Below are 72089 nucleotides of genomic sequence, written 5' to 3'. Positions count from 1 at the left end.
TCATCTTCAGTTAAGGGCCTAACACCTAGGAACAGTACCATGAACTTAGAATAGTAAAGACATACTTAAAATAACAGTTAAAGCTTCATATGCAACAAGTAGCAACTTAATTCTATCATAACCAGAGTTCTATAACTCCAATTGACGTGCAAGAGGACATTCTAGAAAGCTTATGGAATTCTCTACAATTTATTTGTAAACATCAAAGCATGATTCTGAAGTTGACCAAATCCAATTCCAGTAGACCTAGAATCTGTCCCGCAATGACAGGGTTGCTAACTTAATTATTTAATGATGGTGCAAAAGCCTAATTTGACCAAACCAAGTTTACCAACTTGTTTTTCATACCTAAGAAACATCAGAAAGTATAGTGCTAACTTCTAAATAAATTATTTAATATCCTTTTCCAATTTATTTAGTTAATTAGGTGATTTAAGCAATATATAGTACAACTATTCAGAAAAATCTACAAAAATTACAGTAGCTATCTCATGCTTCACATAGACTACCATAAAAATTTCAAAGCCATTGAGTAAGTATAACAGTCTACATAAAAATGATAAGGCATACTAGCTTAAAATGGCATAATTAAGAAATCCTAATGAAAAGTGTCAAGCAACAGATTTCCCATTTTTCCTAGCATCCTTCTAGCATAAGAATAGCACCCATAAAATTTCACCTTCACTGGATCTATAGAAAAATTATGAAAATTCACACAAGATCCACCTATTAATAAAAGGAAATTCTATAACTTAAAAACTACACATGCACTAGCTCTAAAATTTTTACCAGAGCTTCTAATAAACCAAAATAGAGGACCCACAAAATTTCATAATTTTTGGACCATAGAAACTCAACATAAAATTCAAATAAGTTTGCATGCTTCTAAAAACACATTTCAAACTCCTATTTAATTCATCCATGTTTTCTAAAACATGTGCTCATATTATATTTTTATTAAATACTAGACATGACCAGGAACTTAACAAAATTAGAACCATAGCATTTGGATCTATATACTAGGAGCTACATATTTTTCAAGATGTACATAAATCTGTGAAATAAATAAACGAAATAAAATAGGAAAACAACACTCAGCCCTACACGGGCCAGCCCAAGAACCGGCGGCCCACGACTCACGCGCTGGCGCGGCCCAACGCGACGCGACCCACGCTGGGCTCCCGCCTCAGCCGCGATGGCTGACAAGAAGGGCCCGCGCGTCAGCGAGGGAAACAGGGGAGGCGGCCTCGGCGACGGTGGAACTCAACGCCGGTGGCTTCTCCGGCGACACCATCTACTCTACGACATTTGCCATGACCATGCGCATCTATTGGTGACCTCAATCAGTGCTATGGTGGTGGCTAGAGGGGTTGGCGACTGACACGGCGGCGCACGGCCACGGCACGGCCGGCTCCGGTGAACTGACGACGACACAGCCCCTATCGATGACCCTACGAGCTTCGGTGGTGTTCCTATGGCCTAGCGCATGGCAGAGGAAGGAATGGGAGCAGCGCGAGGGCAGCTGGCCGCGTGGAGCGCCAACTCCGGCGAGCTCCCGCCATGGCTGCGGTGGGGGAAAATGGCAATGCGCCCTTACCGAGGCTCAAACGACTCGATTGAACGGTGGAGGTGATGGAGGGGAACACGGCGAGGCTACAGGCGGACGGGGCAACGCGCTTTCGCGGTGGTTTGCTCGTACGGCAGCGGCGATGCTTGGTCAGCAATGGCGGACGGCAGAGCTCGCGTTGCTGCGTGCTGTGGGAGGAGAGGAAAAGCGAAATGGGGAGGCGAGTGCGTTCGGGCAGGCGCGAGTGGCTTCAAGGCGCGGCTGCGATGCCAGGAGGCGCACGGCGCATGGCCAGCGTGACAGCATGCCGGCGACGAGTGTCCCCCATGCGTCAGCTGAAATCTGAAATTTGATCACTGTAGCTCCGATTCAGCGTTCCCTTCTAAGCCTGACAGCGATACTTTGACAAAGATTATTTCCTAATCTGTAGTGATCTAGGCTATTCCGTAGTTAACAAAGTTGTTCATCTATCCTTGAACTACAACTCTTTCCACTGAAGCTCAAGCTGGTGTGGCTCGGTTAGGGAGATACACGGCTCAAAACATGGGTACACGAAACTGTACTGCACGTTAGGACTTAGAAAAATTTGCTGAGTATGAATCAGCATGTACTTCTGACTTGTGGGCCATGTTTGACCATGTTCTAGACATTTTCATGAGTTGACCATAAAACAACTTTTGTTCCTTACTAAATTAGCTATAACTTTGCTTTAGGTTGCTCAAGCATGCATAGACTCTAAGTTACACTTTTTAAACAGTCAAACAGTGAGACTCCAAGGGTCAATTCAAGTCAAACTTGCACTTGAGGGCATTTTGGTCATTTTGATCTACATGAACAATGTTCCAACAAGTAACCTAAGTGTAGTTAAGGTGTATTAGACCATAATCAACCACTTTACAAAGTTGTTATACCACTTCTACTGATCACATGTGATAAAGAAAGTAAAACAAGCAATTCATACATATGTTTCAATACAATGTTTCACATGTTGCATGACCTTGTTGTTATCCTATACTTGCCACATTACTACCATATTGCCAAGTTTCCAAGTATGAGAGTTTCATGTAACAATGACATGATGACATAGATAATGCACATGTTTATGAAATGACATGCAATTTAGTGGAAGCCAAACACCTAGGGTGTTACACCACCAACACGGACGGTAGCTCCGTTCGCTCCAACGCAGTTGGTGGAGTCACCTCCGCCACCGCTTGCTCGGCAACCACCGAGGGCGTGGGCGCTACCACAAGCGGCGCCAGACCTACCAACGAGGCCGCAGCATTAGCGTCGCTCCTGCCCAAAACAGGAGCGACATCAGGCAACGATGTTCGTCCCGCCTGAAGGGCAAGGCTCTTCTTAGGTGCCAGCCCTAGAGAGTGGCCTTGTCATAAGAACCTGCAAGAGGTAAAAGGCATAGGGTCAAAACAGAAGAATAAAAGGGAGGGGGGAAATAGGGGATCAGTGACCTACTCTAACGCCTTTGAGCGGCAGGAACATTTTGGGGATGAACCTCCAGACCCCTACCCCAACTCATCTGGGCGGGACCGTTTTGAGCCTGCTCCCTGCTTTCAGGCAGGGGGGCTCCTCTCCCTTGTCTCTGAGGGCGCGGCGACGGAGCCACCCCACTCCATCAGCACCTCAGGGATGGTGGCAGATCCACCCCCTCCCATCCACCGATCCTTCGCCGGCACCCTAGGTGTGGCGACGGATCCACCGGCTCCCACCAGACCCAAGGACGGGCTCGGCTCTGCCAACCTCACGGACTCGCTTCCCTCTGCATGGAACAGGAAGGGTCCCTACATGGACCGATGGGCGTCTGTCAGTGTATCCTCGTCCTCTAGGACATCCCAATCCATGTCGGTAGCTACCTCATCATCATCATCACTATCTGTCTCCTCTCCTCGATCACACGCTTGCTGCTTCCGTAGCAGCTCCTTCCTGAGCTCCCTCATCCTTTTGTCCCACTCGACCGCATTACGGCTCGCTTTCGCTAGGGTCCGATCCTTCGGCAACGGAGCTAGGCTTTCCTTGAAGAACAGTACCCTCGGCTGGTCCCGCCATCCCAAGGTCAGCTTCAAGGGGTCAGAAATTCAAGTAAAAAAGGGGTATGGAGAAAGAATACTTACAAAGTCAATAAACCTTGGTTCCAGCCACATTGGGGGATGCCCCGGCACCGAAAACACAAAATCAAGGACAATGCCAGTGGTGTCCTTCGAAGGCTCCATCGCCTCCATGATGCGCTGCGCTACTTCGAAGGGAGGGAGTGCTTTGCCAATAAGCGCCATCCCTTCAAACGATGCCCCAGGCACCATCTGGTGCAGGGGAAGCACGCGCGCCATCAGCGGTGCCACCCTCCTCGCTGGTAAGCGCCAATGATCCCCAATCCCTTCATGCCCCTGTCCTTCAAAGTTTGGAGGGTAGCGAGAAGGTCGTTGAGGTTCTTTTTTTCCTTGACCGGGACGCCCCACTTCCACGACCCTGGGGTCTCCTCGATGACGCGCTTAGAGAAAACTGGCAGGGGGGCGATGGCATCATCCTTGACATAGAACCATTGCGAATGCCACCCCTTATTGGAGGTCGACAAATGCATTGATGGGTACGCTTCTTCTCGGTTATTGTGGAGGTGAATGCCAGCGCATCACACCGACGCGTGTAGCTCATGCTTGCCGACCCCCTTCTTCAGAAGATTGACGGTAAAGAGATGCCACCACAGGTCGAAGTGAGGATCAATCCCCAAGAACCCCTCGCACAGGGCAATGAATGCCGCCATATGCTAGATCCTGTTGGGGGTAAGGTGTTGTAGCTCCACTTGGTAGTAATCCAATAGCCCTCGAAGGAACTTGTGAGCGGGTATGGCGAATCCTCGCTCATGGAAGTGAGCGAAGGACATGACATACCCTTTGGGCGGCGATGGCACATCCTCATTACCGGGCAGCCGCCACTCCTCGATGGTGGTTAGCGGGCGGAGGAGGCCATGGTGAACGAGGCCCTCCAGGCGATGAGGGGTGATGCTAGATCTGCTCCATGGCTCCATTGAAACGACTAGGAGCAGGGTGGATGCGAGTTCGATGGCGGTTGCAATGTGGATGTGAGCTTAACGGTGGCCGCAATGCGAGTGTGGGAGGCCCTGGCGATTGGCGGTGGAGGTTGACAATGTGCAGGTGAAAAGGTGAAGTACGGAACCCTAGGGGTGAACCCTGTGGTTTTATAGGGGCGATGGGTGCAAGAAGGGCAACCATCCACCTCAATCTCCGAGCCTGCCATGACACACTGCCGCATCACGTCGTGGGATATGCGCCCACGATCCCTATCCTTTCCCACTAAAATCGCGCTGAACGGTTCGCCTTCCCTAGGCAGACTGGAACTCTTTTTCCCACCGAGGGAATATGGGTCCAAGGGCCGGCCCAATAGTCTCGATGGCCGTCCCAACGAGGGATGGGCCCACAAGCGACCAGGACTTAGGTACACCAGCAGTAGGGGGGTCTCGATCCACAATCGAGTCCTAGCCAGGCTAACCCTAGACAAAATCCCCACGAATAGGATACCAGGGTTCCCTTAAAACTATCTAGCTGACAAAAACCGAATCCCACAGCCTTACCCACGAAGGATCCAAAATTACCCCCCGGGTGGTTCTATCCGAATCACCCGGGGGCTCGGGGGCTACAACCGTCGGGTGCGCTCGCGCGCAGCCTCTGGCGAATCAAAATACCCCCTGGGCGATTCTATCCGAATCACCTAGGGGCTCGGGGGCTACTGTCGGGGACCTAATACCGGGGTACCCAATGAGGTGGGACTAATAACCATCGAACGTTGACGCTTCCAGCTAGACAAGAACACTACTACGCTTCTTGCCTGAACGACGGAAGATTGGTCTCGCCTCACCCGACGGCTAAGGGCTGGCTCCGCCTCGCCCGACGTTCGAGGGTGGGCTCTGCCTCGCTCGACCCCTGAGGGCTGGCCTCCGCCTCGCCCGATGGCTAAGGGCCGGTTCTGCCTCAATCGATGTCCGAGGGCGGGCTCCGCCTTGCCCGACCCCCGAGGTCTGGCCTCCGCCTTGCCCGACCCTCGAGGGCTGGCCTTCGCCTCACCCGATGGCTCATGACTGGCTCCGCCTCGCCCGACGTCTGAGGGTGGGCTCCGCCTCACTCGATGATCGCACCCCGCTCCTTCATGATGACAAGCACAAGGTATGATAGGACATTCAAGTCAAACGTAGTACCAAGGACCATGCCTTGCATGCCTGTAGGAAGGTACCATCAGGATACGATGGGACAAACGCTTTAAGCCCTTTCCGACGTAACAGTGCCCGAATAGTGTTGTAGGCGCCGACTTTTGTCTCACAGTGTAGTAGGCGCCGCCTTCAGTCCTCGGGCGTGGATACTAACACAGGCATACGATAGCCACTATGGTCCAAAATAGAAATCACATCATCTACAGTGATGGACGTATGGTCACTTCGCCTATTACCCCCCGAGGGGTCATAGCTTGGCTCTTCGGCACGCCGCACCATCCGTCGGCATAGGATGGGACGCACCCACTTGCTAAATGAGGCTAGGGCATGGCCTACGAAGATCAGTAAACACGCCACCTCTGACACGGCCTGTCGTGTTAAGCAGGGTAGGCACAGGGAAAAGGAGGACCCGACTCCCTCAAAGGACCTTCGATACCTTTAGCATTTTTCTCTTTCTCCCATCTATAACCCCTGCTCCCCCCTTGGTCTATAAAAGGGAGGGTAGCCCCCCCCCACTAAAGGGACCAACTCTTGACGGACCAGTTCAACACACACAATGAATCACGCATACAGCCATGCAGCGACCGAGTTCTTGATGCCCTTTCGACCATTCCATCAGAGACCTAGGACCTCTCCCTCTCTTGACCGTTTGTACCCCCTACTAAGAACCTTTTTTGGTACTAATAACATGAGCAATAGCAGATGGACGTAGGGATATTCAGCCCGAACCAGTATAAACCTTGTGTCCTTTAGTGCACCATCTAAGCCTAATATGCAACAATTACAAATTTACTAGCCGGTGTTTGTTCGAAACACCGACAAGTATAATCTTCCTAGTTTCTAAATTTGTTACTGATTAGTTGAGATTGAAACCATCTTGTGATATGGTCATAGACTCACAGCTCAAGCACATCTAAGATTAAAACGCTGCATCGTCTGACACACATTTTAGAAAAAAAGGTTAGGACATGATACTATCAGTCTGTGTTGACATCACAGAAACATGAAACAATATAGTGTTCTTGTTCTTTTATGACTTTGAAGCTAGAGCTTACAGCTCTTATGGTGTATGTAGGTTCCACATCTCATGGCTGAGGCTGCTAATTTAGCCACTCTAAATTGTGATGTGAATTTTAAATGTGATGCATGTTAGCCTTTGATAAAAGGAAAAGAGGCAGACCTGCATATATAGATTGCGGATTCTGTTGTGCAATGTAACCTCTAGGTACACATCGTATTCAATAAGTAATGCATATCTGGAACGCAGAACATATAATTTAGCTATAGTTAGTTTCATCAGACAGAGCGGGAGCTCTCTGCACTGGGTACGCCTCTTTGTTTAGTTTCATCGGAGGTGGCTCCGGATTATACTTTGTACTTTGTGAAGCTTTCTTTGTGGAATGCCGGTTATGGAGCCAGTAAACGTAGACCAGTTGAGTGCTCTTATGTTGTATTTTGTTTGTTTATTTGCTTATGTGTTTGTTTGTATGTGTGTGGAGGAGGCACAGGTGTGTCAGTGTTACCACAGTTTGCTTGCCTCTAAATCCCAATTGATGCACATTCTTTGCTTAAGCTACAGTAGCCATCATGCCTAATTGAGCTTGGTCCCTCCACTAACAATGACATTGATGAAGCATTTTTGTTTTACCCTGTACTGCTTGTGTATAGCCTCATCCTCCTGTAGTTTTGGATAGCTGGGCTGTCTTGTGGCTGTTGTAGTGGAATAGTAGAAGCTCACGTCTTTTAATTATGTGTTGCATATACGCATACACTATACAAGAAAGCTGTGTTTAGTATCCATTTCTTGATTCCACATTTATACGTAATAAATTGCACACTTAAAATACTGTAATTATGGTGTTTAATATGTGCAATATCCAGTCTTTATATATAACTTTGGCACTATTTTGTTTTCCTTTTTATATTTGATTAAGCAGGAAAAACATATGTTCAGGAGGCTTGCCTCTGTGGTTGAATCAGTTATTTGCCCCCATATTTTGGGTTCTCTGATCTGTTTTTGTTTGCCATCTATAGATATTTGTTGACCTGTTGAATGAATATGTGAAGGATGACAAAAAATATTTATCTGGAAGAAAAACTTGTCATGTGCCAAGAGGATCTACTATCCAAAGAGCGCTAGATTGCTCACCTAGAATCAGAATTGAGGTATTGAATTACGGAGGCTGTTTGTTTTGTCTGATCAAGTTTATGGGAAATTACGCTCTTCTAGCTTTCTGAAGTCTTAGATCCCCAACTTTTTTGTATCATTTGCATTATGTTTGTGAGCCTTTGTTTAGTGAATGATGATATGCATCTTGTAGTTTGCATAGATTTTCGATTTGTTCCTTGTTTTTTTGGTTGTGGTCAATTATGTTAGCAATATTGAGCTATGTTAATGCACCTGATTTGCCGTGTACATGGAGATCCACTCAGCTTTGATCTATATATGTTTTATGAAGCATCATGGCGAGTTTGATATATAGAGGAGATTGCTTGGTGTGCTTCACTGTATTTGCATAAATGCTGCTATGAGATGTCAATATTTTTTCCTTTTAGTATTGTCAATTTTTCTAATTTTAAGTGAATCATCATACTACTATTTTAGCACTGTGATTAATCTAAAAGTGAATCATACTACTATTCTAGTTTATGTAGTTTATGTAGTTTTTCTACAACTGGGAACTCTATGAATCTAAATTATGGTACTTGCAGCCTGAAAATTTACTTCTTGGTTAATATGGAAACCTGAAGGTACCAGACTCTGGGCTCAACACGTTATCTCTATAAATCAAGGTAATGACTTCTTGTTTGTGCTCCTCCAAGTTACCAATGAGTACTTAGTAAAAAAATTCACACATTTTTTGTCAACAAATAATCATATATCAAAATGAAAGTAAGTATAGGAAATTTGGCAATGCACAGATCTCAAAATGAAACCCTTATGTGTCAGTAAAGAATTGCAACTTCTAGTCGAGGAAGGTTTGATAATGGATTGTGGTTTCTCAATGACATTAGAAAATGATGATTGGTTAGGACGATGCGCATGTGAGCTGCACAATTTTTTTTGATTTTTTTCCTGCAGAAACTAAGTATTTTCCAATCTTTTTGTCTTGTGCTAGGAATATTTTCTCTAACCGCATAGAACAAATCAATGACATGGGTTAGTTGTTTACAAAACACCTATAGTCCTGTATTTTTTATCTTATGATCTGTCTATCTCCTCACCTTTGTTATCAGTTATCACTTCACAAAATCACACCTGCTGTAGATGTAGGGGCTTAACAATTTTGGTTTGCTATACTTATACTCTCTGTCTCCTACTTGATTAGTTGCTTGCTTTTGTTTTTACTCTATATAATTCTACCTGCTTTGATGTTTGCAGGACGTTGCTTTGATGTTACTGAATCTTTGTGCGCGCAGGACGTTGCTGCCAAAATAATGGACTTCTCACAACAAGGCCCAAGGGCAGTGTGCATCATTTCAGCAATTGGAGTCGTTTCTATAGCAACCCTTCTCTAGATTCAGTCTAGTGGTGTGGTTACATATGAGGTATGTTACTGCTGGTTATCATTTGCCTAAAAACTACTGCATGTTTGTGTACTGTTCTTCTCTTGTTGCATATTTGAATATAAATGTTTGCCCACTATCCAAATTAAACAAAAGGTTTGCTAGTAGCATTTGCGTGGAAAGTTGAATTGCTTGCATGTTACAACTGAAGTATTGCTATCAAAGGCGAGAAAAATAAATCATAAAAGGAGGGCATTTGTTTCCACACTTTCTCTTAGTTAGTTAAATATGATGAGAACATCTAGTTTCAGTCCAAGGTTGGGGTTATATCCTTGTTTGAGGCTGTAGTGTAGGCTATACTATACAAGATACTTTCTTTCTTTTTTTCATGGAATCGTTCATGTATACTTTGATTATTTTGCTCTCATTTAGTTTTGTACCCTTACGCTTTATTGTTGAGTTGGCAGGGTCGATTTGAGATCTTGTGCCTTCCTAGATCGTACTTGGTGCTAGATGATGGTGGCACATGGACCCGAAGCGGAGGGTTTTGCATCGCTTTCTGTGGTCCTGACCATAGGGTTATTGGTGGGAGTGTAGGTGGAGTCCTGACAATAGCTGGAACAGTTCAGGTGATGGCTAGTTTCTGTGTGATAGAGAATTTTCTCACAGACATAATACTCAATTTTGAGTTCACAAAACCTCACAGCTTGGAAAATATGCTCAGCTACTTTCAGGTTGTGTTGGTGCAATACTATAAAAATAAGATGCATCCATAGTATACTAATGAATTTTGAAGTGCTCTATTCCTATTAATATCTGTTATTGAGGAAAACCAAACAAATTAAAAAGTTTAGTTACATAATTGCAATTAGCAATAATGAAATTTGCAAGTATCGAGCACTGCAATTGTAGTTCTGAGCACATGCAATATATTGGTGTTGAACCATTTGCCTCCTATTTTCTCGTTTTTATACTAGTTGAGCTATATATTATGCAAGTATACACTATTTGTGTATTTAACTTTAAATTTGTATTCTTTTCATGTATAAATGTTTGAACCTGTGTATTCTTAATCCTTGTAGCTAATGAAACACTACAATGGTCGTGTAATGTCAACTGGCACAGTGGTTCTGCAAGGTACCATGCTCACAACTGCTTTGTTGTGGGGTTCACCTTCTGGGGTGTCAAAAGAGGCTATGACTTAACCTTCACATTCTCCTTCCTGTTCACCTAATCACCGGCCTCATCATGCTGCTGGTGTACATCATCATCCAGGTTCTCCTGCCTGATAACAACACTGCCTTCCAAGTTCTGAATAGTTCTGTGTTGGAACCGCTGTTGTGGTGTAGGTAGTATGAGTGGGATGTGGGAGGGCGTGGCTGAGGCGCCTGGTGGCGAGGACATGATGTCGTGCTCGGTGTCAAGAGGTTACCATGAGAGTGAGAACTAGGGAGCGGGAGAGATTGTTCTCAATCTCTAGTTGACTTGTTATTATCCCAATTGTTCAATACATATAGCAAATCTTATTCGTTTGTCTACATAATATTTGCCATATCACAAACTCGGATGCAAACTAGTTTATGATTGCACATCAAACGAATGCAAGACCAGCAGACCTGGTACTTGTAGAGGGTGTGTTTTTTTGCATCTCAAGATGTTTGCGATGTGGGATATGTATACGCAGTGAGTTGCGAGAGACATTTGTTGTGAACAAATTTTGCCATGAATGTTTCAAGTATGAAGATTCATCCACCATAGAAAAATAGATGTTTGACTCTGTTATATCCATTGGTTGAATGTAGTTTGAACATAGCATTTCTCCGGTTGATTGATGCTTCCATCTATCAAACAATAATTTTGTCCTTGTCCTTCTATAGAAAAAAATGTTATTTATGATTTGTGGTGACACAGATAAAATAGATTTGTTCTTGTCTTGCTATAGAAAAAAATTGATATTTGTGATTTGTTTTTGTTGCAACACAGCTCAGAGTTTTATTAATTATTGATTGTCATTTGTGCCAGCACAGAGAACACTTTTGTCCTTGTCCTTTCATAGAAAAGAATTGTTTTTTATGATCTGTGCCAACACATTTCAGTTATTTGTCTTTGTCCTTCTATAGATAAAAAATGTAATATGTTTATTGTGGTTTGTGCCAACACAAAAAATATTTTTGTTCTTATTTTCTATAGAAAAAAATTATTATTTATGATTTGTGTCAACATATTTTAGTTTTTTTCTTTGTCATACTATAGTTAAATTGTAATCTATTTATTGTTTTTTTGTGTCAGCACAGACAACAAAGACACCAGGCCGATTTTCATGCAGACTGTTGGAGCTCTCGCAGAGTAGCTTTGAGGACGTCGTTTGGTGTGTGGTTGCTCTCTCTTTGAACATGTCTTCTTCATCTGTATCAGATCTTCTTTTCTAATGTGGGTTCGATTTGCTCTTGTGATATGTGCTAACACATATTAAAGTTTGTTTTTTGTGATTTGTGTTAGCACACATCAATTTTTTGTCCTCTGAGACAAATAAAATATTCAGTTACACAATTGCAATCACCAACAATGTAATTTGCAGCTACTGGGCACTATAATTTTAGTTCTCAGCATATATAATTGTAGTTCTGGGCATAATTTAATTTAAGAATGTAACATCCTGTTCATTAAACAAATTACATAAATTAATTGGCCATTGAATTTGACTGCATCCCTCTTTCTGATTGATAAATTTCGCTTTTCTTCTATTGATCATCTTTGATTACCATGTCCTTAGTGTTCTGTTGCTTGGTGATCAATGCTATCATTTGATGTTTCCTTCCTCTTCTTTCTTTTTGGCTTCATCGGAGAGTCTACAAAACATTATTAGTTCACATAAATAAGAATTTTTACATTTGGATTCAAATTCTATTTGTATGTACTAAAATTTTATTTGTATGTCCTGAAATTTTTTACCTGCATGGTCTGTGTCATTTGTTTTCTTCTTTTTCTTCTTTTCTGCCGCAACCAGTTTCTTCTTTATTTCTTCTATATATGTCTTCATTCTGGTAGATTTAGGTGGCCTTCCCTTTCTTTGAATTTTTTCTGGATCATCTATTTCAGTCTGTGTATCTCCAGCTTGTGCTGCTATAGTTTCTCCTTACTGGTCATTTTGTGCTTTACCTGTTTACAAGTTGCATGAGCTGGATCTTTAAATTGTATACATGTACAGTATAATTGCATTAGCAGCAAGTATAAGTTGCACTATATCAAATATGCAATTTTCTTATTTTTGTTCTGTAATTTATTTACAATAGGAATATAGCAAATACATAACAGATATATTTGTAATTTTAGTTGAGGATTAGTTGAAGATTGCTGAGCAGTGTGGCTGCAGAATTACTTTTAGAAAATTGGCCTAGAAAATTCGATTTGTGTGTGTATGTGTGATTTCTGCTAGCTACATGTGTGTGTGATCTTATGCTCTCTATTTTTTGCACTATGCTCTCTGTGTTTCTAGCCTTTTAGACCATCATAACCTCAAGTGCTGGATCTGCTCTTTGTGCACAGTGAGCAACCAGGGTCACACCTTGCTGTTGTAGCAAATGCAAGTAGGAGGCCATCTTTGTCATCTTGAATATCTTTTCCATGATCTACATTCTTCTAGTCTTTGATCTAAGTTGCTATTATTTTTTGTTGCTTTTTTAGAAAGTAGATTCAAAAAATTAGGATACTAACCTTTGCTGATGAGGTATGGATTAGTCTTGTAGTGCTTCTTCTTGAAATTTTCTGATCTTCTTTGCAATCTGTTGTCCGCCCCTTTCCCATGCTCTGCGTGAGCAGAGCATAGGCTTTCCCCACGCAGCATATCTGTTTTTGCTTTGTTTCTCTCCAAAGTCTATCTGCTATATTCCTATGTATTTATGGTTTTGGGCTTCTTTTATGGGCTGTTGCTGTTTAATGGACTATTTTGTCATTTTAGTTAATGGGCTCTTTAGTTGCGCAGAAATTATAACAGATTTTCCTCTATGTGGGCCTTCTTTAAAAATCTATTGTTTTAGAGGCAGCCAACAAACGTGTGTTAGCTTGTTTTAAAACACACAGTTTCTTCTCTGTTGAAAATCATGTGTTATGCAGGCAACCAACAACCATGTGCTAGTTTATGTTAAAACATATGATTTTTTCTCTGTTATAAATCATGTGTTTTACAACCAATAAACAACTATGTACTATCTTTTACTAATATACATGGTTATTGGGTAGACGTGGTTTTCCTCGACCTACCTGCCGCGCGCTGACCGTGGCCCGCTTCCGCCAGTTGACGTCGTCGCACCCCAGCGCATTATGTCCCGCGGACCTGGAATCATCGTTTACATTCTATACAGAAAAAGTCTACTACTACCACCAGCTGCGTAAACGTTTTGATCGAAGCGATCACTCGTACTGCAGGGTGCAGGTCATGAGCTACACAAAAAGTTCTTTACCACACCACACTTTCATCTTTTAAGAATCGAAAACGATCCTTTCTAAGTGGTCCTTGTAGCTACTTTGTTTATTTTTTTAATTTATATGTTCTGAATGTACATCTTTTCCTATCATCTGCTTTGACAAATGCATTTTTGCCATACTCTAGTGGGGTGCATACGCTTCTTCCATGATTAATTAATATACTCCTATTCTAAACGTATTCTAGAGCATTTTTGGACACTGTTAAATGCATGTTTGAAATAAGCTCAGTCACATTTCAGTGATGGCCGCACATTAATTTTAAAATTGCACTTCTCCTATATTCAGGTGTCGGAATTTTAAGATGATTTCAGTCAACACTGTTGTACAATCAACTAGTACAAGTAAATTGTTACTTTGGAAATTTGTTATTTGTCTTTGTACAATCTTTGTCCTTGTCTGACGATAGAAACAGTTGTAAATTGTTTATTGTCTTTGTGCCAACACGGATCAGATTTTGTCGAGTTTATGGTTTTTTGTCTAGTGGGTTTTTTTATTTTTGGAATCGAAAATTGCGGATTATACCTACATAAATTGCAATAAACTAAATCTGCAATTCTAGTAGAAAATATATGAAATAACTGCCGTCTAAAGAAAAGCTAAAATTTAGGCACTTGAATGTTAGCACGTTCTTGTACTTACTTGTGACCCAGCTTTCCACTCGGAGTGATATCGATGCTTTGCTTGAACATCAAAGTGTTCCTTCGTCTTTTTTATGTTAAAAAAAATACAAAATACATCAGCTTATATACTCTTGTCAATTCGCGGGTTCTTTTGTGTGCTATCTCAATCAAAGCCGGTCCTTGATCTGATGGTCTCTGGCTTTTCCCAGATGGTGCACGGCACGTTGAAAAGCGGCGCAGCCGTGCAGCAGAGACTGGAGTAGTACTAACCACGAGCTGACATGTGTTTGTCAAAAGAAACACAAGCCTCAAACTTTTTTTTTGTCACCGTGTTTCTTATTTACCCACCCTCTCCTATACCAACCATGCGATCCGCTACTTGACCTAGGCCTTGTTTAGATCACCTCCAAATTCAAGTTTTTTCACTCTCTCTCCATCACATCAATTTTTAGCCGCTTGCATGGAGTATTAAATGTAGGTAAAAAAAATAACTAATTACACAGTTTAGTTGGAAATCACGAGATGAATCTTATGAGCCTAGTTGGTTCACGATTGGACAATATTTGCCAAATAAGACGAAAATGGTACTATTCATCAGGTTCAAAAAAACTTTCAATCTAAACAAGGTCCTATTTGACAATACGCATGCGAATCCTCTCCAGCCCCCGACTTTTACTTCGTGACTACCGCCGCTACCACCGACCCCTCCGCTGCTTGGAATCTTCCAAAGTGGCGCGCGTCGGGCAGTTGTCGTCTTTGCTCCGATTCGCGAGGCGCATGATCAACCCCAGCACCGCGAATTGGAGCAACGCCGCCGCCGCGCCGCCCATGGGCTTTCTCACCTCCACGAGGGTGGGGAGATGGGTGTGAACCAGCAGCCTGAGATGCCGCGCGCATTGCTGCCGACGTGTAACGTGTTGTAAGCTACACAAGCCTTATTTGTCTTTGTCGTCGATCAACCAAATCAAATTCGTCAAGCAAGAAACGACCGTCAGTCCCTCTGTGTTACTTAGTAACATGCCCGTGCTAACACTACAGTAATAACAAAAGAACAACATTTTTTTTTAAATGAAGTAAATAGTGAGATAGATTAAGATTCATTCATGCCAAAAGAGATTCATGATAGATTAATGCATGAACTCTGGATAAGATTCATGCCAAAAGAGTTTTCATATATAGCATGAACTCGGGATATAATCTCTAAATGTAGTACACAGGATCAAGTAAAAACAAACATTCAAACTTAGTATGATCATTGCCAAGCTCTCCGTTCGTATAAATAATAAACTGTATACCATGTGTACCATCCGGCTACTCACAACACTTATTCTTCCCATAGGTCACCCAAATTACACAACTTGATTCACAAAATACTCTCTCCTTAGGCATTAAAATGGATTACATGCATTTTTTCTCATAGATAGTCTTGCTGAAGTTTGTAAAATGTTTGACTAATCTGATCATCGTAGCATTGAAGACCACTGAAATGAATTATAGCGAAACACTGCAAGTTATCTCTCCGGCCAATTTGGCTTTGCCGCCACACCTCAGGGAACACCCGAGATTGGTAGCCATAAGAAGCTTATAGCTAGATAGCATGCTTTGTAATGATGTGTCTTATTTTAAAGCACCAGTCAGTTCTCAGGCTCCTTAAACTGCTGGAGCAGGCAAGAGGCTCCTTAAGCTGCTGAGTAGGCAAGAGCAAGTGCTTAACCCCCATGAAGGATTTGTTAAAAGGATAGCAAATTAGCAATATTAACCATTGTTGGAAACTTAGGATCTGAGTAGACCATTACTTGTGTTACTAAAACTTCTACCCAAATAATACCAAAGTTGTACAAAAAATTTAGGTATCTGAAATAATTTAAAAGATGAGGCAAAATCTTTGAAAACTGTACATATGGAACTATTCCAACTGGGAAAAGTTTTGCACATAACTTTTTCCATTTTCTTATAATTATCTCTATCCTAACAGTAATGAGAAAACTATCAAAATATAATACAACCAAATATTTTTAACATCTAAAACTCCACTAATATAATAGAAGGAAATACTTTTAACATATAAAACTATTATTGAGAAAATTGATCTGCAGTTCTCTGAAAGATTAAAATGATGTCAGGCACCGTGTACCCCTCTAACCAAACAGATTTAATTGAGCAATTTATTCAGCTAAAATTAATTAGTACCTGTTTCGGTGACCATGGTGTTTCTACACAACCAACCACTCATAGATTCATTATAATTAGAAATTCCCCTTGCATCACCATATCCACTCACAAGAAACTCAACAAAGGAAAGCCTGGGAGCTAAAGCAATATATGCTTACCATCGAAACAACATTTCATTTTTATACTGACCTGTTTTATGCCAAAAAAAAAGTGAAATCCAATGGCCTGAATGCATAGCACAGAAACTTCCATTAGACTATGGATGTTAAGATAAAGCCATGATGTCAGAAAATGAGAAAACCCCGTGGATTAACTCGCTGGCAGCAGCGAGAAGACATTTGGTTCAGACAAGTGCATTTTTGTGAGCTACATCATGGCAATTAGAATCCAGTTTGATTTTACTCTGCTCTATAAGAGTCAATGCATGGCATGGCTTAGCTTCAGTATGTTTTGATATTCTCAGTGCAACAAGTTTTGAACTATGTACAACAAATGCAGATTTGCAGAGTATGTTAACCAAATAACTCCTTGCCTCAACTATTCAGAATACGCAACCATATACAGAATTTTTACAATGGTTGTCATAAAATGGACGGCTCACGAGGACCGATCCGACGGCTAAAAAGGCAAAGGAACCAAGAGGAACCAATTTAAGAGGTACCGGGAGGAACCAAGTGCGTACTAAATGGAGGGACCATATGCATCGGGTGCATACTAAAATTGATCGGATCAACATATGAAAAAGTGGGAAATTTTCTATTTTTGAAATTATTTTACGTAATTGAGGGTAGAACAGTAAATCAATGGTAGAAAAATAATGTTTAGAGTAGTAGGAATGATTGAAGTACTACAATCTTTTCACGTATAATTCTCTTCGGACCAACGTAGGCCGGCCCCTCCCTCTCAGTCGCTCTGTTCTTTCTCTCTGTGTGCTGCGGCGGCGAGTGCGATGGCAGGGCTGCGGCTTCCAGGGCATGCCATCCCTCCTCACCAGTCCCTGGCGAACGGCGACACCGCGTAGATCCGGCGATGGCGGTGGAGGAGGCGAGATCCGGGCCCGGCGGCGTCTGCGCTCCCCTTCGCGGTGGCGGTGGCCGTCCCCGCTGGTGGGAGGGTGCGGGCGGCGAGGTGCGCTCGCGGACGCGGCGGTCTGGGCAGCAGCCATGGCGGGGATCGACAGCGTGGAGGAGGACGAGGAGGGTTGCCGGGCTCCTACACCGGCACCGTGTAGATCTGGCGATGGCGGTGAAGGAGGCGAGATCTGGGCCCGGCGACGTCTGCGCTCCCCTTCGCTGCAGCGGTGGCCGTCCCCGCTGGCAGGAGGGTGCGGGCAGCGAGGTGCGCTCGCGGACGCGACGGTCCGGGCAGCAGCCATGGCGGGGATCGACACCGTGGAGGAGGACGAGGAGGGTTGCCGGGCCCCTACACCGGCACCGTGTAGATCCGGCGATGGCGGTGGAGGAGGCGAGATCTAGGCCCGACGACGTCCGCGCTCCCCTTCGCTACGGCGGTGGCCGTCCCCGCTGGCAGGAGGGTGCGGGCGGTGAGGTGCGCTCGCGGACGCGGCGGTCCGGGCAACAGCCATGGAGGGGATCGACACCGTGGAGGAGGACGAGGAGGGTTGCCGGGCTCCTACACCGGCACTGTGTAGATCCGGCGATGGCGGTGGAGGAGGCGAGATCCGGACCCAGCGACGTAGGGTTTCGCTCGCGCCCCACTTAGGTAACCTCAAGCGCCGTCTTCAATCCCAATTGCACCCGAAGCTACAAGTCTCTTAGCTTAATTTTGTGTCTAATTCGATTTGGTTTCTTCGAATGCGTTCGTTTCATTTCAGCTTCATTTTGTGTCTAATTCGATTTGGTTTCTTCGATTGCGTTCGTTTCAGGTCAGTGGAGCTAGCACGAGACCAGCCATGGCACCGACGCAGGCCAAGTCAGGTCTCTTCATTGGCATAAACAAGGGACACGTCATCACCAAGCGAGAGCTGCCGCTTCGCCCGTCCGATCGCAAGGGGGTAAGAATATCCGTTCCGAAGCCTCCGATCTCTTAATATTGCTCTGCGATCTCAATTGCATGTGTAATCCAGCCTAAAGGAGCAAAATCCTGCTATTTTGTGCCATGCTTCTTGATATCTTAGTTGAATTGCAGGTTATGAATTTATGATTTGTGTATCGGACATAAAAGAACGTTGACTGTTTTGTGCAATAATTTTATTTTTGACTTGGTAAGAGATTGGCATTTTGGTATGGTGGATTCTGCTGGATTACATACTCTAGTGGATGACTTGCTTGATTTTGCATATTTGAACTGCAATGTTCCTTTTGGTGTATCATTAATGTTAGATAATTGAGGTTTGATGATTGAATAATCCGAATTGTTAGGTCAAACAGGCCTTTTGCTTTTGGACGAAAAAACTATGGGTGTAGAAATATTTGTACATTGAATAGTCCTTGTTTTAAACAGCTTTGTTGTGTTACTTGCCTCATCTCACCTTTGGCAATCTGGAGATTTTCCAATACTCCAAGTTGCTAGTCCTGGAGGCAGATATTAATTGGTGAGACATAACGTGGAAGCTTAGTCACATTGTGATTTTGTTTCTAAAACTTCTCACTAAATGCATATTTTTAGCACATGATTCCTAAGCAGAAGTTTTACCTAATTTACATTATGACTGGTTTGGGTTGTAAAATTGAGGCATAATGTGAGTTTGCCGCTGAATGATGTGAATTGGTCAGTCTACTAAGCTAGGTGTGGTGCTTTGGGAATGGCAAAACTATAGTTTTAAAACATTTGTGGAAATGATACCAGGATCATTACTGTAACTAATAAGCAGCCGCAAAGTTCATACTGATCATCATGTCTCATCTCACCTTTGGCAATCGGAGGATTTCATTACTTCATGTCGCTAGTTCTAGAGGCAGATATTTATTGGCGAGACATGGCATATAAGCTAAGTCACATTTTGATTTTGTTTCTAAAACATCTCGCTAAATGCAACTTCTTGAATCAGTTGATGGAATTTTGACATGATGCTATCTTAGTTTTTCTTAATGTTTTCTAGTTGTTAATGACTTCTTATTTTTATTTTTTAGCATCATGGTCTTATATCTTTGTCATGGCCTTTTTATTTCAGAAAGCTACCAAGAGGGTGACATTCGTCAGAAGCTTGATTAGGGAGGTTGTTGGTTTTGCTCCTATGAGAAATGCATCACTGAGCTTCTCAAAGTTGGGAAGGACAAGCGTGCACTCAAGTTGGCTAAGAGGAAGCTTGGTACTCACAAGAGAGCAAAGAAGAAGAGAGAGGAGATGGCGAATGTTGTTAGGAAGATGAGGTGACCTTCTCTCTCCCATTTTATATTGTGCTTACTATTTCATTCTATTTCATCGTGATGCAGTTTACTATGCAAGTGCGAACTTCTTTGTATTGTGTCATGAGTCTGCAATGAATCTTTTGGCACTATCTTGGTAGCAGACCTCTTAAATTCATGGTTGAATGTATGATATGATCTGTGGGCAATACGATAGTAGATTGGTACCATGTCAGGGCAGGCTGGCTCATAACTGACTGATTGTGTGTTCTTTTTTTCATTAGCAGTTGTCTGCCAATGATTGTCAATACTGTAGCCCATAGAGCCTAAACACATTGCTGTGCGTACAATGGTTAGCTTCCGAGACCGCATACAACTGAAATAACGTACTAGCGGTAGCTACTTGGTTGAAGATAAGTAGATGAAAATAATTATATAGTTAGCTTGTTTGATATTTTAAGACAGATCGAGTACTTGCTTATTTAATTTTACTGAATTATGCAACTCAAACATGAAGCTTCTTTGGATTTCTCAACGAACAGATTGAATGATTTCTTTCTCTGATGCAATTTTGTGATGATTTTATTGGATCTTTGAATAGAAGAGAAGCATCCTGAATCTCGGAGCTCTTCACAGCAAGTGATCTTTGACACAGAAGGTACCAGCTCCAGTGAGTCATCCTTGCTTGGAACGGTAAGGAATGAATTTATTTATTCCATTATTCTCAGCCACTGCCCAAATTAGCTTGAGGGTAGTTTACAACAATGTTCCTGTATTGTTCTCAGGTTGAGTTTTCCATCTTATTTCTGTAGCCAAGTCAGTTGTATCATGAATGTCGTTGTTAGGAAACTTGACAAACCGGTTATACTTGTTTAGGTTGCTTCTCAAATGAAGCTTGAGGAACTGTACCAGAAATCTAAAAGATGTGAACCCGCTGTAGAAAAGGCTACCGTGGAACTGGAGCATGGTATAGACTGTGGTCAAGCTCCAGACCAAAAGTGTGATCATGCCCCAGCGAAAGCTGCAAAGGTTTGAAGTACTTTGTTTGCCTTGAATGTATCACTAGAATTATACACAGCTTAGAAGTTGTGCTGGGAATATATTTTCTTATACAGCTGTGTTGCTTGCGATTGTGCACGGTTTGCATCTACTTACACCTCTTCCCATGGAGGCACATGTTTGTTGTAGAGGGTAGCCTTGTCTACCGCCGCAAATATTTGCAGGAATTGCTGAAGAAAAAGTTTGACTAAGTATTTACGCCTGAACACACATGAATTTAGTTCAGCACATCGTTTAGGTTTGAACACACATCGTTCTAGCCATCTGGACAAGCTAAAGATCAAATATAGCTTACTAAATAGACAACACATTAGTTCTAAAAAGGCCTAAAAGGGCTGGTCTGCTGTTTCCCTGGATGCTTGGCCCTTTGAACTCGTTTAGCGATAGATTCGCTACTAAATTCATCTGTGACAGTAGGAGGAGTATTGACAACTAATTTTGTTGGCTGTCGTCCTCTTTTCCTATTTTGAGCTTCTGTTCCTTTTTTAGATCCCGTTCCTTTCGTTCATTTCCCTCCTTTCGTTCCTTTCCCTTCTTTCGTGCTGGCCTCGGGGTTTGGAGTTTTAGTCTCTATTATTTGAACATCACTTGAATTTTCAGCCTGTTCGTGCTGGCGTTGTTCATCCGAATTGTTTGCATAGTACTCTTCCTCCTAAGAATCATCAAGAAAAATGTTAGACCCAGCATATTTTGTACAGTCTGGTATAAGTTGATGCATCTGGATCATTTTTAATATGAATTAAAAGTTCAGACCATGATAGGATTTTGGTACGATTGTTGTCGTCTCATGTTACGATCAGAAAGGAGCAACCTCGTGCATATTCTCCATTTAAATCCTTGCATTTGTGTCTATACAAGTCAAAATAGTGCATTGTTACATAACAATTATTGAATGAGTATGTAGATATTTGGAATTAACAAGGATTGTAAGACTCACGTTTGTGAAATGAAAGGCCATTTTTCTCCATCCCATGCCAGCATATAAAATATTATGAACGTCCTGCATGCATGACTACAACGAACATAAGAATTAGTAATTGAAGTAGAACATTAATGTAGAAAAGGGAAAAGGAGTACCCGTCTGTTTGTTGCGGTATGTTATGATAAGGAATTCGTTTCTAGGCGCGCAAGTTAACCAAGCCATCGTTGCCCGAAGAATCAATGCATTCTTGTATGCTTTCCACCTAGTGGATGGTGAGATAGATGTTAAATTTGATCGAACTGTAATTATAATTGAATAGGTGGTACGCGTTACGTTGTACTTACCAACGCCTTCTCTTGGTTTTCATCTCGGGTTGAGGCTAAGGAGTTAAGTAGCTGGACCTCTTTCTTTATAAAATTTAGCACAAGGAGAGCCCAGTGGTTTTTGTTTATATGCATGGGCACAAAAACCTAAAAACAATAATTGCAATAGAGATCACCAGAAATATAGTAAACCATCCTAATTGATAAAACTTTAAAAAATAAATACGAATATTATCCTGAATGCAAATGTCAAGTAAAAGTGTCCAAACAAAATTAGTATTACATACCAAATGCCTTCGAACACATTTGTCGGCAATTAACTTCTTAAATGCCAGGCGTTGGTCACCCGGACTATATGTAGCCAACTTTCTAGCTTGGAAAGTTGTTATGAATGATGCCTCTTTAGTCTCTACGTTGCTGAAATCAACATAGGCATTTATGACCTACAAAGGGTGGAGTTATTAGTACATAGTAGGTGTTTGCATGTTATTGTGGACAAAAAGGATCTGAAATCAGTTTACCTCATCTACTATAAAGCCATTTGTGAAATTAGGGCGTAGCTATTTGGCTGTAAGAACATGGTCACCTATTTGTACAACCTTAGCATGGTCGTAACTCATTACTACAAAGCATCCGACTTCTATGTCTATTGGACTCACCTTGTAATCATTGTCGACAATTGACTTCCTTGGTGTGATGTGTGTAGAGGCGTCGCCTTGGTGTTGTGTAGAGGGGTTGTTCTGCTACTGCGTGTTCTTTTCCATCTTAACTTTTGTTTCAGTGTGTGCTTCAGCATTGATTCTCGCCAGTGGATGGGAGAAATGCAGTGGGCCACCTGGTGCTGACTTCTTGACTAGTATATGTCGTGATTCCTGTAGTTGGTATTTTTTGTTAAATTGTAAAATATCAAATCCAACATTAGACAAAGCAACTGAAGCCACATTTGCATACCTGAACTTGTGCAGATGTAGGCATAGATAACCGAACTTGCGAAGATGTAGGCATAGATAACCGAACTTGCAAAGATGTAGCCATAGACGGCTAACCTTGTGCAGATGTTGGCATAGATGCGTCAACAATATTTTGCAGTAGCTGAAGGATTTGTTGTTGTACCTGTTGCGTTTTCTATTTTTTTTAGAAATTGTGTTAGACAATGAAGCACGGATGGGAACCAAAAATGAGTACTCATGCTGGTTACCTTGATATCCATTTTCATTTCTGCAGTATCATCTTCTATCTTTCTCACCCTAGCTTCCAGTCTGTTGTCCAGCCTTTTCTCCTTTCTAATCTTAGCTAACTTCTCATTTTGTGATAATATTTTCCTATCATATTTGTGGTCTATATCCATAATATTTTTCCATTGCTAGTGCAATGTCCGTTTGGCTGTCGTTCGCCCATTCTTCAAGGAATTGCTTCTACATAAATAGGAAAGAATGAATTAGGCACACAAACGAGGTTGTGCACATAAATAGGTGTCATACATACTTGTTTGTTGCTTAGACTATCCTCACGTATTGGCGCTTGTTCTGACATTGATGTTTCTGTTTTTATATTTTTTTGGCTTGGTGGTCTGCTGCAGGGTGGTCTGACCAGTAGTGCGCGTCATAAGCTGGAAACAATTAATAAGATAGTTATGAAGTATGCATATGAACAACAACATATTGATGGTATGTTTCGAAACTTACAGTTCCTCCATCTAGGCTGGCCTGATTAAAAGCATGCCATCGAAGACCAGCATTATCTTCAGTCCACCTTGCCATAAGTGGTGGTTGGATTGTCTCATAATTGATCCCGTACTTGGTGTACGTAATGACGCGCTCCCAGTACCAAAACTATGAACACAATGCAAAAAATATATAAGACCAAAAGTAAACATTGTTTATAGGTGGCTATAGCTTATAGAACTGACCTGCAGCAAAGTCAAATTGCCCTGTATGTTGGCTCGTTTCTTAACTATGTAATTATTACATGAGGTTAATAAATGAGTCAGAGTGAATTGACCCCAATTGAATTTCGGAATGTCTGATACTTTTCTAACCACGGGTAGATAACTAGCTTTAACATAGGGCTTCACAGTTGGTGCTAGAATGACACCAATTGTGAACAAGACAAATATTCTTTTGAAGTCATCATCTGGAGTGCTAGATTGCATCATCATTTGTTTCAACTTGCTTATCGTGAGAAGGTGGTCTGCATCTTCATACCTCTTCATCAATTCAATGTCCACTTTTTTGTCTTCATCTTTGACCTCCTCTTGGTTTACATGTTTAAAAACATCTATGCCTTCAATCCAGAGTCCCATTATGTCCCTGACATCCTCTAGATAAATAGGAACATTCTGACCACATATAAAGAAGCATTGGTTACTGATTTCGAATCTGTTTGCAATTTTGTCAATCATTTGTCTTCTAAGACACGTCCATGGCATATGAAGTAGCCCCCCAATCCCATAGACTTAATAGCATCCTTGTGGTCACTCGATAAGGCTTCTATAGCGTTTACAAAACTCACAGTTGAGTTTATTAAATGCATATATTTCTGCAGCAACCAGTTGGTCAATGATAAGTTGCTAACAATGCAAAGGCAACTTGCACAAAAATAGGAATTGGATATTGGATATAGAAATTACCTGTTTCTTGGTCCCTCCCTGCACTTTTTCAGTATGAACTATGGTACCACTGTCAACTGCATCAAATGATGTGAATAAGAAATGTTAATAATGAATGTTGCAGTTGTAATCTGGTTATGTGCAAAAATAGGTTTTCACTAATTATAGAGTTTCACCGAGTCTGTTTTTATTTTCAGGGATAACAGCAATGCAACAGCAGACGAGGAATAGTAGTTCTACAACAGTGATAGCAGCAGGGCATAGGTAAATTTTGAGAGAATTCCTTATTTGACACTGGGAAAATGAGTCATTCCTTTCTTGGCCCTGAAATTTTCTTTGTTCCCTATTTGACACTCACTTCAACTTTCATCCCTAATTTGATACTACCGTAAAATCCGTTAGCTAACGGTGTTAACTGGCTGTTAAAAAGACGTTTTTGACTTTGTTAATCTTTTGACTTTATAGATTTTCAGTTTGTAAAGATCAATTCTTTTGCAGATGGAATGACAGTGCAAGTAGGGATGGTTAACCTGCTACTGGAAACACATGGAGGGGTTCACCGTCAAGGAGATGCAACATGGTATTTACCTATATTTCAGCATTTTGGTGCCCTTTTACTATATTCTTTTGCATATCTTGGTTCTTGTTTGTTTGTCTTAAATTTATTCCACCATTTAGAGTTCGCTGCAATGTTTGTGTCTGGGAAATGGAATGCTAATCCTTCTAACTATCATAGCGCGGGCGTCCTAGATATCAATGGCGATGCGCTGCATGCGAGCCTGGGGCTGCCTCCCGCGCTCGCCGTCGACACAGCGCGTGTCGGGAAGCTCCAGATCACGGTAAGATAAGATGTCTCCACCCTCCCGCTTGTAACTCTCTGTATATCAGCTGCCTTGCTGTTTCTCTCTCGGGAGTCGGGGCTTATGGGCCGCATTGGTGGCAGATGCTTGGCCATGCTGTAGTCAAGTTGCCAACGTTTGATATGTTCCGGTGAATTTTGTTTCCCCCCTACTCTAGTTGTACTTCGTGGGCAGTAGAATGCGGTAATTGCGTTGAACTTGGGATTCTGACTGTCAGTCGCGATAGATTGTCTTCTCAGCTAAGCAAATTAGAGTTGTACAGTCGCGGTTGTGGTAACACGATGGTTCCATGAAGTTATTCTTTGTATTAGCTCCGCATTCATGTTACATTTGCTGCACTTGTGTTAATTTTTGACCTGTTTTCAGAATTATGGCATTTACGGCCGTAAAGGACGGGTTTGGTGTTTTTCTAGTTTGGATGTTTTACAGTTATAGTGGCCTGGGGGTCATCTCGGCTAGATTTTGACAATTGGCGTTCAATTTGCAGTGAATCCTGAGTTGCAGTTAACAACAGCCTCACAGTGTGGATAATAACCTTACTTTTGTTGGTTTTGGTAACTGAATTCTTTTGTTTACCACTGCAGTTACCATCTGTATCAAATGTGCAATTAGAGCTAATTGAGGTCAACATTGACAAGCTTGATCTCGTGCTTGTAGAGAAGGACGATTATGAAAATCTTTCCAGCCCTAGCAGGTGAATTTCATTTATTTATGTCGTGATTTACAGCTATCGTGTGAGCAGTCCGTAATTGTACTTCTTTCTGTTATCTTTTTAGCACTGCATCATCTCCATCATCAGCAACTAAGAGCAGCGGATATGGTTACGCTGATAGGTATGTTTCCTTGCGCTCGATGTTTAGCGCACACACTTTCCACATGTTTATGCATTCATTACCAATGTTCCTATCTATGAAGCTTGACCATTCTGTTCAGTACTTCAATTTCTATTTGCAAAAATTCAAACTTAATTATTTTTCGGTCAGGCTTACGGGCCTTTCTTCGATTCATGACTGGGGTATCTGTGTGCCTAAACAGGGGAGACGTAGATCCAAAAGCTAAGCAGGTTTATTTAGATCCAAAAGCTCAACAGATCCAAAAGCTCAGCAGGTTTATGTATATGCCATAGGTGATTTCTGTGAAGGTCTCTGTGAAGGTCTTCTGAAAAAAATCAGGAACTTTGTTGTATATGGTAGATATATGCTGTATCAACAGATAAGAAATGTCTATTTAGATTTGAATGATTTCATATATAGCACAATAGTGATTGGTTGGAAAATAACAGGGCAAACTTGGAAGTGGGTGCCGATCTATCCTAGTGCCCGAACAAACACAAATTCATACATCTAATCACTGGAATAGGGATGCATCACTTACCTGTAACCTTTGACTCATTTTGAACCCGGTTGCCGATTGGAGTACGGAGCTGGCCTCCATCTGCTGCCGTATCCATGGTGCCAATTCCAGACGATGGACTCGGCTAGGCTCTGTATTCTGCCGTAGCCATTGCCAGAAAACGAGAAAGTAGAGATGAGAAAGTAGAGAGAAGATGCGGTTTGTGATCTGTTGAAGCAGGGTTGCTACGATCCTACCATTATGGAGGCGCCACAATCTCCACAAGGGTAGTTTCCAAATGAAGAGTCTGCCTCCGCCAAGCCGCGCGGCCCATGTAAGCCCGCAAGGGGAGACAGGAGGCCCAAGCTGAGCGGCCCATGGGTGGCGTGCATGTGTGAGAGGCACTGCCACTGGCATGAGATCCTGCCGCCCCAGCTGTTCGCTGGCATGAGAGCGTCCTTTGCTGCTAAATTATGTACCGCGCTGATTTTTGCTTGAAACCATCCGTGACATCACTGGAATAGTTGATACTAAAATTGTATTTGTATCTTACTTTCATTTCAGAACGAGCGACGGTCTTGGTAATCTGCACTCTAAAACCGTATGGAATGGCTGGTGGAAAAATCTCCAGTTGTTTTATTTTTCCTGCCGTGAGACCGTTACTGGACTACCTTTTGCAAAGCCTCCTCATTTGTGCTTATAGATGGAGGATGAAGATCCTAATTAACTCTTATCTTGACTAAAAGTGATTTGGCCAATGTGCCGGGCACAAGGCACTAATACTACGTGCTAGATAATGAATATGTGGTCAATTCCTAATAAAACGTACCGACCTAATAGCTCAATTGGTTAGAGCGTCGTGCTAATACCCGAATGTCGCAAGCTCGAGACCTGCATGGGTCAAATTATTTTTATTCTTTTCCCTTTATTTTCCAGAAAGATTTTCTTTTCAATTTCAATACCTTTTTCAACTTGGCCAATCACATGTTCTCCTTTATTTTCCAGATAGATCATCAATTCCTTTTTCAACTTGGCCAATCACATGATTTGTGGATATTTTTTTCGATTTGATATGGCATTAATCAACAAACAAAAATAAATTAAGCTGCCCGTTACATTCCACGTATTGACTGAGCGGACTCGTTATGCTAACACGATAAGAACTCAATCGACACTCTCATGTTCGTCTTAATGGAGTCATAGGCCTAATGTGAAAGGAAGTGAATCAATCTCTCTCGTGTCTAGCCTTGACATATAGGAACTAAGCCGCCACTCTCATGTGTCGTCCGAGTGGACAATAGGCTAGCACAATAAGAAGCGAACCGTTCACTCTTACATGATATGAAGTGAACCGGTCATTCTCATGTCTCGCCAAAGTGACGGAATTGCGTGCAACACAAGGCTATAACAGAGGCCCATGCCCAACCACACGATGCACGATATATATATATATATATATATATATATATATATATATATATATATATATACACACACACACACTCTCACGTCTGTAACAGAGAGCATCTCGTTCGATGAGTGGACTGATAGGCCTAACATGAACCAAAGTGAACCGATCGGTCTCATGTCTTTCCAGAGTGATGAACCACTAGGCATAACATGATAGGAACTAAGCCGCCACTTGCACGTGTCGTCTGAGTGCACTAATAGGCCAACATGATAGTAATTTGAACCGATCACTCTAACCACATGTTTTTTAAAGTGTGAACCCGAGTTTTTCTTATTTTTAAGTTTTGGCTTTTTATTAGAAATTGGTACTGTAACTCAAATCAATTAGCATGGATTATGGATGAGGAAAAGATTGTGGAGGGTGAAAAATAAATAAAATACATAGAATTTGGATATGAATGGTGATAGCCTCCCTAGCGGCAGATATTAAAAAAAATTAAAATAAATGGTGGCAAAAAAATTTGTTGCCACGGGCCAGCATCAGCTAGGTCGGGCTCGACCACGGAAGGAGCCCAACCAGGCCGCGCCAGCCCAATTGGCCATGGTGACAAGTGAGAGTAGGCATTGTATAGTTCGATCGCTGCTACTTCTCCTGTTCTTTTATGCTGTGTTCTTGCATGGTCAGTGAGCGAGGTGGGACTAAACCAGTGCAGATGGCTGACTGCCTATTCAATTGGCTTTGTTGGGCCATGACCTGATGGGCAGGCCCAATTTGGACCGTTTGTAGGTGTTGGTTACCGGTCCCTTCTTCCCCGCTGCGCCGCATCAACCGGGTGAATCCACCGCCGCCCGATCCCTCGAACACGCCCCCTGAGGTTCCCCGCGCCCGTGCCAATAAACAGTAGGCCCAGAGCACCGCGCCGCCCCCTTTGAACCCTAAAGGAGCCGCCCCGAGCACTAGCCCTAGCCCGTGCACCGCCATAGCCGCCGCCCGGAGCTCTACCCGCCGCCACCGCTGATCTCCGCCTTCACCGCGTCACCGATGTCTAGAACCCTCCACGACCTTCGCAGCGAGGTGAGCAATCGATCAGTGCCCGTCCTACCCTCTCTCTCGCTCTCTCCCGTGCTGTTTTTGAACTCCAGCACGTGATGATGTGCTTTTCCTCTATCCCGTGGTACTTGTTTTAGATCAGTGTAGGCATGTTTCATGAATGTATTGTTGCTATAGTATTCTTGATCCATTATATTTGTAATCTTTGGATTAGATGGATCTTGACCACTGCCTGGATCTAGGCATCTAGTTACCCGCATAGGCTGCAATGGTGGAATCACACTAAGCAACATGCTCTGAAACTTAGACTGATGGAATCACACTAACCAAAATAGAAATCTTCCCACTGAGTTCTTCCCCAGGATCCATGGTAGGTTGATGGCATCATGGGATGCGACCGTGATAACAAAAGCAACAATACTGGTGGCTAGGAAAGGAAGCATAATAATTTTCATGCCCAGCTGGCACAGACTAACAGATGTGACAAGAAAAGCTGTCGCAGCAATGCCAGTCACCTTGGATATCCCCATTGCTATCTTTTATAGTTATAAGATCACTTCCTCTGCATTATTAAGGCAAAATCTGCACCAAAGTTTCCTAACATCTTATTTCACTGTATTTGATTGCCGTGCTCTATTTTCCTGTTTACACGCTTTCTTTTTCAATTTATCATGCAAGTTCAGTTCTTCCCTCATGAATTTATCACTGGTTGGTCAAGTACATGTATGTTGTTCTGATGGATTTCTGTTCTCATCCAGACATTTCTTTCTTATTTACCATCTCTCCCTATGTTAGTCTTAACACTATAGTGCAATCCTGAAATTACTGAAGCTTCCTAGAGACACATGATGATTTACGAAACTGCTACGTCAAACTTCTGGTACCATGGATCTTGCAAACCACCTCAAGGAGTGGGACGAGATGGCTACCAAACTAAAGGAGGACTTCAAGGATATGAAATTGAAGTTACAGCTTGACCGTTCCGACGCTGACATCAGAACAAAACAAGTGCGACAACAAAATGAGCGGTACATAATTTCCCAGCGAAAACTGCTGGACGAAGGGTCAACCATTGAGCAGAATGACGTTGCTGTGAGAATGGAGGTTGCACTGGGTCGCTTGCTGAAGCAAGCGTTACATGATCAACGTGCTGCCTTTGCCAAGAAGATGAAGCAAGAACGCGCCGTCTTAAATCAATCCTTATCAAAGATCCTTGAAGAAATTGATGCCAACATAAAGAAAGAGCGAGCCAACGTTGACTCCATGATTAAGCAGGCAGGGGAACAAATGGATAAGGAGTTGGAAAATGAGCGCTCAAAATTGAAGTCAATGATTCAGTCCTTGATCGAACAAGAGGAGGGCCGGTCCTTGATCCAAGAAGAGGAGGTTCGTGCCAACATGAATGTAGAGGTAACTACAGTACGCTAGTATTTCATATTTTGCATTACATAGATAGCCATTTGAACACCTCGAATCTTTACACTTTCAGGTACAAGATGGGATCTACATACCACGGAAATACATGCATATATTATTGGACAATGAGTGTGGCCTGGTATATGAAATTTTTGTATAGTTTCCGTGTAAGAACTCCGTGTGGCCAAATTGTCCTTATTGGTCTAATCTATACGTGCAGGATGTTGTAATGTGATTTATCCTTCACTCAGTGAAGGAACTTTATTCGGATATGAAGAAGTACTACGATAGTCGAGAAGAATTAGGCCAGTTTACAATTATAAAACCAGCCACTTCTGTTGAGTTTGTCACGATGTTGGGGGCTTTGAAACCTTTTGGATACAGAGGAGACGTACAGTTGTACTACCTCAATCCTGCTCCTAGGAGTCAGCCATCAACTGGGTTAGTACAGATTGACAGACAAGAAGAGGTAAATGAATTGGTGCTTGCTCATGAAAAAGAGGGGACTAAAATTTGTTATTTGTACCTAGTGAAAGGATGCAACAATGATTTGTACGGCGTGAGTATTGGTTCCTCTCCACACAAAAAAACTACTTCATACAATCATATATGTATAACATGACAGCAACTTAATGCAGGACATGTCGGACATGGAAACAGACTACAATGAGGAAGAAGAACAAGGCTACTATGATGAAGAAGAACAACGTTGACTCCATGATTAAGCAACCAATAATGATTGGTATCGGGAAAAGAAGAAGAAGAGGATGGGCTTTCACTGAGTGCAGACTTGTTTTCATTTTTTTTGGAGACTTTGCAGACTTGTTTTCATGAACCTGCCTGCCTGTGTTAGTTGCGTTGTTGGGTCATGCACTATCTTGTTGCATTCATGATTAGGCAGCCTTGTGTCAATCAAGAAAGTAATAAGATGGGCTTTCACTGAGTGTAGACTTGTTTTCATTTTTTTGGAGACTTTGCAGACTTGTTTTCATGAACCTGCCTGCCTGTGTTAGTTGCGTTGTTGGGTCATGCACTATCTTGTTGCATTCATGATTAGGCAGCTGTTCTCTGAACTGATGAAACCTTTGCTTTCTGATGGAAATGCTTTGCTTCAGCAAGCTGCAAACAGCGGCAACGCACATGCAGCTCCTGCTATCGAATCCTTGAAGCCAAAGCTAAAGGTGAGTAGCTAGCCTGTAGTGATTTTCGCTTAGCTGCACTGCACTGCACGTTTTATCAATGCAAGTTGCATGCATTGTAGTGAAAGCAAGATGTTTGTTGCTTGCAGAGGACGCCCCATCACCAGCTTCCCCCTCGCAAGCCGACCTGTGCTTCCAGCTGAGCTGAAGACGTGCGGAAAATTAAAGGTGCCTTAAATTGCAGTCTTTGAAACTTGCACCTTGTGAGTTCTGAGGATGCTTCAATTTAATTGTGTTCTTTATTTCTTTTGGATGGATGATGTAGGGCCAGGGCTTACAAAACTTCCCTAGCTCTGGCTGGGAGAGATGATGAAGAGATGGAGTCGCTGGGATTACTAGTTATTTAGTTGGTTGGACAATTGCATTGGTTAGGGGAAATTTAGGATTGAGCCCTGCAATTAGGGGAAATTTAAGCCTGTGGGGTTATAGATAGACTAGATATTGCTAGTAGTATATGCTTATTTGTGGAAGTGGTAGTTGCCATCATCTGTTTCAAAGTATCTTGGGTGGGCAGATGAAATGTATCCTCTCTTGGCTTCTCCATTTGTTTACTACATCTCATATGAAATCATCCCTGGCATGTGCGTTCATCTCTTGTGCCATCATTACAGCTTATGTTCTACTGTGATTAACCATGTGTTACTGTTAGTGGTGTGACGAATGAGCCGAGGATGAGCTGGCCGGCCTCACCTGAGCCTTGAGATGCATGCCTGCCCCATTGGCGGAACGAAGAGGCCAGCCAGACGGCACTGGCTAGCTGACCGCACCCCATCAGGCCATCACAGCGATTGTGACTTGTGAGCACTCAGAGCTACCGCCACGTGATGCTCTACCGCTGCCCTCTCCTGCCGTTGTCAGCGTTCCTGAAGATATGCAGCGGTAGGCAATCAACAGTGGGCGCGAATGCTACAGCTCGTCTTGGCTGGTCGCACTCGCTACAGAGGACGTGATGCTATGGACTACAGACAGGTGCATCTATCACTGCCGACTATCGAGACCACCGGCCTGCGTTGAGCCATTGATCATGATTCATGTGGCGCAACATATGAAACTTCCTGCAGGTGGCTCTGCTGCAAACCACGCGACGCGGCCGCCGACGGGCGACTGGGAAACGGGGCGTGCTCAGCTTTGCCAGCACGAGTATTGAGACGAGAACCACAAAATCAAAACACAGAAACACTAGTACCTGGCATCACACACACCTCACTCGACTTTTTTAGCACATTGATGACAAATGCAAGCTATTAAAGACTTTCACAGGAGCAGCTCCTCTGGCTTGACACAGAAAATACAGTTACATGAATCAACTGCACGATAAACTGAAAAAAGAAAATCAAACATGCTACATGCAACACGATTCCAGCACGTACATGGATCAGAACTAGTAAATGCGCAAAGTTATGAACTAGAATTGATGTACAGTGTGCCCAATAGTAAAGTCCCACTCTTTAACAAAAGATGTTAGCCCTGAGAACAAACTGGTCAGGCGAACTTAAAAATTACACCTTATTTCATCGTTGGGAGCTAGATTCCATTATCCCCTGTACACTGAAACCACCCAAAATCTGGCGTCCTCACCTCAGACAACCTCTTCAATTCCATGGAGGTAATGAAATAGTAGCTATGTAGGTACAAGAGTGAACCTGCAAGCCCCAAAGAGAAAAAGGAGAAAAGGAACAGGGAAGGTGAATAAACCGATCTAACTCTTCCCACCAAGCCCCTCGTAAAACACGATATACCCTTTGTCTGTGTTGCCTGAGTATTCATGTGAGGAACCGAAGAATGTTTGTAGGGTCTGCTCTTCAACCATCTCGACGTTTTCGTCATCGAAGAACAACCAGTGGTTGTGGCTTTTGACAAGGCTTACATAATGCCCATGGTTGGGGCCACTTCCAACATGGATCACGACAGCAAAGAGGGAGTACTCAGTGTCTACATCGTCAGATGTATTACTGAGCTTCAGTTCCATGGGGAATACAACCCGGTATGAAAGCTTCTTATACCGGCCAAGCTGCTCAATGTACTTGAAACACTTTAGATGGATCACCAATATGTGGGGAGCCTTCTTGATCTTCATTCTCTTCTATGCTTCTTGCAAACTGGAATGCGACCAAATAATGGAGTTCAGCAGTAACAAAGGACTAAAGTGAAGATGATGGTCCCTTCCATAAGGTAGCGATAGCATGATATTTTTCAAAATCTATACAACGTAGATTGGGTGCAACAACGGTACGAGGGAACCAAGATTACTCAGGGGTCAGGGCTCTATGCTGTCGCAGAGATCTACCAAAACAAAGTGCCCCCCCAAGTAGGATGACAATGACCAGTAAAAATTGGCATAATTCTAAAGCAAAGAATGCTGATGATGATGACAAATAAATACAGCCCAAGGGAAACATGGTATAGTTACCTGCAGCACTTGTCGCAGAAGAATCTATCCTCTGCATTTAAAGTCTGTAGAACAGAAAATTTTCAGGCAGCTTGTGATAGAACTGTTTTGTTCAATGTCAACACTAAGATCAAGAAATGTTTCATCCCTTGCAGTTACTGTTTCACATCTTAAGCATCTTGTTTCGTTGGTCGATATGCCCTGCAAAGTTTGTATGCATGTAAAGATGATGGTAACTTGAATCTAGAAGATAAAACACAAGGCACTTTTCAATTAGTTCAGTCACCTGGAAATTTTTATGGACCAGAGTAACTTGCTGTTCTTTTTTAACTCCATTGGCTAAAGGTTGAACCGGGCCATTTGGAGCTTATGATTGGGGCGAGTCCTTAGCAGCACTTGACTCTTTTTCCAGAATATCAACAAGTTCATTCAAAAGGAAATTTAAGAACTCGTGTGCATCCTACAAAGAACCATGGAGACATATTTTAGTCAAGAGAAGTGGCTATTTTGGAGCTACCATAAAAACTAATTCATTCCTGAAATGACTGCTTTTGAAGATACCATAATAATTAAAACATTTCTACAACAGCATAAGTTGTTCACCAGCGTACCTATAAACAATAGGCAACAACAAACTCATCTTTGGTAAATCATATATCAAGCACATCTTCAGGGAGCTTTGATTCCTACAAATGAAGAGGACAAACATCAGTCATAACTACACATGCCTCGCAGATGGCCTGTTTTCAACTTAGATGAACTACCTCTTTTCTCATGGAGCATGTTCGCCGATTGTGACCCTTATCCTTACACAGGCTACATTTGATCTTAGATTTCTTCGTATTTCAAATTGACTTCAAATTTTTCTTTGGGGCCCCTCTTCCAGGCACATGCAAGGGATCCAGCACATTGGCTCTGTTCGGCTTACCCTATATCCGGCTTGTTCGGCTTCTTTTTTCAGCTGGAACAGTATTTTTCTCTCACAACATTTCAGTCAGAACAGTGTTTTTCAGCCAATTTCAGCCAAGATTCAGCGAGCCGAACAGGGCCATTACTGAACGCTACAGAATCAACATCCGGGGCTTGTGGTAGCACCGGACCATACCTCTTGCCTCTGTTATCTCCTTCATTTGGTAGGTTCATAGCAACTTCATCCTGCAGAACGTGTTTCAGCCGCTCATATGATTCAAGTGAACGAGATGCTGCGAAGGCTGCAGCTTGACCGATATTGCGTAGCTCACGGTACCTCTGTAGGCTTTCGAAATAGTCATACATGGTGCTCTTCCTTTTCGGAGGAAATGCACTCTTTGCCCCCCCATTGTCCACCTTTTCGAAACACAACAGTCTGGAAGCTTGTCTTCATCCAGATCGCCCAATACAAAGAAGATGTGTGAGCAGGGGGTTCCAATCGATTGTAACTTACCACAAGAACAAGAAATTCCCTTTAGATTGCCTTCATCACAAAATTGACATTTGACATAGTACATCATGTCTCCTTTATCCTTCCTGCCAACAATATACTCACTCATATTATCGCCATCTAGAATGTCAATCGAAAAACACTTCTTGGCTGCCTTTATGCTGAACTGCACCGTGGTGAAAATTGTTGGAGTGAACGATTTCACGGCTTCTATCTCAATAATTGAATCATCTGGTTCTGTGCATGCCTCAGATTGCAATGCATCAGTGTCCAACTTTGCCTCATTTGTGCGCAGCCTTGAAAGGCAGTGCTCCACATGCTTTACCATGTCAAGCAGTGTCATTTTACGATCTAGACGTATATGAAGCCTAGAGTTTAGGCTCTCACTCCGTTGGTTGCTCCTCAGTCCTAAGTAGCACTTACCAGCATGATACGAAGCACACTAGATTTCCCTCATATCATACATTTGATACAATCATGACTCCTTATTTGTAACCTTATGCTTATCCAAAAATTCCTGCCATTTTCTCTCGGTCTCTTCTATGGACCAACAATCATAAAGGAAACTCCTGAATTCATCCTTGACAACATCATCCTTAAGATTACGCACAATGTTCTGCTCAATATGCCATATGCAGAGCCTATGCGATGAATTCGGCCACACCAGCCTGATTGCTCTCAACATAGCAAGGTCTCCATCAGTGATCATGGAGATCGGATGCTTCTGAATCATGGCCTCGGAAAATGTTCTCAGCAACCACACATATGACTCAATATTCTCATGAGAAATAATTCCACATCCAAAAATAACTGTGCTTCGATCGTGATTCACCCCAACAAAAGGAACAAGGGGTAGGTTGTACCGATTAGTTTTGTAGGTGCTATCAAATACAATGACATCACCAAATGCTTCATAATCAAGCAGACATTGACTATCACACCAGAATAGTCCCTTCAGTTGTCCTTCCCCATCAACCATGTACTTGAAAAAGAAATCAGGATCTCTGCGCTAAAGTTCCGTCAGGTAACTGATGACTGTTTAAGTGTCACCGGCAGCAATTGTCTCCGCCTTATAGCGATGGCAGAAATTATACAAGTCCCTTGTTGTACACCCAACCTTATCATACTCACCATACTGCATTTCTAAAATATCCATTATCTTGTGTTTGCGGATCCCAGAACTCTCCATCTCCACAATCTCAGCTTTCTGCTCATCGTTGATTCTTCTATGTGAATGTAGCAGACAAGTAAGCTCTGCTGGCACCATCGGATGGTTGTGTTCATCGATGAAATCCTTCACATACCACTGCCCTGTGATCTGATCTCGTGCAATCACAAATTTAGCAAGGCATCCAACACGGGTAATATTCCGCGGCTTTCGCTTCTTAATCGCCCTCTTCAGCTACTTCTCTTCACGGAAACCTTGACGGCAGCAAACAAACTTCCGAAGAGTCATCTCATTGTGGTCATTGAGGTACGAGTTTCAGTGTAGCAACATGGCAGAGTCATTCAATAAGTTGCTATTGGGGATATGTGGTATGCCCATGAATGTAATCATTCAATTCACCTTCTACAAGCTTGTTGCCTGGTTCAACGATAGACACGCCCATGCATTGAAGTTGCGGAGTGATGGAGAGATATGGGCTCCGAAACCAAAGGCACACCTAGAGAAGGTAAATGAAAGGGCTAGCACACATGAGGTTACATGCTTTGACCACGCTACAGGGACTTATCAAGTCGAGCATAGGGGCGGTACAACGTCCGATGACAAGGTCTGAGAGTCGAGGATGCATATGGTTATCCTCCAAGATTTCAAATGCACTTGTGGTAAACCAAGGCAGTACCACTTTCTATGTTCCCATTTGATGGCAGCAGCTAGGCATCGCAACTATAATATCAAGAGCAGGATACCTCACGAGTGCAGTGTCGACACGCTTGTGCACACATGGAGCCCCCGCTTTGTGCCTTTCTGGGACCCTAGAGAGTGTCCTCCATATGATGGGCCAAAGTATATTGCGATCCAGCTTACCGTTGGAACAAGTGTAGATCAAGAAAGAGGACGAGGCACAGGATGGGTATGGATCAGATACCTGAAAGAACGAGGCATGTGAGAGGAACCCCATTTCTTACTGACCCCGAGCAGTATGAGTGCGGCAAGTGTGGTAGACTTGGCCACAATTCACGCAGTTGCCATTGGCAGATTAGTGAGGTGCGACTATTGGTTGTTTTCATTATTTCATATTTGTCGTTTTCATTTAATTAATTATGCATGTCTCAATTTATACATGTAATTGTGTCAATTACTTGTATATTTCTAAGTTCATGTTTCATTGTATATTGAATTTCTAGTTCATTGACTTTTTTTGTAGGATGACGCAATTCCACCTACTCGACCCGACGTACGAGGCGACTGTAACACCCCGGGTGTTTAAATATTAAAAACATGACATGTCATCATATGCATTGCAAGGCATTTGGTCAAATTACAAACTTGGATATGCATTCACTAAAACAAGTTTACATTTGTGTTATGAGTGTTGAATTGAAGTGTTTGAATCATGTCAAAATTTGGTTTGGATTTGAATTTTTCCAGAAAACCCTGATTTTCAGCATTTAAATCCTACCCTGAAAATCCATTTCAAAATCTAAGCATATTTTGGGGTTGAGCCAAAAAGAAAAAGTGTAGAGCTTGACAAGTTATACAAAGTTTGTTTTTGGAGTTTTTCAAGTTGTTTAGAAAAATTTTGAGTAATTCAAAAAGGCGTAATTCGTTAAATTTCCCTATTTAAATTCAAAAGTTCATTTCAAAATCTAGACCGAATTAGGAGTTGGTTATAAAAGCAAAGTTGTAGAACTTTTGATTTTGAACAACTTTTGTTTTTGGAGATTTTTGAATTGTTATAAAAATTTGAGAGTAATTTGTGAATTTTGGCGAATGGCAAACTTGTAAATACTGTGAACAGTGTTCACCGCCGTAGCTACATGGCCGGCGACCTTCTTCGGTGTTCCAGGCGCATCATGGCCGTCCTTGGTGTCGTGTTGGCGCGGTAAAGGCTTCGTCGTGGTTTCCTTGAGCTTCCTGGCCACCCTTTTTAGCCTGAACCGTCGTCGTCGTTGCTCTTCTCCCTTGCTCTGTTTCCGCCATCGCCGGTGACCTTGCTGCGCTCACGGAATTCGTCCTCACCATCGCGCCTCATGCCAATTGCATCTGCCATTCTCTCTGCCCCGCACTCTCACTCATTCCTGGCCTATTTGCTTTGCCTCTAGCAGTCCAGTGTCACCGCACGCCGTTTTCTTCCTCAGAGCCGGCCGAAGCACCGCCACCACCGACCTTTCCGTGGCCAGAGCCCGTCGGTGAGCCGTTGCCCTTGATTGGTGTACCTTTGGCTTCATCTCGATGCCATAGTGCTAATTTCATTGTTGCTTGGCCGTTTTGTCCACTTTAGTCGCCGGCACACCATCACCGATGACCCTTGCGCCGCCGTGATCACCTTGGACATCGACCCGCGTCACAGTTGCTTCTCCGACCTTGTTATCTGCTTAGTTGTGTTCAGGGTAAGCTGCTGGTGCTTCCTCGACCTTTAGTTTAACCGCTACCGGCCTGTAGTCGCCAACGTAGTACCGCCGAGGCGCCGTGTCCGCCATGGTCGACATTGAGCTAGAATTGAGTCATAATCGGTACATCTAAGTACGTCTATAGGTGCGCCTAGTAGTGTAGAACATGTTGGTGCTATCGCCATCGCCGGTGATCTCACCGTCGGCGAGGAATCGTTGGTCAGAGCCGTCGCTGCCGTGGTCAACGTCGGAGGTTAGGGATGACAGGTGGGGTCGGGTTGTCAGTGACTCAACGTTCAAATGGATTTTTCTATTTTCAGATTTGAATGAATAGTGTCTGTTTTTGTTATTTTTGTGTAGGTTTATTTAGAGCTCCAAAAATTATGAAAATTTTGTGTGATTTCTCTGTGATGTATAGTATTTAAGAAAAATATTAAATAATATTTTTCTATACTTTTTGAGTGTGATAAAAATTGCTCAATTTATTAATAAATGGATTTCCATGATTTTTCTAGGCTTATTTAATTGTCCAAAAATTATGAAATTTGTTTTGCCACTTAGTTATCATGTAATGAACATGTACGAAAATTTTGAGTTCAATTAGAATAAGTTGATTTATTTCATAATTTTGAATTAAATAATTAATTCATAAAAGCAAATAGTAACCTTTAATGATTTAGGTTTTGTTTGAAATTTTGGATTGAGTGATGACCTTGGGTCATTAGTTGATAATGATCCTTGGCAATTAATGTATGTGTTACGAAAAAGATTTAGTCTGTTTGACTTGCAACTGTACCGCGAAGGAAAGTTGTATTCAAATTATTAATTTTGCATCCATCATCGAGTATCATGTTTCGTATTCCGCATCATGTTAAACATGGCATTGTTATTACGTGTAGTGAACGAAGGTGAACACGTGGTAGTGAATCAAGTTGTTGAGGAGGTTAATCCGTCTGTTGAGGTCGGATCGAATACTTATGAACATCGCAGGAACCGGACTTTTCCGTCAACGAAGGCAAGCCCCGGATGCATACAACCCTATCTTGTGTTTTACAAATTAATTTTGCTTTTGCTTTCCGTTACTGTATTAAGTGATTAGGAGTTAAGTAAGAGCCTAATTGGTGCATTACCAACCTTGTTATTCCATATTTACCATATTACCAGTTTTAAATTCGTATATGCCTAGTTTTGCTTAGCTATGCGTAGAACGATGAAGTTAGGTGATTAACTATCACATGCAAGTTTCAAATGGAACCTTGGTTACTTATGATATCATGTGATATGGGAATGTGGAGTAATAAATCTAGACCGGGCGAACTCGGTGTGTGTGAGCCACAAGACATGGAGGTCTTATGAGCGGGTTCTTTCCGCCTGTGTCGATTAAGGCACGTCCGTTGTTGAATTGCATGAGGTGAGAATTTGTAGTACTAACCACATACTCCGGTAAACCTGAACTTGGCAATTCTATTACGAGAATGGCTACTCGCGCACTGGGAGTGGAGAGATAGCGGGAATAGCGTGTACCCACATGGCAATGGGCTGGATTGGTGGAGTACTGTATTCTCGGGTGGCGCGGACCCGTTCTTGCTTTAGAGGATCTGAGAGTAGGTTGATATATGTAGGTCGGGGACCTACATATGTCGTGTGGTCTGGAATTCCCAGCTGGGTTTTTAATCGGTTCGAATCGTCGTTGCTCCTCGATTATGGAGACTCAACTCACTGTTCATCATCGTAGTATTAATAACTGGGACTTGAGAAAGGTTTGCGAAAAAGATTGATATGAAGTTCATGTTCTCATTACGGATCATGGTAGATTCATATGTGGTACTTATAAAGTTTTACCTTGGGATTAAAGAATTTTGTTAAAGAGCTTTTACGCAAAAGAACTTTGATTATTGTTAAAGCCATACCTTGAAACCCATAAGCCGGCATTCCTGAGTTCTATTAGTTTTATTTCGGTTAAGTCTTGTTGAGTACTTTTGTACTCAGGGTTTGTTGACCCCTTGTTGCAGGTGAGCCTCATGAGCAGATCTATTTTGGATCGTGCTACATGACTATCATTCGTTCTGACGATGAGAAGTAAATGTGTGATCCTTGGGCAGGATGTTTATTTTGTGTGTTATGTATATGTTAATTATGCCACTCCACTACTACTATGGTTTGTAATAATTATCGAACTTCGTTTGTAAGGTTTGAAACAACTGGTTTGTAAACTATATTACCGTAAGACTTCCGCTGTTTTTACTCTGGTGTTGATGTTTGAATAAATGTGTAATACTGCAATGACTCTATAACGTGATCCTGCTCGGAAATCGTGGATGATTCGGGGTTCCCCGAGGACACCCGACAGTCTTTTTAAGTTATTAGAAACATATGCATAAATGTCAAAGGTCGTCGGACAGTGACAGGTGCATGTGGGCCCTATAACTTAGGAGGTTCTGCCACAGAATGGTATCAGAGCGATCGTTACAAGGTTTTTGTTGTATTGTTTTACAAAAACTTCAAAATGATTTGGGATGAATAAATCTAACTTGATAATTTGGTCCAAATTGCTTCTGACTTGTTTTATTTCTTTCTCACCATTCCATATTTGATTAAAAAGGTTTTGTGTGGTGGAGTAGTAATCTTATTATGCCCTATATAAAAATAAATGTTGTTTATGTGCATTATAAACTTTGATGTTTTTGTTCGTAAGAACGATTCATGCATCATTATTAATTCACTCGTTACTTCCTTCACCTCTTAGTCTGGAGTTGAGTAGTGAGACTGGTTTGAGTAATGTAATCCATCATAGCTGCTCTTTAGACTTTAATCAAATGGTCTTACTTGGATTAAATTGGTTTCCTATAGTATGGCTCGTGCCAAGATGACGCCCCATAAGTCCACTGGACCCAAAGGAGTTCCTCGTCACCAACTTGCCCCTAAAAACGATGGTGCTAGCAGTAGCAGTTCTAGGCCTGATCCCCAGGCAGAGATACAGAGAATTTCCGCAGAATGAGCACAAGCTACTAGAGATAGGGCTTTGGATGCTATACAGGTAGGAGAATTATAGGATCAATTGAGGCATCTCACCACCGCACACAGGAACTGCAAAAGCATGTTAGTTCGTACGGTGGAGGGACGAAATGAGGCTTGGCATAGGGAAAATGTCGCTAGAGCTAGAACTCATGAGCTAGAATTCTATGTAGAAGATTTTGAAGAACATAATACCTATCTACATGAGGAAGTTCATAGGCTTAGCAATCTACTAAACCCGAATCATGAGCCTCAAGCTGATGCCATGGACCCCGGTGTCATCCTTGCCGATGATAACGAATCGGAAGAGGAAGAAGAAGAAGATCCTGAAGAATTAGTAATGATCAATGAAAGTGATGATGAAGGCGGTAATAATTCCGGAATGGATACCGAGTCTAAAGTTTGAAGTTATCACGGAAAAGAGTAGAGTTGTATAATAGTTAATTATGGTTAAGCTATGTATCTTGTTTTGGTACTTATAGGTTCTGGTGTTTATAGTAGTAAACCCTATGTAATGTGTCTGGAGTAAGCGTTTGTGCAATTCAATAAAGGCTTGTGAATAAAGTTTGGTTTGTTATGAGCAGATGCGTCGTACGTGGGGTTCGTATGTTCCTAGAACTTCACAAGATGAGGATGGTATTCTAGATCCGCCACCAGTTCCAACAAATCTAGCTGATGCTATAACCGCACTTGTCAATGTGACGGCTGAAAATTCTTGTTTGCTTCTTGAGATCGCTCTAAGTAATCAGAATCAGATGCAAGGAAACCGTGGTCATCACCATAACAGACAGGAGGCTACATATGTTGACTTTACAGACACAAGACCACCGGTGTTCACCAAGGTAGATGAACCATTGGAGGCTGATGACTGGCTTCGAACCATGGAGCAGAAATTTGACCTTATTCCATGCACGGAGTATCAGAAACTTGCGTTGCCGCCCAGCAACTTAGAGGAGCAGCAAGTGCTTGGTGGGCAAACTTAGTGGCTATGCAACCTGCTGGCATTCCAATAACTTGGGCTAAGTTCCGTACTGCCTTTAGAGCCCATTATATCCCTGAAGGAGTGATGGCAATGAAGTTAGATGAATTCCTTGCTTTGAAACAAGGAGATCAAACAGTGATGCAGTATGTGGGAAGATTCAATCACCTGTCACAATATGCATCCGAACATGTTAATACTGATGCCAAGAAGAAGAGGTGTTTTATGAGAGGTTTGAATACCAAGCTGCAAACAATGATGACAACTTGCACCAATGTCACTTATCATGAGGCAGTAAATATTGCAATTGCTTCAGAGTCAAAGTATCGGCAGCATAAGGAGCTCAAAAAGAAAAAGAGTATGCCGTCTGGATCTTTTGGGGGAAATCAGAAGAGGTAGAGGGTGATTTATCATCCAGTACATCATAATCGTCCTTCTTACCGCCCGCCATAGTCTCAAGCCGGGCAACAGTCAAATGTCCGTCCTGCTATAACCTATCCGAACTCACAGTCAACAATGCTCCTGGTAGCAATGCTCCAACGTCCCAGGGTCACAACTATCCGTGTTACAATTGTGGAAGGACTGGTCATTTCTCTAGGGAATGTCTATATCCTAGGCAGGTTAATCAAAATTATCAGAAGGTCCCTGCCAATCAACAACAGGGTCAGGCACCAAACAAGAACCCCAATCAGAATGCTCAGAAGGGCAAAGATGAGAGGAAAACAGGACGGGTGTTCTATATTCAAGCTGGAGAAATTCCAGAAGGGGAGCCCATGATGATGGGTATGTTTCCTGTTGCCAATCACCCTGCAGTTATACTTTTTGATTCTGGCGCATTGCATTCATTCATCAATAGAACATTTGTCGTGAAGCATAAAATTTCAATTGGGGCAACAAAGAAAAGTTTCTTTATACAGTCGCCCGGGGGACGTCTGTGTACTAAGGAAATAGTATACCAGGTACCCGTAAACCTGGGTGGGCATATTTTTCCCACTACCATGATTATCCTTAAGGATCAGGATATAGATGTAATCTTGGGAATGAATTGGATGTATCAGCATAAGGCTATTATAGATGCTTTGAATAGGACTTTAAGAGTAAGTTTGCCTGATAGTAATTCTCAACTTCTCATCCAACTTCCAACCCTAAGAAGATCAATGGGCAAGATTTGTGCAACTGCTGTCAAAGAGATTAGAGATATTCCGGTAGTGTGTGAATTTCTGGATATGTTTCCTAAAGATTTACCCGGTCTACCACCTGATAGGGATGTATAATTTAACATAGAGTTACAACCTAGAACAGCTCCGATTTCTCAGAGAGCTTATAGGATGCCACCTAAGGAATTGGCCGAGTTGAAGGCTCAGTTACAAGAATTAATTAAGAAGGGATTTATTCAACCTAGTTCCTCACCTTGGGGATGTCCGGCAATTTTTGTGAAAAAGAAAGATGAGACCTTGAGGTTATGTGTTGACTATCATCCGTTGAATGAAGTGACCATCAAGAATAAGTATCCATTACCTCGGATAGATTTGCTTTTTGATCAATTGGCCAGAGCCAAAGTTTTCTCCAAGATAGATTTGAGATCAGGATATCACCAAATCAAGATAAAGCCTGAAGATATTCCCAAAACGGCGTTTACCACAAGATATGGATTATATGAATACTTGGTAATGTCTTTTGGTTTGACAAATGCTCCAGCTCATTTCATGTATCTAATGAACTCAGTATTCATGCCTGAGCTAGACAAATTTGTAGTGGTGTTTATTGATGACATTCTAGTATATTCCAAGAATAAGAAAGAACATGCAGAACATCTCAGAATTGTTCTGACCCGCTTGAGAGAACATCAACTATATGCCAAGTTCAGCAAGTGTGATTTTTGGCTTAAGGAAGTGCAATTTCTTGGACATGTCTTGTCAGCCGAAGGAGTTGTAATTGATCCCGGCAAAGTAAGTGATGTGCTTGATTGGAAACCGCCAACCATAGTGCATCAAGTTCAGAGTTTTCTGGGATTGGCAGGGTATTACCGTTGGTTTATTTCAGAATTCTCTAAAATATCAAAGTCCATAACTGAATTGTTGAAGAACCAAGTTAAATTTGTTTGGTCATCTGATTGTGAAAAGGCTTTCCAGACCTTGAAGAGACTGTTGACTACTGCACCAGTATTAGCCCAACCTAATATCGAGAAGCCGTTTGACGTGTATTGTGATGCTTTAGGTATTGGTATTGGATGTGTGTTAATGCAAGAAGGCAGAGTCATTGCCTATACGTCTAGGCAACTTAAGCAGCATGAAGAACACTATCCGACTCATGATCTGGAGTTAGCAGTTGTGGTTCATGCTCTGAAGATTTGGCGGCATTACCTGCTTGGTAATACGTGTCATATGTATACAGACCACAAGAGCTTAAAGTATATCTTTACTCAGTCAGAATTGAACATGCGACAAAGAAGATGGTTGGAACTGATTAAGGATTATGATTTGGAAGTACATTATCACCCGGGTAAAGCAAATGTGGTTGTAGATGCCCTTAGTCGCAAAAGTTATTGCTGCTCAGAAGAAAAACAAGGGTATAGCCCATATCAAGGAAAAAGTCAAGAATGGAAAAGTGGAATGCTTTAGCATAGATGATGAAAATGTGTTATGGTTCAAGAATTGCCTGGTGGTACCAAAAGTTCCTGAGTTGCGGCAGTCAATTCTAGATGAGGCACATGCTACTAGGTTATCTATCCATCCGGGAAGCAACAAGATGTACCATGATTTGAAGCAAAGATTCTGGTGGACTAAAATGAAAATAGAGATTGCTAGATATATAGCGAAGTGTGATACTTGTCAAAAGGTGAAAGCTATACATTTGAGGTCTGCTGGTGAATTACAACCATTGCCTATTCCATCTTGGAAGTGGGAGTACATAAGTATGGATTTTATTGTTGGTCTACCCAAGACATCAAAGGGATTTGATTCAGTATGGGTTATTGTAGATCGACTAACCAAATCAGCATATTTTCTTCCAGTCAAGACAATATATCCCATGATCCAATATGCTAAGATGTACTTAGCAAGAATCATGAGTTTGCATGGGGTACCAAAAAACCATAGTGTCAGATAGGGGTACATAGTTTGTCTCCAGCTTTTGGAAACACTTACATGCTTCGTTAGGTACCAAACTTCTATATAGTACAGCTTATCATCCGTAGACTGATGGGCAGACTGAAAGAGTCAATCAAGTACTTAAAGACATGTTAAGATGTTGTGTCCTTAACTACTCCAATAAGTGGGATGAGTGCTTACCTTTGGCCGAGTTCTCATACAACAATAGTTATCAGGAAAGCATTAGAATGGCTCCATTTGAAGCACTCTATGGTCGTAGATGCAGAACCTCATTGAGTTGGTCTGAGCCTGGAGAAAGAAGATTCTTTGGAGTTGACCTTGTGAAAGAAACAGAAGACAAGGTTAGGCAAATACAGAGTAATCTGAAGATAGCTCAATCCCGCCAAAAGAGTTATGCGGATAGACGGCAGAGACCATTGGTATTCAACAAAGGAGATTTTGTATATCTGAAAGTATCACCAATGAAGGGAGTTAACCGTTTTGGTGTTAAAGGAAAGTTGGCACCCCGATACATTGGACCGTATCAAATTTTGGAGAGGTATGGAAAAGTAGCATATCGCTTGAAATTACCTGAACATCTCGCAGCTGTGCATGATGTGTTCCATGTTTCTCAATTGAAGAAGTGTCTCCGAGTGCCTGAACAGAATATTGAAGTTGAAAGAGTGGAACTAGAACCGGATTTAACTTATTCTGAATATCCTATCCGAGTGTTAGATCAGAAAGATCGTGTTACTCGAAGATGGACAATCAAGTTCTATAAAATACAATGGAATCAACATTTAGAAGAGGAAGCTACTTTGGAATCAGAAGATTACTTGTTAGAAAAGTTTCCAGAGTTTCTAGCGTCCATATAGAATAGAGTAATGTTAGTTGAGTTCGGTTGTACAAATTGTGTTTTGTAAAGGAACCTCAGTTGTTTTATGGACAAGTTCTAGATGTTTTTGGACTGACACATTTCCTTTTCCATTACTTACTCTATGGCTTTGAATCTTGGGGCGAGATTTCTTTTAGGGGGAATGATTGTAACACCCCGGGTGTTTAAATATTAAAAACATGACATGTCATCATATGCGTTGCAAGGCATTTGGTCAAATTGCAAACTTGGATATGCATTCACTAAAACAAGTTTACATTTGTGTTATGAGTGTTGAATTGAAGTGTTTGAATCATGTCAAAATTTGGTTTGGATTTGAATTTTTCTAGAAAATCCTGATTTTCAGCATTTAAATCCTACCCTGAAAATCCATTTCAAAATCTAAGCATATTTTGGGGTTGAGCCCAAAAGCAAAAGTGTAGAGCTTGACAAGTTATACAAAGTTTGTTTTTGGAGTTTTTCAAGTTGTTTAGAAAAATTTTGAGTAATTCAAAAAGGCGTAATTCGTTAAATTTCCCTATTTGAATTCAAAAGTTCATTTCAAAATCTAGACCGAATTAGGAGTTGGTTATAAAAGCAAAGTTGTAGAACTTTTTATTTTGAACAACTTTTGTTTTTGGAGATTTTTGAGTTGTTATAAAAATTTGAGAGTAATTTGTGAATTTTGGCGAATGACAAACTTGTAAATACTGTGAACAGTGTTCACCGCCGTAGCTACATGGCCGGCGACCTTCTTCGGCGCTCCAGGCACGTCGTGGCCGTCCTTGGCATCGCGTTGGCGTGGTAAAGGCTTCATCATGGCTTCCTTGAGCTTCCTGGCCACCCTTTTTAGCCTGAACCGTCGTCGTCGTTGCTCTTCTCCCTTGCTATGTTTCCGCCATCGCCGATGACCTTGCTACGCTCACGGAATTCGTCCTCACCGTCGCGCCTCATGCCAATTGCGTCTGCCATTCTCTCCGCCCCGCACTCTCCCTCATTCCTGGCCTGTTTGCTTCACCTCTAGCAGTCCAGTGTCACCGCACGCTGTTTTCTTCCTCAGAGCCGGCCGAAGCACCGCCACCACCGACCTCTCCGTGGCCAGAGCCCGTCGGTGAGCCATTGCCCTTGATTGGTGTACCTTTGGCTTCGTCTCGATGCCGTAGTGCTAATTTCATTGTTGCTTGGCCATTTTGTCCACTTTAGTCGCCGGCACACCATCACCGACGACCCTTGCGCCGCCGTGATCACTGTGGACATCGACCCGCATCATAGTTGTTTCTCCGACCTTGTTATCTGCTCAGTTGTGTTCAGGGTAAGCTGCTGGTGCTTCCTTGACCTTTAGTTTAACCGCTACCGGCCTATAGTCGCCGGCGTAGTACCGCCGAGGCGCCGTGTCCGCCATGGTCGACGTTGAGCTAGAATTGAGTCATAATCGGTACATCTAAGTACGTCTATAGGTGTGCCTAGTAGTGTAGAACATGTTGGTGCTATCGCCATCGCCGGTGATCTCACCGTCGGCGAGGAATCGCTGGTCAGAGCCGTCGCTGCCATGGTCAACGTCGGAGGTTAGGGATGACAGGTGGGGTCGGGTTGTCAGTGACTCAACGTTCAAATGGATTTTTCTATTTTCAGATTTGAATGAATAGTGTCTATTTTTGTTATTTTTGTGTAGGTTTATTTAGAGCTCCAAAAATTATGAAATTTTTTGTGTGATTTCTATGTGATGTATAGTATTTAAGAAAAATATGAAATAATGTTTTTCTGTACTTTTTGAATGTGATAAAAATTGCTCAATTTATTAATAAATGGATTTCCATGATTTTTCTTGGCTTATTTAATTGTCCAAAAATTATGAAATTTGTTTTGCCACTTAGTTATCATGTAATGAACATGTAGTAAAATTTTGAGTTCAATTAGAATAAGTTGATTTATTTCATAATTTTGAATTAAATAATTAATTCATAAAAGCAAATAGTAACCTTTAATGATTTAGGTTTTGTTTGAAATTTTGGATTGAGTGATGACCTTGGGTCATTAGTTGATAATGATCCTTGGCAATTAATGTATGTGTTACGAAAAAGATTTAGTCTGTTTGACTTGCAACTGTACCGCGAAGGAAAGTTGTATTCAAATTATTAATTTTGCATCCATCATCGAGTATCATGTTTCGTATTCCGCATCATGTTAAACATGGCATTGTTATTACGTGTAGTGAACGAAGGTGAACACGTGGTAGTTAATCAAGTTGTTGAGGAGGTTAATCCATCTATTGAGGTCGGATCGAATACTTGTGAAACGTCGTAGGAACCAGACTTTTCCGTCAACGAAGGCAAGCCCTGGATGCATACAACCCTATCTTGTGTTTTATAAATTAATTTTGCTTTTGCTTTCCGTTACTGCATTAAGTGATTAGGAGTTAAGTAAGAGCCTAATTGGTGCATTACCAACCTTGTTATTCCATATTTACCATATTACCAGTTTTAAATTCGTATATGCCTAGTTTTGCTTAGCTATGCGTAGAACGATGAAGTTAGGTGATTAACTGTCACATGCAAGTTTCAAATGGAACCTTGGTTACTTATGATATCATGTGATATGGGAATGTGGAGTAATAAATCTAGACCGGGCGGACTCGGTGTGTGTGAGCCACAAGACATGGAGGTCTTATGAGCGGGTTCTTTCCGCCTGTGTCGATTAAGGCACGTCCGTTGTTGAATTGCATGAGGTGAGAATTTGTAGTACTAACCACATACTCTGGTAAGCCTAAACTTGGTAATTCTATTACGAGAATGGCTACTCGCGCACTAGGAGTGGAGAGATGGCGGGAATAGCATGTACCCACGTGGCAATGGGCTGGATTGGTGGAGTACTGTATTCTCGGGTGGCGCGGACCCGTTCTTGCTTTAGAGGATCCGAGAGTAGGTTGATATATGTAGGTCGGGGACCTGCATATGTCGTGTGGTCTGGAATTCCCAGCTGGGTTTTTAATCGGTTTGAATCGTCGTTGCTCCTCGATTATGGAGACTCAACTCACTATTCATCATCGTAGTATTAATAACTGGGACTTGAGAAAGGTTTGCGAAAAAGATTGATATGAAGTTCATGTTCTCATTACGGATCATGGCAGATTCATATGTGGTACTTATAAAGTTTTACCTTGGGATTAAAGAATTTTGTTAAAGAGCTTTTACGCAAAAGAACTTTGATTATTGTTAAAGCCATACCTTGAATCCCATGAGCCGGCATTCCTGAGTTCTATTAGTTTTATTTCGGTTAAGTCTTGTTGAGTACTTTTGTACTCAGGGTTCATTGACCCCTTGTTGCAGGTGAGCCTCATGAGCAGATCTGTTTTGGATCGTGCTGCATGACTATCGTTCGTTCTGACGATGAGAAGTAAATGTGTGATCCTTGGGCAGGATGTTTATTTTGTGTGTTATGTATATGTTAATTATGCCACTCCACTACTACTATGGTTTGTAATAATTATTGAACTTAGTTTGTAAGGTTTGAAACAACTGGTTTGTAAACTATGTTACCGTAAGACTTCCGCTGTTTTTACTCTGGTGTTGATGTTTGAATAAATGTGTAATACTACAATGACTCTGTAACGTGATCCTGCTCGAAAATTGTGGATGATTCGGGGTTCCCCGAGGACACCCGACAGTCTTTTTAAGTTATTGGAAACATATGCATAAATGTCAAAGGTCGTCGGACAGTGATAGGTGCATGTGGGCCCTATAACTTAGGAGGTTCTGCCACATCGACCCACCGAGGACGTCTCATAGCGGCGGGGCAGGTATTAATCTATATGTTTTGTTCAAATTTTTTGTGAACGTACATATGTTCATGAAGTAACATGAGACTATGTTTTATTCCATGCAGGACCTTCCGCTCCTTCATCCTAGAACCCACAATGGGTTCTTGGACATGCAGTACGATGACAGGTACACACCTTTCTTACAAAGAGCTGGCCTGGATGTCATCTCTTTTTAGGTTTGTCGTGGGTTGCCCAAGTTCAACTCAGCGGCCATAATTGCGTTGGTTGACAGGTATTATCTTCAATCATTGCCTCCATTCATGGCTATTTGTTCACGCGCTTGCCTTTTTGACATGTAATTTTGCTTTGTCTAAAATGTAGGTGGCGGCCAGAGACTCATAGCTTCCACCTACCTTTCGGGGAGATGACAGTTACGCTCTAGGACTATCAGAAGATGCTAGGCCTGAGGATTCATGGCACTGTAGTCACCGGGCAGTGCAGGTCAGAAGGCTGGAGAGCACGAGTAGAGGCCTTCCTTGGGCGTGAGGTTGATGAGCAAGGGGCTCGCATTTCTAGAGTTCTAATCTCCTAGCTTCGACAATAGTTCACACAGTGCCCTGAGGAGGCAGATGAGGAGACAGTTGGGTACTACTATAGGGCATGGATCCTACACCTGTTTGCCTGCGTTCTCTTCCCCGATGCCATGGGTGACACTGCATCATGGATGTGGGTCCACTGCCTCAGTGACTGGGACTAGGCGGGTTAGTACAGCTAGGGCTCTACAGTCTTGGGTTTTCTTTACCGGCAGCTTTGCGAGGGGTGTCGTCGAACTTTGTCTATAGTGTCACTTGGTGGATGCATGTACCTGCTTTAGTTGTGGATGTGGGCTCATCTACCAGTTGGCCGTCCTGAGGTTCTAGCTCCTCATGAGTGGTTCCCAGGTCAGCCTCCACGTCGGCAGCTGACGTGGGCGTACCTTTGGGATCAGGTTAGGGTTCCGCACGCAAGATTACAGCGGGCGTACATTGAGTTCACAAACGAGCTAGACACGCTCATGGCGTCTAGTGTAAGTAAATTTTATTTCCCATGCTGGTTGGAAATGGTTTAGTATACCATCTAACATCTTGTTTGGACATGTTGCAGGTGTCGTGGGAGCCGTACAATGGAGAGGGGGTACTTCCTTTTCATTTGAGCAACATGTGTGGGTTCGATGACGACTTCTATAGGATGAGGTGCCCTCTAATCTGTTTCTATGCTGTCGAGTTTCACCTGCTAGATAGAGTTGCACGCCAATTTGGAGTGAGACAGCTTTGGCCAACGGCTTTGTTCTCAACTGGCGTTGACTTACACAAGTAAGTGTTTTACTATTTCAAATGTCTCATGATGGTCCATTTCCATTAATATGGTGACATGTACATGGATTCAAGTAATGATGACATATGTGCAGATTGGATCGTTAGAAGAATAGAAAGATTTTTGACTAGGAGAAGCACCACCAGTACTACATTGAGCAATGGGAGGAGATGCACAACAACGTGGGCGAGAACAACGAGCCACACACGAACTATGAGTTCAGGCGGTACCAAGCCTGGTACTAGCGTGCGACACATTGCAGGCTGAGGGTACAGTGGACAGAAGATACTACGCCGACATCGAGTCCTCCGACAATGAAGACACGGCGTACGACCAATCTACTCGTGCAGGAAGGCAGGTGGAGGCAGGACCAATCTTGGACAGAGTGGTAAGTCAGTTGCTTTATTTTTCTACATTAAGTTGCATACCATTATATTATGTGTTAGAGGTATCTATTTTAGTTAGTGACACCTTCGAGCCGTAGCATCCTTATAATATGTTAGATTGTTGTACAAAAGAAAACAAAACCTATTGCTATCTGTTCAGAAGTATTATTACTGAGAACTTTATTGCAGGGCAATACCCTCAAATGCTCCATTGAAGACATTGAGCGCTTTCGTCCGAGAGTCAAAGACGATGACACGCGTAGCTTCCTAGATGTAAGATTCAAAATATTCTTTCAAACATATTATTAATATGTTAGATTCTTTCAGTTAACATAATTTTATACAATAGAGGTTGTCATGTCGGCTACGCCGTGCGGCTGCTCGTTGTGGTTATAGGACAGACACGGTGCAAGATGTGTACATTACTTCTGTAGGTAGAGGAGGCTTAGTTCCTCTAGCCAAGTAGCTACAGGGCCAAGGACGAGGATGAGGATGAGGACGAGGACGACGACGATGTGGACCAGAGGCACGAGGAGCTTGGCCCCTCTCAACTCTAGGACGCTCCCTCGACTCAGCCTACATAGCCTCCAGGCACTAGGCGACACCGTCCACCTGACCCTTACACTCTAGGTACCAGCGCTCTCGGTCACAAGGGTAGGGGTAAGACTAGGAGGCAGTGAGGGTTTGTGGTAGATGTTAGTATGTACTATTATGGATTTTGTAGTCACTTTCCTGTAACTATTTAGGATTGTATGGACATTGTGGACTATTTGGACTATGCAGGACATGTTATGTTGATTGTGATGTTCGTTGTGGTTGCATTGTGCTCTTTGGACGATTAAATATTTGGATTATATAATGATGTCTCTGTTTGTAACTGTGGATGCTCCTGAAACAAGGAAAACTCTTATGAATTTTTTTTCATGAATCATTAATTATACTACACTGCTAAAAAGGAATAAATGTAGTACATAGATAAAATATAAATTCATTAGAACGAGTATAGTCTAGTCGTATCGTATAGACTGTCGGGACTTCCGACGTGCGCAGACAGCCGGCCAGCAAAAACCCAGGTGTCGGTAGTTCTGACTGTCGGGAGTTCCGATGACCACAGTCACTGTGCAGGCTAAGTGACTGGGCGTCAAGACTTCAGGCATGAGTCGTGACTTCCGACGGTTGGGAGTTCCGGCTTACGTCGGGACTTCCGACACCAACAGTCATTGAAAAATATTTTACGTGCTCATGGAGTTCTAGAGTGTCTCTCTTTTGATTTTATTTTTTATGCTTGAGCACTCTATCTTCCTCAGACCAACTAAGTTTGCATCCCTCTTTATAGTGCGGCGGAACCTAAACTCAAAAACAAAAATAAAACCTTTGGAGAGCGCTTTGAGTTCGTCCGCCATTACAACTTTAAGAATTGAGGGATACCATTTCATCTTTATCAACTCTTTGAATTTTTCATGGGATAATAGCTGTGACATATCTCATTAAGATCATATTAGTCCCTAATTTGGATGTGATCAATACACCAAAATCCACATAGGGGGCAAATGCACTTTTAAATCCTTGGTCTGAAATATACTAAGTAAGCAACTCATTATCCGAGTACTAGTCGTCTACCACAACCTTGTTGCTGTGGCTAGGCTCACCTGTATTGCTCTGACCTGCGTGTTGCTTGTAGTAAGAGGCATCCGCTTCATCTGTAGCCTCTGCGGCCTGAGTGAAGAACGCGTCGTCATCCTCCTCTGCCTGCAAGCCTGTCTCTGCTAGAGCGATGAGCTCGCTCAGTCTGCCAGTGTCGTCCTCAGCCTCCTCCGCCTGTAAGCCCGCCTCTGCTAGAGCGATGAGCTCGCTTAGTCTGCTAGTGTCGTCCTCAGCCTCCTCCGCCTGCAAGCCTGTCTCTGCTAGAGCGATGAGCTCGCTCAGTCCGCTAGTGCCGTCCTTTGCCTCCTCCGTCTGCAAGCCCACCTCAGCAAGAGCGATGAGATCGCTCAACCTGGCACTGTCGTCCTCATCCTCATCCCCTCATCAGACAACATAATTGGTGATTGAACGGTGCGACCAGCTCGCGTTCTGTGCTCATCTAACTTTTTTCCTCATACCTTGCACGAGCCACCTCTGTAGCATGGTCCTCGCTGCATCCAATCCCTTCATGTATAAAATGCAATCAGTTAGCAATGCGATTATATTACATTTAAAATTAGGTAATGAAAAAAGGCTGTCAAGCACTTATTGGCACATAATGCAACAACATGCTTGTTCAAGACCTGCATCTGTACTCTTGTCTTCTCCCTTGCCTCCTTCCTTGCCCTCTTCTCCTTTAACGTCCTCTATCTCTCCAATCCCCATTTATCAAGCCCAACATCGATCGGGTTACGAATACCGCGCTGTCTAGCAAACTCATACATCTTATTTTTTTTATGTTTAACGAATAGGTTGACGTAGTCAAGTCCATATCCCCTCTTCCGTGCAATTACTTGCCTCCCCTTCAGTTCATCTAAGAACTTAGCTTGGCCCTCATAACATTCCCACCTGCATTTTCTAGTGCTCTGTTCAAACGAAAAATTATATCATATATGTCTTAGCAAAAGAAACAAAATACAATTTTATGTTTACCATAAAAATAATCAACTCATCATAGTCAACCATATGGCCACAATAATGGCCTATTTCAAGCTTCGAAGGGACTAGACCCTAGTTGGATTTAACACCACATTCACACTTGACTGGAGGTGCTTTGTAAATTAACCTTTCTTTCTTCTTTTCCTTTGCCTTTGGTGGCTCCGGCCATGGATTCTTAGGACCGTAGAGCCACTCATTGAAACGACACTTCGTAAATCCATAACGCTACAAGAGAATACATTAGTACACGCACACCTATAGGATAAACATTTAAACAGATACACTTTTTACTTACTTCGTGTTTGTTCGGACATACAAACTTCAACGCATTCTCATGGTTTATCACAGCTCGATCTCCACATTCATACAGAGGAGGTTCCTCGAGTCGTCTAACTGCGGCTAGGTGCTTCTCCTTAGCCGTCATTAGGGGGCCGGGGGGGTGGAACCCACCGCTTTAAGTGCTCATGTGGATGTATCCCTCTGCATCAATTGTCGAAAAAGAGATACCTAGGGTCAAAGTTGTCTACACCGTCGATCCACTGAAAGAAAAAGCACCTTTCATGGTCCTACACAACAAGATTCCAACAAAATATTAGTAGCCTACTTACACAAATGAAGAAAAAAAGATAGTGGAAACAATTACTTACATTAAAATGACTGCATGTGTAGAAGCAACGCGCCGCTGTGTCTGGATGTTTCGATTGAAACACATCGGCCGAAAAACCACAGTCATAGTTAGGGACAGGGAGGTCAAGAGGGACGGGAGCATCTTTGCTAGACGCGTCGGGTATAATTCTCGAGGACGACCCCGTTTTCGTCAAAACTCCTCCTGATACATTTCTTGCATCTAATAAAACGGTTGTAATTTAACAAACAAAAATTAAAACATCACAAATTAATGTCAATGAGAACCATAACTACAATACAACCAATTTCGTTCTAAGAACCGAAAGTAATTAACATTAAACCCTAAACCTAGGGTTGTATAATACAAATATTAAAAATTGCATGAAACCCTAAGTAATGACGATTCTTAGGTTCAAAAATTCGACCAATATATACCGAATCGATGTGAAAAAAACTAGGAGGGGGTGAGGATACCTTGCTCTTAAAGATCTATGGATCAAATCAAAGTTTTCAAGGTCTAATATGCCGATTCGTGAGGTAGAGCGAAGTGGGGAGAGAAATAACCCAAGAGGGAGGAGAAAAAAGAGGAAGAAGGCTTGGGCAGGAAGGTTGGGGCTGGGGTTAAAACACAACCTCGGCGTCAGGATCTACGGCGCCAGGATATATGACGCCGAGCTACCTGTCAAGTCACCGCCACATCTGCGTCGAGCCTAAGACCTCGGCGCCAGCAACGATGGCGCCGAGTAGGGTAAGCTCAGCGCCAGAAACGCTGGCGCCGAGGTAAGAGTTCAGATTTTAAAATCTTACCTCCAGAGGTATATTTATGAAAAATTTTCAAAAAAAAAAGGCTAAACAATAAAAAAAAGAATCGGACGTTCGGCGCTCCCATTGGAGACTGTCAGCATAATATCGGCTTTTGTGCAAGGATGGCAGCTAAACTGCCATGTGAACTCCACAATGGAAACAGCCGTAGACGAGGACATGCAATCGCGATTAGGGGAAACTCGTGGAAATCAAAACCACAATTGTATTCTTATTTCTATAAGTTCTCTTTCCGTATTTTTTTCTCTTTCCATATTTTCTTTCTGTAAATTTCCTTGACTCCATCGAGGAAACCGGAGCGGGCCTTCGAAAGGAGATTGGCAGGACAACCGTGGAATCAACAAAGACTGTGAACAATTCTAGATGTCCTATTTTGCATTTTTCCTATTTTATCATCAATTGCTATTTTGTGGTTTCCTATTTTACCGTAAATTGCGCGAGGACGTGAATGTCATTTCCGGTTTCCTCTTTTGTGGTCGCAGGGGCACGCATGGGTGCAGGACTATGCATGCGCGGTGATTGTGTTAATAAAAAAACAGTAGTGCTAGCGGCTCGGATGTCTGGACGGACGCTCGTGTCTGCACTATGTTTCCTGCGCATGCGCATGCGCCCGCGATCACGCTAGCACGCCCCCACCCGCACAAGCATATCACGCACCCCCACGGGGCCCATGCCACCAGACCATGCGGGGGCACTGCTCGCGCCCTCTCCGCTTCTCAGACGCATTGCAACATGTGCAACACCCGATCTATTTTGTAATATCCAGATGAAACGCACTTTCAAAACAACTAAAAAACACTTGAAAGTCATTGCAAGCATATTCAATGTCCAGATGAAACACTTGCAACATAAGTGCGAAACATATGCAACATCCAGATAAACACACTAGCAACTTACGTTTGAAAAAATAGATGAAATATTTACAACATACCTTTGAAACATTGCAACATATACAACATCTTGATATACTTTTGCAACATCCATATGAAACACTTACAAACATATATCTGAAACACTTAAAACATATGCTTACAACATGTCAGGTGTGACACTCTAGTGGGCGGCGATGGGCAGATTGGGTTGGGAGGTGGCGGAGCGAGGAGCATCACGGACTTGGCCGACGCGAGCTTCTTTCATTGGGGGCACCGGGGCGCAAGGAGCCTCAAGGCGGGCGTGAAGTACGGCACGGCCGCGTTGCCCTCGCCATCTCCAGCCACAGGAGGAGGTGATGAGGAGGATGTCGGTACCAGCGGCAGCTATGAGGGTAGGGGTGGGCAGGAGGAGCGGCTCTAGCTACGGATCCTGGCATCGCGGAGGCGAGCGGGACCCGGGCGGAGGAAGTAGAGGTGGTCGCCGCTGCCGTCGACGTATGGGGAGCGGAGCTTGCGACGAGCGCGCGAGGCAGAGTGGGAGATCTTTCTTGGAGGCAGTGTCCATCCGTCTGGATACCCGCACCGCAGCATTACTAATAAAAAAAGAACCGTTGAAACAAAACTAGAAAAATCGTGTCGTGAGGAGGGAAAAATCGCCGAACGTTGCTTGGGCCGTGTGCTCCTTCGTCTTACCGGCTAGATGTTGACATTTGACGCTTTTTAAATCACACAGTACAACACAGACGTTCACAATGCACGCAAACTCAAGATTGATGAAGTCACAAAAGACACCTCGTTGTTGACAGGAACACTGCCTACTACTGAAAACTTAATGCCATTAAATCCTAAAATATTTGCTACTAAGGCTCTTGTAACCACTATCTACAGGTCCTTTCGCACATTTGATGTTTTTTTAGTTATAAAAGAGATAGAGATTTGGTTGCCAGAAATTAAGAGGAATTGGAAAGTCATCCAATAATGAAATGAGAAGCACTTTCTGTCCCTTATTTAATTATTTTCATGGCATCAAATTTGTTGATGGCAACCTATTAAATGAGAATGAAACTCTCGTTCAAAGTTCCCTAAACAAATCTTCCGTATGACATAAAGAAGTTTTCAATTTTTTTTGATGGTTGTACGCACATTTGATATAAGATTTGTTTCTTGGTTAGATTTAATATTGTTGGAACGGGTAAACTATGGTAGCGCAGAATAAATTCTCAATCAAGTTCAACTAGGAAATCATGCTAGTAAGAGATAATAGATCATTACCAATAACATAGAGTGTAATGGAAAAGGAGTTGGAATAGCCTAATCCAACATCATTCCAGACTTCCAGTCGATACAGAGGAAGTAGTCAACCGTCCTTAAATTAAGATAGCATGGTTGTCGTGGATGAACACCACAACAATAGCAGCAACACCTTCACGGTATCCATATATACAGGATGAGAATTTCGTGCACCTAGAGATGACTACAAGTACTCGAAAGCCGACAGATTTTACCCTATTAAGATAAGGGTATGGGTTAATTTCTCTACCCGTGGGTTTATTAATGGGCAGAAAGGCAGACCCAACGGATTTGAGAGTAGATCTAGGGGTGCACTACCTAAACCCGTAAATCCATGGATTTTTTTAAACTCAGTCCATCATAGCAGAGAAGCATGTATCGGTCTAGAACACCCTAAATTTCTCTAAGCTAGTCTATTTAGCGACTATAGGAGATGGTTTACGCATCCCAAACCTAAAACTGGCTCACTCCTTCCCCCTTCCCCAACCGCCACACTACGATGGCGGCGACAGGCATCTAGATTGCACATTTGTGCTCGAGCTTGTGCATAGCACCGCATCCAAGAGTGTGGATCCCCGACTAGTTGATATATGTATGCCATTGATATATGAACTATGGTGGTTGGCTATTGTATGGTTAGTCAAATGTGTTTCACATTTATGTTATTTTTCATTGCTCTATGCAGTATCTATACATGAGTATATGACAATTCTAAATATATACTATACTATCAGTTGACTAGTGGTGACATGGTGTGCCTACTCTCGCGGGCATGGACAACCCGTTGGGTACGCATGATCCGAGTGCGCATGGGTTTAGACACAAAATTAAACCCGTGACAAGGCACGAGTTTTTTAATGGACAGATTTTGGGCCTGTTTGACAGGGCCTCCTCACCGGCTCTGGCTCTTGCCCTTGCCCTGCCAAACGTTTTTTCAAAGGAGCTATTTTTTAGTAAAAAGTAGAGTCGGAGCCGTTTTAGAGGAGTCACAATGCTACATTGTGGCTCCTCCAAAACGGCTCTGGTTTCTCTAAAGAAAAGCCCTGCCAAACACCCCCTTTATATTTGCGAGCATAGGTTTGGGTTGGCAAAACCTCCACCTTCACATGTATATAGACTCCGTTAACAGGCTTTCATGTTGGAGGAACCAATGCAAGGGTAACACAAGGTTGCATCACTTGCTGGCTACCGCAATCTATTCAGAATAAGCCACAAACACATATAAACTATAATCTAGACACCACGTCAACACTAAAAGCTTACTACTAATAACCAAGCAACAAGATGGACCAGAGAACTTGGGACGAGCGATGACCATGTGCAAAGGTATGCCACAACTATTCGTCTATCAACAAGGTAGCATGTAAGTCCACTTCACAGAACATGGCGTCAAATGCACCTGCAGCGCAAAATGTACTACAGGTAATAAGGATCTGCATCCACTGGCAAAGCGTGAAACAAGACCCTCAAAACTCTAGCTCACCTTGTGCGTGCGTCATCTCCCTTGCATGGACACAGCTAAGCTTCATAATACTGCACTTCAATCTGCGAACAATTAAAAATAGCTGTACAAAGCTACACCCCCCATATCACATTAGCAAAGCGATTGCAAAATTCTAGATCCAAACAAGATGATTATTGATGCATATAAACCAGCATACAGATCTGATAGCTCCATCGGTACACTTCCAAGGAATAAAGACAAACAAACATGAACTGATATTTTGTTATCTCTGACAACAAAACAGATTCGCAAAAATACTTATTACAGCACCATGAATGGACTGCAGAAATAGGATCACATCGCCCCTGGCTCCTAATATACCATGCCATGCAATATACCGGCAATGCTTGGGTACTATGTACAAGAGCACCAAGGAGAGCTTTTCCTGACTTGCTTTTTTCTTCAAATCTGAACAGAGAGGCTTATTGCATGAATTGCACTCCTTTATATGGTAGCAGCCTCTGTATTATGAGATGAGGCTGCTCTGGATGCGCATCAGACTGGGGCAAATCAAACGGAGTCTGCCAAAATCCAGAGCATTGATCTGTGTGCAAAAAGCTTTGCTTAGAAGACCAACACAAAACACAGCACACAGGATTGGACTTCTGCACAAGATATGTTAACTTACCTTTGGACAAGAATGCACATTAAGGATCTCCAACGCACGACAAAGGGATATTGCAGATTCTAATTCCTCCTCTTGCAACATGGTGCATGCCTATGAAAAAGTGAGATTGCATCAATCAGGTAGATGAAACAGTAGAAGATAAAATAGCACACTACATATACTCAGCAAAATTTGAAACTACATGCCCAACATTTTGTGAAATTTCTCGATTAAAAAAGCCAAGAGAGACAAACCAAGGGCTAAACCTAACTCATTTCTTGCAATTAAATTAACACTATAAACGTGAGAATAAACACAAACGGCATTGAATCATTCATCTTGTGCAAGAACTAGTCATTGCTGGTCAAAAACATCAAAACAGAATGTTGCTTGAAAAAAAAGTACCAGAAGTTGGAGGTTGGTCAATCTTGGGCAATCAAGCTTCAGCACCTCCAGTGAGCTACAGTTGCTGAAAGAAAGAAATAACTGTCGTAAGAGAAATTCATTGGTTACCAGGGAGTTCTGGCATCCCATTAGCAACAAAAAAAAGTCTTGAAAATGTTGCAATGTTTTTAAAAACAAATTAAAAAAGAGACATGTGCATAGTACACATTAACCTAAAAAAATTCGATTTCAGATTCATCTTTGATACAATATTCAAAAAACACAAGTGGTACTATTGGCACATGATAAACAAGATGGATTGAGTGATTGTCTATTTTGATCCTTGACATCTCGAAAAAATGTGACATTGCATTTTGCTGGTTTGTTTGACTTCATTCATGTGGACTACATACATGATTTTAAACATGCTATATCTGCTAGTAGGAATGCCCGAAACTTTAGATATGAAATTCACCCAATCGTCATAAATACAAAACCAATACTACATAACACTGGAAAATGCACAAATGCACATTGATGTTACCTCAAGTTTAACATGAAAAGGTTGGAGCATGTTAAATCCACTTCCTTCAAGTTGGTCGAAAGATTAAGATTAATTTTGGACAGATGTAGAAAGTTTGCTATCGAAGGAATAACAACTTTCTTAATATTAGGGCACCCAGTACAACTGAGAACTTCAAGCAGGCGACCAGATCGCTCACTGATCTCTTCACTCTTGATTGGTGAAGAACTAGGTGGACAAAAGTCAACTGGCATATCCACAGAACTGCTATCATCTGACCCACACACCAATTCTTGGAAGTTTGTACATCCGTTCAAGTTCACATTAACCAAATTAGTACAACAAGCAAGAAGATCTTCTATCGCATTCTGTCCAATGGATGTGTAGGACAGATCTAGCTCAACAAGTAATGGAAGAGCACCCTCTCTGTAGAGGGCATCTAATGATGAGTCACTGAGGTACTTGCAAGCTGAAAGTTTTAATACCTGCCAAAGGAAAAACAGATACCATTACAACAGAGGACATCACTACACTCCATTTTGTATGAACCAATCCGTTATTATATCTTATCATTCAAATTCCAAAATTACTCCTTTTCAATTAATCACATGTAATAAAAAACCTCATATAAGAAACAGATGCTAATAAAGTGAACTCCCAAAGCTAATTCAATCAACAATATTAAGATCTTAGTCATTTTCTGTTTTTCCAGATCATATTACATAAAATGAAAAATTATACTAAAACATTTAATAGCATTACATACATGTACATATGAATAAACATTATGCAGTTATGCTGCATTATATATTTGCATAGAATAACAACAGCTAAAACAAGGTTCCATCTTAATGTACCGTATTCCAAAATCTGCAACATAAGCGTTCCAAACAGGAACACAGTCAAGCTTACCTTCAACTGTGGGCAACTGTTGAAAACAGGCTTCAAGTTGACCAAAAATGTATAAGACAGGTCAAGCAAGGTCAGCTTATGAAGGCAATGCAATGAAGACAATCCATCGATGCCAATAGATAGGCATGATGACAGGATAAGATATTCAATCAGAGGACATGCCTCTGCCATTCGAGTCAGTGAATCATCCACAAGCTGGCTGAACATGCAAAAACAGAATGAACACAGCAACTGTAGGTAGCAATTGATGACATAAAGCAAAAAATACTGGAAGTGTGGCACAACCTGCAGAAAGAGGCATCTAACGATGTCAAGCGAGGGCAATTGATGGAAGCCTCGGAAAGCACACCACAACCCTTCAGCTCCAATATAGACATATTTGGGGCCTCAATGCGCAGAACACTTAATTTTGGACAAATTCCCAGATTTAGGGATTCAAGGCCCACCTACAAAAGAAGCCATTAAATCATGGTCGGAATGTACATATATGCTGAATAGTGTAAGAAACTGAAGGGGCATAATTGCGTCTTTGCTTCAGTTTTGTGCCTCAGAATTTGCTTCCCATCTATATTAGAATATCCTTTCAATTTTAGAACTGAAAACCTAACTAGCTTTTTTTACCAGAGCCACTCTCCCCTTATCTTCATCAATTAAACAGCTGTCAAAACTCACAAGTTCATCGTGACAGAATAGTGTTCTAAAACCAGATCATGTAGCCCACAAAATCACCAAATTACTCTCCTATGCCCAATTCACTAGGTCATGAGTATTGCAAAAATGAGGAAGAAGGTTTAGCAGGTTTGTTGGCTATAACTTATATTTTCATCATTCTAACAATAATTGTCAATAATAGCTTAGTTTTCAGGCCTGTATGCATCATGCTTCAATTATTGTCAATGGCAGGTGGGTCCATGGCGTCAGCAACAAGTTGTAATGAGAAAGTTGTAGTTCCATGCAGCATAGTGACAAAATAGTTGTAGTTTTCTGAAAATATACATCAAGACATGTAGTTTTTTGCAACATACGTCAATAGGTGCAGGTTTTTGAAATGTACATATATATGAAACAAGTACAATAAGAGTAAATATAAGTTCTCTTCCAAGGCTTGCCTAAAATAGGCCACACACCAATCATATTTCTTTTGAGGTACTCAGTAGAGACAATCTCTAGTTCTCTACCTAATATCAGCAAACAAGTTCACTGACACTCCAACAGTCTACACATTCACACACTGCACCTCGGGACCAGAAGTTATCAATAGACTTACTGAACAGAATGCTGCACTTTGAAGGTGATCACAGCCATCAAGATTCACATGTTGCAAATTTGGGCACGAGAGTCTTAAGAATGTCATCGAGCGGCAACCAGCAAGAGAGAGGCAGGCCAAAGAACTGCTATTCAGTTCTACAAAGCTCAAACTCTGTAAAAAGGGAAAATGGCGTCAGAATTTCAGTATAACGAAATAGATTGTCACTAATACCTTGAAAATACAAGAACAATAGGAACAAACAGAATGCAAGAACTATGAAAAAATGATAACAATGCACAAGTTGGAATAACACTCATGCATTTAAAATACATTAGTTACGGCACAAAGGGGAATGACCGTAACACTGCCATTTAAAATACATTAGTTACGGCACAAAGGGGAATGACCGTAACACTGCCATACCTCACAGTTGTCAAGGATCAATGATCTTAGCATAGGGCAACCACCTCCATCACTAAATACTTCGCAAATCGCATTTGTTAATGACTCACAGTCACTAAGATCCACATCAATCAAGTTGTGGCATTGCAATGACAAACTGGATAAGCTCTCTTGTTTTTGAAGCACCAATTTCTGAAGAAAACACCAACTTAGCACTCCTTCATGTTCAGGAGTATCCAAATAACTCAACAAATGCCATAACAAAATTTTACACAAAAATAGATATCACCTGAAGCGTAGTCGATGTTATGCTAACTCGATGGAGCGCTGAACATCTAGAAACTTTGACGTAAGAAAGCAGAGGGCTTCGCAAATTCAAATCAGCAAACCTAAATTGGAAAAAATTTAAAAAAACATAAGAAAAATTAACAAAGAAACAAATATAATGCAAAACCAGTCTCTACTCACTTGCGTAAGTGCACGAGACTTATATTCTTAAGATGTGGTAAGTCCAAAGACACTGATGTCAACAGGCTGCAATTATCAAGCTGTAGTGCCTGCCACAGATGGCAAAGAAGCCCAATTAGTTCTTGTAGCAGGAAGTTTACAAAATTGTACCAAAGAAACTGAATCACTACCTCAAGCAGACGGCTGTAAGCTATTGCAGCCATGGAAGCAGATGTGATTCCTTCACAACTTAGCAGTTTCAAGTCTATTAACATTGGAAGCCTCACAGACTACATATCAGACACCAAAACCAAAAGTACATGTCAGGTATTTTTCTGCTGATAGTTATATGCAGAATTTGTCAGACAAATGATAAACAGAGCCTAGAGTAAGGCAAACCTCAAATGAAATGTTGGGGCAGTTTGATGCATCAAGCACAGAAAGACTTGGACATGAGCTAGCTATGTCACGCAGTGTCTCATCAGTAACACAAGAACAAGATGACATATCTAGTTTCGCCAACAACGGGCAAGCTGTAGCAGCTTGGCGAATAGCATTATCAGAAAGCTTATGGCAGGATTGGAAGTCCAACTCAAGCAACTGAGGAGAGTTGAGTGATACATGAGCCATGCCTGTTCGCCTCAAAGACAGTATTTGAAGTTGGGAACATCTGGAGGGTAGTGTAACATGTTTATTAGCTAGATGACACATGAAACCATATACACTAAAAAAGGCGTACCCAGTGCAGAGAGCTTCCGCTCTGTGCGGGGTCTGGGGAAGGGTGTCAGTGGCAAGCCTTACCCTCGCCTGTGCAATGCGAGGAGACCACGACTCGAACCCGGGACCTTCCGGTCACAGGCGGTAAGACTCTATCGCTTGCACCAGGCCCGCCCTTCATGAAACCATATACACTACCGAGAAAAAAAATAATCACCTAACAGATATTCTGAGTGCACGGCACTTCAAAATATGAAGCTCACGCAATCCATCATGATTAACAGTTACTTCTTGGATGCCACTCCCAAGAGAAGCATCGGTTACTGTTAAAGCAATCAATAATGGGCACTCAGCCAAAGCTAGAAAAAATGCTTCTCCCAGTTGTCCCTTGCCCATTGTTAACGTCTTCAGATGCCTACAAGATACTCTATCCAATAAATACAATAGTAAGACAGAAGAATGTGCTAACATGGGAGGAAATTGGAGGGGAGGACCTTAAAAACATAATTGCTTCCAGAACTAGTGTTTCTGCATTTATGACACCATGCAAATTGAGTTCTGTTACACTCGGGTAACGACGGCAAATATTAACAACTGCAAAAACAACACATTAAAACATGAATAGCATCAGGTAAATCCTGTGGGATCTCAAAAGGTGCCAAATAATGATAAGCATGGGTACATTCTGCAAGCCATAGCCTTCCAAAACAATAGATACTTAATTTCAAGGAAGAATTCAGTACGGTAATTCATATTTATTGATTAAAAACTACAAATCATAGTAATAATCTTCAAACCAACAGGCTTTAACCTAATCGTATTTCCCTCCTATGAATTTCTAAAAAATTAACAGACAAGTTTGAATTATGAAGTCGATGTGTCTGTCATTTGCAAAAGTGAGGTGGTAGGAAATAAATAGCAAGCACACTATTCTGACTTCCAACTATTGGCAGTAGTGATGTGGTAGATACCAAGAAACTGACTTACAGTTCTGCAGTGATATCCTAGTGTTCTCAAATTTCAAACACTTCCAGAAATCATCATGCACACTAGCAGATCGCCACTGTTTGCAGGTAACACCTGCTCTGCATAAATCCTTCTGGCCCAAGAAAGAGAATATCTGCCATGGAAAACCTAAGAAATTAGTCCATTCCAAAACAGGCAGAAGCAATATTTCTGTAGATAAACTATAAGAAAATGGAACTCAGGGCACACCAGGTGCAGGAGATCGTCGGAGAGATCCATTCTTATTCCAACATCTTCAGAATTTCTTCCACCTGAGTTTTCTGCATTATCAACTTGCTCATTATTGGCATCCCTTGGGCTCTCACTACCATCATTTGGGAAAAGTGACAAGCCAAATTCCAATTCATGTTCTGGGAAACGAGACAGCTTTAAATGAACACATTCATCAGAAATGGGCAAAAATGACGATTCAAAGCCAAAGGGAGTAGCATTGGCACCAGAATGCAGTGGGCTTTCTCTGCAAAATAAAAGAACCTCTTAAACACAACTCAAAATGATGCATAGACAGGTCATCGATATGGTAATCTCTAATCACAATGAAGTTTGGATTAACAAGAGAGGAGAAAATTCTCCAAATCTCATTAGTGTTTCCAAGCAGAAACAATACAAATGACTTTCTTCTACTCCCTACTGGATGACTTGTATCATCAAAAACAGATTGCATACAATGTATACATGACAACAAACACTATTCATAGCAAAGACAATTAAAAGCTGTGTCACTTTATTGCTAACCACCATAATACTACTCCCTCCATTCCCAAATGTAGGTTGTATTAGTTCTTTTGCAAGTCAAACTTTTCAAAATGCACCAACTTGTAAAGGGCGTACCCAGTGCAGAGAGCTCCCGCTCTGTGCGGGGTCTGGGGAAGGGTGTCAATGGCAAGCCTTACCCTCGCCTGTGCAATGCGAGGAGACCGCGACTCGAACCCGGGACCTTCCGGTCACAGGCGGTAAGACTACCAACTTGTACAACATCAAATTGGTTCATTAAAATCACCATGAAGTCTTGATAGTGCATTCATTTGGTGGTATTATAGAGGTTTGACTTAGGACAGAACTAAAAGGATCCACATTTTTTTAATGGGGGGAGTAGCTCACAACAACACAACAGTTGGAAACAAACCAAAACAAGCAAGAAGATCAATATCCAAAGATATCATATCATGCACAAAAACATGCAAATAGTGTACAAGACTATTTAGAATAATTTCAATACCACCGAAAAAATGTTCATTGTGCAACATAGGAATGATACAAAAAAGTTAGCACCAAAGTAGTAAACAATATTTAAAAAGCAAAGTGCTATACTTGGATGAAGGACAGACTGAGGTCGAAACACCAACCAAAATCTTATTCAGCATGGCATGATTCATCTACATCTCTAGTAAGACAAGAATCTCTGACATTTTTAGGAGTGTCTATGGTAGATGACAAGATGTATCTTCATTATATATACTCCCTCCATTCCAAATTGCAAGTCGTTTTGGCTTTTCTAGATACATAGTATCTACACATAACATGTATCTAGGTGCTAACAAAGCTATGTATCTGGAAAAGTCAAACCAATTTACAATTTGGAATGAACAGAGTAACTTAGTTTTTTTATTACGAATACAGTTGAAGGGAAAAAATTTGTGAGTAAGAAGTCATTATGAAAAGAATCTAAAATCAGCATATTGCTTTTTTGCCTAAGGACTACAAACTTATTACTGTATCCCAAGTATGTGATAGAATATAGTCCTTTCAAATGTGAGTCATATTTACTTGATGGAGCATAAATGCCAAGCGGCAATTAGGAAAGAAGATTAACAAGCACGAGGGGGTAACTAGATTAAATATCCTGCAATAAATTCAACGCAGCCTAGGTATTCAGATCTTCAAAACAATTCAAGTGGCATGTCAAGGCCCAGTAAAGCTTTATACTGGAGTACTTGTTACAGCAGGAAATATGTGCTAATTGCTAACGCCCGAGCAAGCACTTTCTCCATTGATCCATTTGTGGGTCCTTTATCATTTCAAACCAGGGACCATGGTTTTTAAGTCGTCTCTAAGGCGACGCCTAGGCGTCCAGGCGCTATTTTAAGCTGGGCGTCGGCCTCACCACGAGCAGCATCTGTATGGCATCCGCCTTGTAGAAAAAGGCGTCGCCTAGGCGCGATTAGGCGACGTTGGAGCTCCGAGCGGCCTGAGGCGGACGACGCACGAGCGAATCGGACGATGCCTGGCCGCGAGAGTTGCGCGCGCGGGAAATCGCAGCCACAGGAGTTGCGCACGCGCGGGAATCGCAACCGCGGAAGTTGCGCGCGCGGGGGAAATCGCGGCGCGGGCCTACAGCTCCCGCAAGTCCCTATCTCATCTCTCCACATGCTTCTTTCCTCGATTCGAGCCTCCCTTCCTCTTCTCCACTGATTTGCGACCTTGATTTGTGCCTCCTGCCCCTCCTCTGGTTCTCCCTCATCTCTGCTGATTGATTCATGGCGCCTTCCCCTTCTCTTCGTAAGGTCACAGGATAGGTACGTAAGCATCACTTCCTCTCCCTTCGGCTTCCCTCCTCTTGGATGTGCACTGCCCCTGCTCTTGATTTGGATGTGCACTGCCTCTGCTCGACTTGGATGTGCTCTGCAGTTCACATCTCCTCTGCAGCTCTGCTTCCCTCCTCTTCCTCTGTTTCTTTCCATGTCTTTCCTCTGCTTGTGGCTTTGTTATACAGATGCTGACTGGAAGTGCTCAAGTTCTTTGTTTTTACAGCTGATAGCACAATGGCAAGTCCATCTTCCATCATCAACAATTATGATCCCAGGACTGATTTAGCTCGGAAGGGAAATTCTGCGGATCCAGGATGGAAGTATGGCTACTGGCCAAACCTTCAAAACAAAGATGTAGTGGCCTGCACTCTATGTGGTGTCTCACTTTTTGGAGGGATAAGAAGGCTGAAGAAGCATCTAGCGGGTGGCTTTGGAGATACAATGATGTGCAAGAAAACTACCATTGCAATTAGAGTAGATGGAAAACTGCTTAAATGATCATCCCTAGATGATGCTCACGTTAGATTTCAGATCTGCAGTTATGCTATTTATATTTGTTTTGCCCTAGCAGCACTAGTCATTAAGTTATATTATGTCATTAGAGACTAATTTGTTGCTATTGAGTGATGAGAACTATTTTGCTACTTTATGTTGTGCACTAGCACTCTGGTAGCACTATTTATTATGGTATTATATGCTAAGACTTGACAATATTAAGGTATGATTTGCATCTGAATTTTAGTAGCATTATATATTAAGATGATCATATGGCGTCGCCTCGCCGCGCGCCTTAAACGCCTAGTCGACTCAAATGGGCAGGTCGCCACGGCTCGACTTATCGCCTTAAAAACAATGCCAGGGAGGCAGGGATTACAATAACAACACTTCAGGGAACTGCATTACATCTTTGATACCATTGTTAGAGTGGGCTCAGCATTTCAACATACACGAACATCCAAAAATGAACTGCATAAATTCTCAATTCTCATGCTTGAGTTCAAGACATATCTTGGGTATCCTCCACGTACATGCAAAAGAACAAGACCTCAAGTTGCAATGCCACATCAATCAACTACATAATGCATGAAGTGCAGCTTCGTTTAAATTTCACTAGGCAGGTTTTCCTGAAACTATTATCAATAGGAACTAGAGAAACAAAACATATAAACGAACTAAAACTCCACAGCATGCAAAATACTAAAAATGAGAAGCAACATTCGCATAACTTACTCGCCAAAGCGTCGTACTCTGAGCCGTTTATTCTGCAGGTCTCTGTCCTCATCCTCTTCGTCCAGGTTGTCCCACCCAACCTCCACACTGCCACCCGCATGGGGGCCGTCTAGGATACCACCCAACATGTCACGGAAGCCGAGAGAAGAGATGGATTGTCCGCCCAAGGCCCTTTCCGCACCCTGCGAGCTCCCAGCGGCATCGGGGTTCCACTCCGGTAGAACCGCCGTCCAGTTAAGTGAGCGGGGAGCGGGCTCCTGCCGCGGCGGGAGGTGCCAGCCTCGCCGCCCCAGCGACAGCGCCAGTTCCAGCTCCTGTCGCGCCTCCTCATTCCCCTCTTCCTCGTCGCCAGCGCCACCGCCAGCGCCCTGCACGCCCTTCATCCGGCCCCCATCCGCCATGCCCTCAGGCCAAAAGACCAAAACCAAACCCTAGAACCATCCCCGGCGCCATTTCCGGCCGCCCAGACCCGAACGCGCCTTCCCCCACGCGTAACCCGACGGGACTCACCGATTTGACAACACGGCACGGTGAATTCCACCGGATTCGGCCGAATCGGCCTGGCCCAGCCCCGCACGGCCACCGGTAGTGCTGGCGCGCACGACACAGGAGCGAGTCCTCGGCGAGGTGGGCGGGGGCTGCGTCTCGTCGCGTCCGTACACGTATGCTCGAGTGGGGCCGCACCAGCCGGGCGGATCTGCGCGGCGCGGAGACGGCGGTGGTGGCCGTAGGCTCGCGAGCGCTCAGGGAGAGGGGGGCAAGGAGAGGGTGCGGGGGATTGAGAGGGACGGGCTCGGGACCGAGGGGGTGGACGGGGGCGCGGCCGTATTGTATGGTTCGGTGCTATTGCCTGACGGGTAGGGCCGGGGTGTTGGGGCCAGATGGCAGTGAGGGGTAGTTTTCTGCTGGGCCGTCTTCTTGCGTGGGCTTTGCGCTTGCTCAGTGCACCTCGCCCGAATTTTTTGTTTTTCAGTTTTTTTAAAGATTTTCATAAATACGCACATGACAGTCTTTAAAAAAATAGACCTGACCTTGACAATTGAAGTTTACACGTCTCGACGCCGAGGTCCAGGGTCATTTTCTCTATGTCGTTGACGTGACTGCTTGTATGGCGCGAACGTGTCATGAGCTCGGCGCTGTGGATCTTGACGCCGAGCTATGAAAATTGATAAATTTTAATTTTTACCATGACTTGGATATTGAGAAATATGGCTAACTCTTGCTTTTTTACAGTGACTTATTGTTTGATCACTTAAAACAGTCTAGAAATACTTAAGATAAAAATGATCTAGGGTTTATGTTCATAACTAGTCTAAAAATGTTCCTAAGTGTTGGATCAATAGTTAACTTCTTTTTTCATGATGCTATTTTGACCAGGTAAAACTATAATTTCTTTTCTAGATACAAAGTTTGACCTTTAATAGAACTTGTAGTTTG

The 72089-nt window shown here is 42.5% G+C and overlaps 1 protein-coding gene and 3 pseudogenes across 3 annotated transcripts; 1 reads left to right on the top strand and 3 right to left on the bottom strand.

The window, feature by feature from the left end:
- The first annotated feature begins 30343 nt into the window (after nucleotides 1-30343).
- LOC136460315 (uncharacterized) lies at nucleotides 30344-31587 on the top strand (annotated as a pseudogene).
- Nucleotides 31588-33772: 2185 nt separating this feature from the next.
- Nucleotides 33773-35238, bottom strand: LOC136460306 (ubiquitin carboxyl-terminal hydrolase 4-like; annotated as a pseudogene).
- A 214-nt stretch (nucleotides 35239-35452) lies between these two features.
- On the bottom strand, nucleotides 35453-36861 carry LOC136460295 (protein FAR1-RELATED SEQUENCE 5-like; annotated as a pseudogene).
- Nucleotides 36862-60816: 23955 nt separating this feature from the next.
- LOC136537771 (F-box/LRR-repeat protein 15-like) lies at nucleotides 60817-71446 on the bottom strand. 3 transcript variants are annotated; one of them, XM_066529748.1, is made up of 18 exons: nucleotides 70653-71446; nucleotides 67332-67351; nucleotides 67084-67244; nucleotides 66856-66988; nucleotides 66363-66462; nucleotides 66086-66283; nucleotides 65551-65821; nucleotides 65343-65441; nucleotides 65173-65261; nucleotides 64994-65093; nucleotides 64726-64896; nucleotides 64321-64473; nucleotides 63339-63499; nucleotides 63054-63252; nucleotides 62163-62626; nucleotides 61640-61703; nucleotides 61256-61345; nucleotides 60817-61171 (listed from the first exon to the last, which is right to left on the bottom strand). In XM_066529748.1, exons 1-18 carry the CDS (start codon nucleotides 71051-71053, stop codon nucleotides 61094-61096), a joined length of 2952 nt encoding a protein of 983 aa, XP_066385845.1. In that variant the 5' UTR covers nucleotides 71054-71446; the 3' UTR covers nucleotides 60817-61093. The 3 variants fall into 3 exon arrangements, with proteins under 3 accessions (XP_066385845.1, XP_066385837.1, XP_066385851.1); XM_066529740.1 differs by having other exon boundaries at nucleotides 67084-67351; XM_066529754.1 differs by lacking the exon at nucleotides 66086-66283 and having other exon boundaries at nucleotides 67084-67351.
- Between the last annotated feature and the right edge of the window lie 643 nt (nucleotides 71447-72089).

This window comes from Miscanthus floridulus, chromosome 1 (genome assembly GCF_019320115.1).
Source record: "Miscanthus floridulus cultivar M001 chromosome 1, ASM1932011v1, whole genome shotgun sequence".
Lineage (NCBI taxonomy): Eukaryota > Viridiplantae > Streptophyta > Magnoliopsida > Poales > Poaceae > Miscanthus > Miscanthus floridulus.
Note: the sequence above shows the minus strand (reverse complement) of the source record. Positions and strands in the feature narration are given on the sequence as shown.

Bases quoted from the DNA above. Each gene is read 5' to 3' on its own strand.
- LOC136537771 (XM_066529740.1), bottom strand. From the start codon at position 71,053: ATGGCGGATGGGGGCCGGATGAAGGGCGTGCAGGGCGCTGGCGGTGGC. The intron at 66,284-66,362 runs GTCCTCCCCTCC...AGTATCTTGTAG, and splicing joins GAAGCAATTATGTTTTTAAG to GCATCTGAAGACGTTAACAA. The intron at 64,897-64,993 runs GTGATATCTATT...TGTTTTCTTCAG, and splicing joins TAACATCGACTACGCTTCAG to AAATTGGTGCTTCAAAAACA.